General features: G+C 43.6%; 1 protein-coding gene across 1 annotated transcript; it reads left to right on the plus strand.

Moving 5' to 3' along the window:
* Positions 1-12,721: 12,721 nt before the first annotated feature.
* atp10a (ATPase phospholipid transporting 10A) lies at positions 12,722-52,288 on the plus strand (the record flags this gene model as incomplete). Its single annotated transcript, XM_080859565.1, has 21 exons — positions 12,722-13,146; positions 21,675-21,879; positions 22,535-22,620; positions 25,010-25,116; positions 25,229-25,360; positions 25,499-25,629; positions 25,846-26,098; positions 26,292-26,509; positions 27,185-27,379; positions 28,908-29,508; positions 38,089-38,192; positions 39,318-39,444; positions 39,603-39,787; positions 40,902-41,292; positions 44,404-44,480; positions 45,843-45,968; positions 46,808-47,008; positions 47,732-47,812; positions 48,046-48,150; positions 50,688-50,875; positions 51,478-52,288. The coding sequence occupies 21 exons, from the start codon at positions 12,722-12,724 to the stop codon at positions 52,286-52,288; spliced, it is 4,749 nt and encodes a 1,582-aa protein (XP_080715691.1).
* Between the last annotated feature and the right edge of the window lie 19,801 nt (positions 52,289-72,089).

Raw genomic sequence — 72,089 nt, forward strand, 5'->3', positions numbered from 1 at the left:
TCATTCTCGGAGTGTTGTCACGTTCCCGAGCGTTTTTTATTTGAATTTTTTTGCGGGTTGACGAACGGGGGAGCATTACAGCCAGTTATCTGCGCTAATGCGGCGATCCAGACTCCCACACACAGCCAGTCATCTGCTGCCTCCCACACTCTCTCTCACAAGCACACACACACACACACACACACACACACACACACACACACACACTAACACTCTCACACTGACATACTCATGCTCAGACACACACACACACACATTCTCACACTCATGTCATGTACATGGACACTCACACACATATACACAAACATACACACACACACATACACACACACACACAACCAGCTTTGCTTGTCTCTGAGCCTCTCTACCCACTGCCTAACAGGCACTAAATGCCCATCTGTGCAACAGGAGGTCTGTGCATGGCACTGCAGACAGATAGTCAGTCAAACTCAGACAGCCCTACACACACACACACACACATACACGCACAGACACACACACCTACACACAAACACACACATACACACACACACACACACACAAACACACACATACACACACACAGACACACACACACAGACACACACAAGTGTTACTGTCATTCAATTTTAACTCAGAAACAGTTTCCTCTATGTTGTCTAAACGATCTGAACTAGCAGGAAGAAGATTGATGTGAGAAGCTCTTGTAACTATAACTGGGAAAACCCTTTGGTGTGTGATGCACACAAGGTAGTTTTCATCAGGCGGATATCTGTGTGTGTGTGTGTGTGTGTGTGTGTGTGTGTGTGTGTGTGTGTGTGTGTGTGTGTGTGTGTCTGTGTGTGTGTGTGTGTGTGTGTGTGTGTGTGTGTGTGCGCGTGTGTGCGTGTGTGTGTGTGTGTGTGTGTGTGTGTCTGTGTGTGTATGTGTGTGTGTGTGTGTGTGTGTATGTGTCTGTGTGTGTGTGTGTGTGTGTGTGTTTGTGTGTATGTGTATATGTGTGTGTGCATGTGTGTGTGTGCTGTACATCCATAGCAACTGAATCTCATGACAGGTTCACAGGATCTTACAGCGCTATCCTGGTTGGCAGGTAGGAACCTGCCATTTCAACTGGCATCCCAGGCTGAAAAAAAGGTACGCCTACAGCGAAAGTTAAAATAGAGACACTGCTCTGACCCAGTATGTCGGCATAACACCGTACGGTTAGAATAAATTCAATTGGCTTGCCAACGGTGTGTCATTGCACTGATAATACTGAATTGCTGTGTGGGCGTGGACAGGAGGTCTGTACTGCTTTGGGAAGCGACTTCCCTGATAGCATAGTCTGGGTTGTTGTTTGTCCATCTTGATTTTAAAACACAAAAGGTTTTTTTTTGTCTCCTTTCAGCTGAAGCACTACACCAACTCCCTCAGTTCAGAAGTAAAGCTGCTGAAATGCACTCGCATTGACAGATTTTGTCAGGGCAATTGGCAGGACAACCTCTCCTCTCCTCCTCTACTGAATGACTAACTGCATATCATGTATCAAGGAACTACATCAGTGCCTATATGTACTCAGGTTAGTCTGGCAATATGCCAAATTAACTACATCAGTGCCTATATGTACTCAGGTTAGCCTGGCAGTAAGCCAAATGCTGAGGTCTACTCTACCTGAGAGGGGCATGAGAATAAAATGTTAAACACAACGCCAAAAATAGTCAATGGTTCATGATATGGTTTCTGAATATCTCCTGGTATCATCAAGATGTTGAGATAATACTAACACAGATGGGATAGAGGCTATAACTGATATAACTAGTGTCACCTTTGCTGGGGCTCCCTTGAGACTTTGGAACACCCTTCAACCTTCTAGAATGTGAGAGCTTTAATGGAATCCATACCTTCACCTCTCCTGTCTCCATTGCATTGCTCTGGTCTAAAGTCCTTTCTCATTTGACTTCATCACTGTTGATCACATGAAGAGGTTCTCCATTGGCAATCAATAAGGTATCAATCAAATGTACTTCTAAACAAGATGTTCTAAGGTCAGATATGGCACAAAACAGCAGAAGGACATGCTCCGTGCTGTGCTTTCTCGGTCCTCCAGTGACAAAGCTGAAAGATTGGTTGACGAGGAGCGATTAAGATTGATGACCTCTCCCGAGCACAGGGCAGAGGTCAAGAGTCAAAGGTTAATCCAGCAGCTGGGATTTTCAGCTAAGCCATGCTCGAGGAAAAGATACACGGTCTCTGACACTGAGTCTATGTGTGGAGCTTTTTTCTATGCATGCACACTCACTCTCTCTCTCTCACACACACACACACACCCACACCCACACACACACACACACACACACACACACACACACACACACACACACACACACACACACACACACACACACACACACACACACACACACACACACACACACACACACAACACACACACACACACACACACAACACAAGCAGTGTTTCTCAAGTCTCGATGTGTGTTTACGTTCATCATTAACCACTCTTTCTCCTTGCTGAGACTGTTCCACATAAAGAAGCTATTTTTAAAAAGTACTCATCACAGCATTGTTCTTGATGTAAACATATTTTCTCATTACCTTCACCAGAGCCCAGACAAAGCATACTACACCGACACAACCAGAGGTGTGAGCACGTGCCATTGTTTTAACACACACACTATTTTGACAATGTGTTTAACATGCAAATTAGATCAATTTCCTGATGCTTCTTCTCCAAGTGATGTTGACAGTTCCTGTTATTTTGAGAGGTACTGGGATGGCGTTCAGGAAGCTTGTTGGGAACAAAATAGAAACTTCAAATAGAACACCAGCCACTTGATTCCATAATTATGCCTGAATATTAAAAGGTCACTCACGCAGTATTACCTGAATTTCAAAGCGGTGTGGAAGATCACAGTAACAAATTTCTGCAGATTATATTAAAGGGTATTCTTTTTTAGATGTAGTGCATCCATCATCAGCAGCATCTCTGTTGTTTGAAAGCTGCCTTGTGTCAAAAAAAGGAAAAGATGAATTTGTCTGTCTATTAAAACAGACTTAGAGGGTGGTTAAGTGGATATGTCTGCCTATGAAAAACAGACATAGAGTGTGGTATAGTGGATATGTCTGTCAATGAAAACAGTCATAGAGTGTGGTAAAGTGGATACGTCTGTCTATGAAAACAGACATAGAGTGTGGTAAAGTGGGTATGTCTGTATATGAAAATGTGTGGTTTTATGGAGGCTGTCATAACCCATTAATGTATTCCTTTCTTTCCTGGCATTTTTGAGGGCCCTTTAAAGCACACTCATATTACATTGGCCATGTGCTCAGGCAAGAGCGCCACTCTCACCCTCGCCTCAGCACCACACAAATCATCGTCTCCAGGCAACAAGAGCAGGTTTAAGAGTGTGCCATTTAAATGTTCTATGCCATTATCAGAACCCAGCCTATCACTGGAGACGCTGCCCTCCACGTCTTTATAAATCAGATGTGGCCACCGTAACAGATCAATATGAGACCTTGCATAAACAGGACGGCCTTTTTAATTTGCAAACTGAGGTAAATAGTGTCTCAGGCTAACATATAAACCTGGTAGGCTAACCTGTCCCCTGCTACACTGGAAGATTCAGTTGCTGATAGCATTCACGTAAGTAGTAACTGGGGGTGTGATGAAGATTAAGAACTGGTTTTAAGTGTCCCTCTATGTACATTTATTACACTTCACAAAGACATACAAGCTACATTACTTGACTTGACATACTTACAAAAAAAGCCACATATTTGGATTCACCTACATACTGGTTCAATCTTCCGCATACATATACGCACGCAAACATATTACTGTGCATTGCTATGAGCTGCTCTTGGCATTAACAGAGTACAGTATGGAGTCTTCTGCCCTCTACTGGCCATACTCACTGCACTGTTACATGGTCTCACTCCTAAACTTTCACTGAGTATCAAAAACAAACTATTTTCAAATATATCACCAGACAAAAAGGATGAAAATGAAAACTGTAAAAATGTACATTGTTTTTTTCCCAGTGAAACAGAGTTATTTGATGAGAATAAACATGTATGTTTTAGGCTTCTCAGTCCCTTTAAGGTCACTACCACACGGCATTTCCACCTCAGCTGTAAATTCTATTTCAAGGGTCTGAACATTTTGGCAAAATATTCCCCCCCAACATAAAGATTAATTTTTGGATCCAATGACAAAACACATGTGCAGCGTGTACAGTATGTATATTTTTTATAGCCCAGACCTTGCTGATGTGACAAAATGGAGTTCTCTCCTCTAAATGGAGTTCTCTCCTGTAGGTTGGATTTATTAAATCTTATGGCATCCAGGGAACACACTGCCCCCCTCCTCAGCTGCTGTGTCTCCTTCGCCTCACTCTCTCTAACACTCTAGCACTGTGTGTCTATGTGTATGTGTGTGTGTGTGTGTGTGTGTGTGTGTGCCTGTGTGTGTACATGTGAAGTGTGTGTGTGTATACATGTGATGTATGTGCGTGTGTGTGTGTGTGCGTGTCTGTGTGATTGTGTGTGTGTATACATGTGATGTACGTGCGTGTGTGTATGTGTGTGTGTGTGTGTGTGTGTGTGTGTGTGTGTGTGTGTGTGTGTGTGTGTGTGTGTGAATATGTGTATATGTGTGTACCTGTGATGTGTGTGTGTGTGGGTGTGTGTGTGTGTGTGTGTGTGTGTGTGTGTGTGTGTGAGTGTGCATGGGATGTGTGTTTGTGTGTGTCTGTGTATGTGCAATTTTTAATTCAATACAATTAAAGTGTATTGAATAGAGGGCCAGTGGAATAATGTTGCCACTTGCACGTATTAGTGATTGTTGTAAAACAGACCATCAGCTAATTCACTGATGGATGAATTGTCTTGTGATTTTTCTTCCGTCGACCTAAACAAATATTTATCCAATTCACCCTCTCGTCACAAATGTGACCATTCTTTAACAGTGTCTCTAAATAGATTAGGCTAATTTATTAAAAACTGAGGTCTAATTAAATGCAAACTTCAGCTTAGGCTTTACAGTTGAAGCAATTCCAGTATGAAGCAATTTCTCCATTCTCTTGCGCACATTGCAAGAGCCAGAAAAGAAGAAAAAAAAACTGAAAAACACCCTTTGTGGTATGATTGTGTCACACAATTGTTGAGTCAGAAACCAGGTTTTGTTCTTGCATTAACTCAGTCAGTTGAGAGTGTACTGTGTAGGTGGAGAGGTTGATTAGGATGAGAGAGGGAAAGAAGAGATGGAAGAGCAAGGGAGGAAGAGGGCTTCAGGTGTTTTGTGGCAGAATAGGTCCAAGGGGATGCAAAAAGAAAAAAATACACTGTGTTTAAGATGAAATTCCTTGCAATGTTATTGATTGGCATGCCATTCGTCTGTGCTCTCTGCTGAAGACATGGAACAAGAGGCAAGAAACGAGGCTCTGTGAAATCAATAGGGATTCTCAAGTATGAGAGCAAGCACATCACTGCTGTCCACTCACGATTCTGCAATTCTTTCCTACATACATGTCAAATACTCTGTTGGTCTGATGGGATCCGTCCAGGGATCACAAGAGTATATCTCGACTTGTAGACACTCAGAGGACGTCCTCACACACATGCCCTTACTTCCACCCTCTTGGTCATAGGTTCTGCCCAGAGTCACTTCCTGCCAGAAGCTGATCATTACTGCCATTGCTATGGGTCTGCTCTTTGGGGCTTTATGCCTTGTGCTCTGTCATGTGTGATGACCAAGAATAAATAAAACTTGAAATGTATCTAAAATTGAATTTAAATTGAAAGTTCATTCTACTCTTTTACATGCACATGTTTCATTATCTATATATGATGGATTTGGAGTGCATTAGTTGTGAATTGTTGGTGTATAATGTGTTCATGCTGTTGAAAGTGTGTGTTGTGTTTATGCTGTTGATAAATAATAGAGAATATAATAGAATACTTATAATAGCCCCTGTTGAAAGAATGCCTTCTATTTTTGCATGCAGTAACTTGGCATAATTATTCTTTTATGTCATGTTTGGTCAGATGACAAATGTTTCTCCATTAAAGATGTCACCTTTTGTAATTAAATTACTCAACATGGCAGCATGCAAATGATAGACTGTCCTTATACTCCAACACTCTGTCCCAAGACACCCAGCGCCTAAATACCGCACACATGGACATTTCAGTGCAACGATAAAGTTGTCAGAGAAGGATTAGATCCCCCTGCTGTGCAGCTTCCCCTACTGTTACTGTTGGACCCTACCAAGGACGGCTTTTTAGAAATGGTAACTCTGACACTTCTCTCAATAAGGCTGTCTGTGTTTTTCTCCAAGAGTCACATTAGCCTCGAGAGGCAGCCCTGTGTTGTGTTGTGCTGTGCTGTGCTGTGGTGGTCTGTGCTGTGCTGTGCTGTGCTGTGCTGTGCTGTGGTGGTCTGTGCTGTGCTGTGCTGTGCTGTGCTGTGCTGTGCTGTGCTGTGCTGTGCGGTGCGGTGCGGTGCTGTGCTGTGCTGTGCTGTGCTGTGCTGTGCTGTGCTGTGCTGTGCTTAGCTGTGCTGTGCCGTGCCGCGCTGTACTGTGCTGCATTGACACACTTTAAGCTTGCTGAGGCTGCCATGAGATTGCAGATGGCACCATAATTCACTCATGGGGAACGACTCCCACTCTAATTGCACCAGCACCTTCTCCCATGCCATTATTGATTGTTCTTTATTTTCATATTCAGAGTTGCGGCATTAGAAGAATCTGGAACAAATTAAACAGGCTTCTACATTCCCTTGGCTTCATTATTTTTGTCAGCCATGTGTAGGAGGGGGAGGCAGGGGAGAAAGAGAGAGAATTGTGTTGAGTCATGAGAATGGTTGGAGATACCCACTCTGCCTATGCGAATTATCCATTATTAAGACATGTATAATAATTACCATGACAACCTTTCATTGGAGGAGATATTGTCTGAGGACAATCGCTGGCTGTTGAACTTCATCACAGTGACACGGAAACTTCAATGCGTAAGCATAAGGGGTAATTATGACACAAAATCACTCACAGTGTGTAGAAGTGAAATGAAGGCAAGGAAGTGAAACTCACCTCACACTGGACTGCCATGTCATTAATTATAATCACAACAACAACGTATGACAATGTTTCTGTCTCCAGATTCGGTGAGGGAGGCTCATAAAAGCGATCGGTGACGGTGCCTGTGTCAGGTTATTAGTGTGCTTGCCCGAAGGGAAGCACACTATTGTTCTTCATTTTTTTATTCTCCCCATTTTACTTGCAGCTAACTACGCCTCGCCTGTTCGAGGTACAGACGCTGTTCGAACACCGAAACGTCCGGCCCGATCCGGTGCAACCTGCTATGACTTTTCGTGGCTGTACTCCTTGCCACTCCTTTTTTATTCCTCTTTTTCCATCACCTTTTTTCTCCATAGACTTGCATGGCAGAACTCTGTGCCATTATGACATCATAATAGGGTCATTAAACTGGCTTGCACCTGTGCTTCACTGACACCTCTCACTGACACCTGCGGCAAGGCTCCTCTTCTCTCTCTGTCCCTCTCCATTCAACTGTATAACTAGGAATATTAAGAGACACCTTCCATACCAGGGCTCTACTCACTCATGCATACTCACTCATGTTTACTCACTCGTGCATACTCACTCATGCATACTCACTCGTGCATACTCACTCATGCATACTTACTCATGCATACTCACTCATGTTTACTCACTCATGTTTACTCACTCATGCATACTCACTCATGTTTACTCACTCATGCATACTCACCCATGTTTACTCACTCATGCATACTCACTCATGCATACTCACTCATGTTTACTCACTCATGCATACTCACTCATGTTTACTCACTCATGCATACTCACTCATGCATACTTACTCATGTTTACTCACTCGTGCATACTCACTCATGCATACTCACTCATGTTTACTCACTCATGTTTACTCACTCATGCATACTCACTCATGCATACTCACTCATGCATACTCACTCATGCATACTCACTCAGGCATACTCACTCATGTTTACTCACTCATGCATACTCACTCATGCATACTCACTCATATTTACTCACTCATGTTTACTCACTCATGCATACTTACTCATGCATACTCACCCGTGCATACTCACTCATGCATTCTCACTCAAGCATACTCACTCATGCATACTCACTCATGTTTACTCACTCATGCATACTCACTCATGCATACTAACTCATGCATACTCACTCATGCACACTCACTCAAGCATACTCACTCATGCATACTCATTTGTGTATGCTCATTGAGCTGGAGAGCTGACACCTGCCCCAATTCCAAGGCACTTGTTCTCTCGGTCAAAAAGCTGCGGGACTACCTAACTCTGTGCAATACTGTGTTATGTATGTGTGTGTGTGTGTGTGTGTGTGTGTGTGTGCGCGCGTGTGAGTGTGTGTGTGCGTGTGCGCGCGTGTGCCTGTGTGTACGTGTGTGTGTGTGTGTGTGCAGGACATTTTGTTGTACAACTATTAAACTGTAAAAGTAAAACTGATTATTAAAACACAAGAGTAATTAGAACCAGTATGTTATAAGGACAACAAGTACTCATGATATCATGCAAACTCAATGGTCATGAGAGAGGGGCATCATTTGTGAGAAATTAAAGAAATGTAATCCTCACATTCAATACTGTATATTTTCATGACGTATTGAACTAAATGCTTACTGCCTTTCTCACTGATTCCCACTGTTGGAGTATGGTTGAACAGTTTTCATGTCTCCTTAATTCATATCAGAGGATAAGATGAATCAGATCAGACATGCAGTGAGACCTTTATCCCTTTGTTCAAAAAAAGCAAATGGTAAATTTAATTTTCTTCAGAATACAGCAGGCAAATCAAAACATGTGGGCTGTACTTTTATTTTGTTTTTATGTTTCTTTCCCACATTGCCAGCACCCTCATGATATAGTAGAAGGCCATTACACCGTAGCCCTGATTCTCTACTAACATACTACAGGCCATCCCATTGAACCATAACTCAATTGTCTTTAAAGTGATTTCAAATCCTCGAACCCAGACTGCATGGTCAGTATGAATTCCAGTTGAGGTTAAGGGGTCAAATAGGCTGTTGTCAAATTGTTCCTCAGGCCCAAGAGTTTAGAGCGTGCGGATCCGAACCCCCAGTTATTAGCAGATCTGAGTATGAATGGCCACGCAGCCGGCAGTGCGGACTCTTAGAGGAGATCAATCAGATGCCAGTCCGGCCAGCCGTCTCCCATGATTTGCTATCCCGCCATCCAGCTGTTGGCCAAAGAAAAAAATGGCTGATTGGACTCCGTGGCATCTTGGCGTTGGGGAACGATTCAATTTCCCCGTGATGGATGGCAGCACTGTGCTGGACCTGAGACAACACATAGAAAGCCAGGCCTGACCCAACGGAGACCGGAATGGCAATGAGTCACACCGCGGGCGCTCTCTCTCTGGCATCGTCGCTGTGACTGACGCCCACTGAAATACAGACATTCATCCCTCTGAGGGGACGCCGTACGCCATGCCTCTCAGCTCCGGGAGAGATGAGAAGCCATTTTAGTTTTCCATCACAGCGGCTGTTTTCATCTCGCTGGCCGGCTAGCAGCGCGGCCATTATAATGCAATTTCATAAGTCTTTTGAATGGGCCATTCTGACAAATGAATGGCTACAAAGGTAGAGATTCACTGAAGTCCATGCTATGAATATTTAAAACTAAATTAAACCAGTTCCTAAAAGAGGACGTATTGCTCCTCACCCAGGGAAAACCTGGTGGATTTAATGGATGTATTCTCATCACATATACTGAAAACTGAAAACTGGTATCAAATACATCAATAATATGTATACCGTATGTCAAGTTGCAGTTGTGTTTGCTCTTTTTTGTTTGTGTTTTTTTCTGGAGATAAACTGTACAACGGCAATGAGAGCAGTGCTGCCATTGTGAAGTCCATCTTAAAAGGGATAGTTTGCCCACAAATGGAAAAATTATTACCATCATCATCATCATCATCATCTTCTTCAACTTCTTCTTCTTTTTCTTCATCATCGTCATCCCATCTTTAGGCTCACATCAGTAATGAACAACAGTATGCAGGGACTGCTAGGTATTGTTTGAACACGTTTTAAAGACGTACCTCAGCCTTAAATATGTTTTTGAGCTGTAAACTAAATTATACGACAGTACCGTGACAAAATATTGAGGCTGGTGTCAATATTGACAAAATTCACATTTTTATAACAGCCAGCATTGTATGGGTTGAAAATGGCTCAACACACCACCTGCTGTTTAAAATCATACTGAACCTCGCAAAGCTGATAGTGACGTACAGCCAGCCATTTAGGACTTATCTACGTCATGAAATATATACATTCGGAAAAAAGTGAACTCTCAACCCATCCTACCCCCCGTCACAGTCCCTTGCCAACCTTTTAGCATTTTTCACAATGATGCAGTGGGCAGAGTTAGGTTCAGTGCTGGGAGTGAGTTTACATTTTAAAGTCTTCATTAGTTCAACGTAATGCATCACTTTATAGCTATACATTATACCTATATATTATAGTTGTCCTTGACCTGATTAAATATAAGAATCTACCTCCAATCTCATACAGAGCAAATAGAATTATCACAGAATCGCATAAACAATATCAGCACATTGGGTAATTACATTACATTCATTTCGTAACAGTTTAGCAAGTCAACGAGTGAATGTTTGCAAAGCAAAGGTAAACACTTAAATCCAAATAATCTCAAAAACTGATAACACAGATTACTCCATGTAAGAGAACAGCAGTCAGTTAGGAGTCTGAAGATTTATGACACTGCTGCCTATCTGACAAAATGTGCATAAACACAGATTGCCAGGCATAAGCAACATGAAGCAACAACATGTGAGAAGACACAGGCACAAGCCAATATGCCTATTCAACCCCAGAACTTGCAGTTATGCTACTGGGTCAGCAGTTCTGAACTGATCAACTGAAGAAACACTGAATTTAAAGGAAAACTTTGGGCTAGTTTAACCAGAGCCATATTTTCCCATCTTTTTCTGTCCAAACTTGTACTAGGGACAAGAATGAAACTGGAAACTTAATACTGGAAATCGGTCCAGTATTAAGTTAGATCGCTATAACCAGCAACTATAAATGGCTACACAATGTAATCCCATGGGGCAAGCATCTGCGTCAGAGTAAACCGCTTGTTTTTGCCACTGCCAGGCTCATAATGTTATCATAAGTGTCTTACAACATGAAAAGGAACTGTACAAAAATAAGAGCCTCAGTAGTTAAAGTTTCAGTTACTAGAAAATGACTACTTCTACACAGTTATTGAGGTAAACAAAGAAGGTCTATCTCTGTAGGGATCCTCTCCATGTAGTCACACTTAAATTAACATTATGAACCAGTGGCAGAAAAATAGTTGTACTTTAACGCAGATACATGCCCCATATGATTACACTATATAGCTGTTTTGTGTGGTTCTTCTACCTCAATATTGGATCCATTTCAGTCCATTTTGACCCTAATAGAAATGTGGACCCAAAAGGATGAGAATTAGGGCCCAGGTTAAAAATTCCCAAAAGTTCCCTTTAGGTAACTGTGTGGGGAACAACAGATAGGCCATCCCTTTAGGTTACTGTGTGGGGAACAACAGCTAGGCCATAAAGAAAGATGTTTCTACCTGAAACAGCTAATTCAAAACTAAAGCCAGAAGTAAATCTTGTCATCTAACTAAATGTTTTGTCAATGATCATATTAAAACAGTCATATGTAAATTCAGTCAAAAGCACAGTATGCTTGATTCACGGATACTATTATTCAGTTATTTTTTCAATTAAAATACATAAAGACTTAGTAAAGTTTCCCGTCATTAATCAACTGGTGTTGCATGCTATTTTCCCCTCTCATACACCTAACTCTGTCTTTTCTCTCTCTGCTTAGCCTTGAGGCTTGTCTCAGTAATGCTGTCATTGGGTTGTACCTCGAAGACATACCCAACCCCACCCATAGTATGGCACGTTCTAAGTACATAGAAACCACAGTAAAATCTGAGTACATCGTGACAAAGATAACACATTGCAAAGCGTTCAAAGCAGAGAACAACATCTTGCCCAATAAACATAAATATATAGTCAGATCGGGAAATTAACAAATAAACCTCCGAGTAGCAACAGAGTGTACGAACAAAGTGACTTCACGGAAGGACACTGCGATAACGCGTGGCAGTTCCATCCTTGAAAAAGCGAACTAGGTAGAGGCGGAGCGTGGGAGTCATGTTACGTCAGAAATTATTTTTGTATCTATTAGTCATGAACATTTTGAGTAAGTAGCAACTACGGGAAAGTGATCCAAATGTCTCAACAAAGCCTCACTACCGAGGATGGTTTTACGCAAGTTAGTTTCTTTGGTTTGCCAATCTATGGACATGCGCATAACGGGCATGGGGTGGTCGCTCACTAACACGTCCTCGTTTTCAAAGCATCCCCAGCTGCAACAGGAAAAAAAAAGTCGAGATGCACTAAAAGTTTTTAGGGCTTTGACGAGGGAAAGTAAGGAAAACATAGAAATGGGTGAAAAGGAGTATTCAGCGTAAACCACGATTTCTGACTTACTTTTAAACGGACAGAGATAAGCATGATTACTTAGTGTCTGCCTGTTTCAGAGAACGGAAAAGAAACAAAAGTTTGGCGTTTGGGGTAGCCTAAAGTATGGCGCGAGAGGTTGGAGAGACCGGAGTCAAAGGTTCTGAAGTTAAGAAGCAGAAGAGAAAGAAAAGCAAGAAGGAAGGCAAAACCAGGACTGTACACGCAAATATACTTTATGATAATGCCAAAGGAGAAGATAACCCTAACAGACACTATGCAGACAACAAGATTAAAACAACCAAATATACTCTGCTCTCGTTCTTGCCGAAGAACCTTTTCGAACAGTTCCACCGATTTGCCAACGTGTATTTTGTTTTCATAGCTTTATTGAATTTTGTGCCGGTGGTAAAGGCTTTTCAGCCAGAGTTAGCGCTGGCCCCGGTTGTCTTTATTTTGTCTGTTACTGCAATTAAGGATCTATGGGAGGATTACAGGAGACACCGCTCAGATAAAGAAATAAATCATATGGACTGTCTTGTCTATAGCAGGTACGTATACGTTCACTGTGCATCATTTCTTATCACACATGCTACAAGTGGTAACAGTCTGGCTATTGTGTAACGGTATAGCCTATTCCCACGTTTTATTATTTGTTGCGTCCACAATCTTTGGCACTAAGGCTAGTTAACTTGCATTGTACATGACTCCTTAATGATATGTACCCCGCATTCTAGCATGCTAGCCTCTGTGAAACAGACATACCTTTCAGGCCGTGTGAGTTGGTTTTACGTGGCTTTTTGGCCTGATAGGATATTCACCCTTCATCAACTTGTTGTTTCTGTAAGAAGCATCCCATCAAAAACTCAGTAATACCACCTATTTCAGTCAAACTGTCGATTCGCTGAAACCTCTATTAATTGTGTCTATATTTGATACATTGCCTAGCTTAGTTAAGTAAGCCTGAGCAAACATCAGAATGTAGCATCAATGCAATATTAGTATTATTGTAAGCCGCAGGTAGTATTCGATTTGTGACTCATGGCAGACATGCTTAGCAGGCCAAATATTTGAAAAGTTATGTAGCTGTTAAGAGAAGTATTTGTACAATTTGTTGTCCTTTCATTTAAGTAGTAGCAGGTTTGGTGATGCACACTGGTTTTTAAAAGTTTTTAGTTCTGTATGAACACACTGTAATACAGGCTACTTCAGTTTCGCTACAAGCTCAGATCCTACTAGTACCCTCAGAGATGGAAGAGAATCGGTGTCACATGACTGACTGGATCACTTGATCCAATATTTTGCCAAAATGTCTACAGTTGCAGCATATTTTTCTGTTAGATGGTAATGTATTTTAAGTCGGAGTATACAAACTACACACTGAAGTTAATTCATTTGCAACCCTTCTGTCCTTTGTTGAAGGTAAGCACTTCCCCCTACATAGCCACTGAATTCATAATACTAGCTGTGTTTTCTCATAGCATGTATATTCCAAGCCTGGGAAACAAACTCCCATTTCTCAATTAAACAGGCCGAATGCATTTAGGAAAATGGCAGATTGCTTTTGCAACAGATGTCATGCAGTCCACCATGCTCCATTTTAAAATGCAGTATGATTTTTACTTGACCATTTAGTTTACCATTTGTTGTCCAGGCAGTTTAAATTTCAGCTGAATCATCTCAGTTGTTTACAGTAAAGTGAGGAACACAGAGTGGTCCATCTGGAAAGATATAGGTGGCGGTTAGGTGCTGCTATGGATTGCAGTGATTTTTAATTCCACCTTGACTTTCTATAGAAAACAAGATTACACCTTATACATTGAATATTCAGACTGCAGGGAGATAAATATTTTCAATTTCCCAAACATACCGGACCAACAGGTGCCTATAGGACATCTATTTAGAGTCTGGTATATCTGTTTTGAAAATAGGTTATTTTCATGGCTTTTTTTTTTTGCCAACTCAAGGAAATTACTTTTTTTAGATTATCATGAAAGTTTGTGATTCTGACGTGGGCACCAGGCTCCTCAGCACAGCACAGGGGCTGTACAGCACTTATGAAAAGCAGTACTGTGCCCCGAGTCCTCTATGGCTCGTGGAAATCAAAAGGTGCTGTGTGTTACAAGAATCCACATTCTGAGCTGGCCATGCACAAATGCTGTTTTCAAGGTTGCACATAATTGGATTTGTTGTTGAGTGACTTCTGCTGTCAATATTGTGCAAAATCCCCTTTCACAGGCTTTTTCGACTCTCTCTGTGGTTGACTGACACTAAAACTTTAAAAGAGTTTGTTTTCAACTAAAAATAATACACTGAAGTCATGCTAACCCGTTGCCTGCTAGTTTCAGAATGTCAGGCTTTAACCACAAAATGGAAAGAAAAAATCTTCCTCAGTTTGCACACACATTTCTATATCATAACTCAACATTATAATCCCATTGCCTTCCTCCAATATACATTGCTGATATATGAAAACAACCTTTGACAAACAACAAAACCATTGGCATGATTTTACCAGCCACAAGTACAGTTGTTTTGGGCCTTGGGTTGCCGAACACTTTCGTTAAATGAAACTAAGGCAAGTTTTAAGTGCCTTCCCTGCTCCTCACTATCCATTTGTTAAGTCAGGAAACACGAGACGGAAGCGTGTACCAGGAGCCTTGAAGGAGCACTCGTAAATGCCTTAAGTGTATTACTCTCATTAGTTAATAGAAGCTCTCTCTCTCTGCCTACAAACAGGATGCTGGCCTGATAAAAACATCTTCCTCTCCCAGTTGTGATCTGTCATGTCCTCGAAAGCCAAAACGAAAGCACAGCGTGTTGTATAGGTTGCAGGCTGTACTTAGAGCTGCACTCAATCTGCTGTGAAACCACAAACAACATTTTGATTTCCCTTGCTGTGAAATGTATTTATTGTGTTGGCGTTTCATTCACAAGGACTACACCACTGATGTGTGTGTGTGTGTGTGTGTGTGTGTGTGTGTGTGTGTGTGTGTGTGTGTGTGTGTGGTGAATTTTTTTTTAGCTAGAAATGGTCAATGTAGTGATTTTGATTTTCATACACATTTCACATTTTGATAATTTCCTTTTTTTAAAACAATGTTTTACTGAATACCCTGACACCCAGATTCATTCAACAATGAGCTATTTTGAGCCACTTACAGATTCTGTTCCTTGGCAGGTCTAGAATTGTCACGTATCTGCTTACATTATGTAAATTCCAGAGTAGATAAAAACAGCACAGTCAGAAGTGTTTATATTTCTAAAGGACGGTATTTGTAGAAAGTTTACATATTTGTAGAAACAGTAACATTTACATTTATTCATTCAGAATACACATTTCTCCAGATCAATGTAAGGTTCAGCACAGATGTGCATACACACAAACTAAACTATGTTTGCTTTCTGGACTCAGACCCATGAACATGGTGGTGTTAGCACTGTAATACAGCAGTTAAGCAACAGCTATTCCATCACTGATGAGACGGATCCCTTTTGATTGATATAGTGCTGACTGTGTTTTTTTTGTTGCTATGATTGACATTCAGCTTAGCTGATTTACTCCAGCGCAGATTTGGTAGTGATCTGTGACTCCAGATTCTACCTAGATTAAACCCATGCAACACAAGAAAGACCAAGAGCCTAGATGCACAAGGCTGAATGTTTTGAAGTGCATGTCTCCCATGCACACCAGTGTGTCCGCACCTTTTTCCTGTTCTTTCCCTTAGAGAAGCCCATGGCAGCTGTTGTTAATGGCACTCCATTGTGTCTTTTTACTGAGTGCGGTTCCTTTAAGAACTCCAACAAACAATATCACAACTTTTTATCAGAAACTATTTTCAATTGGAAATGGTTCCTTTTGGTGTTTGATATCAGCAGTTGTTTTCCTTGGCGTGAGTTAAGAGCAGAGGGCCATTGCTGTAAAGAGCCAGAACGATGGGAAGTCCTGTGCACGCTGTGTGTGTCTTGGGTGACTCCATGACACGGCTCACGTTCAACCTGGCTCCAAGATGGCAATTAGAGGCAGGCCTCAGCAGTGCCTGCAGTCAGATGAACAAAAATAAAAACACTTTGAAAAACTTCTTCAGGTCAAAAGTTCAGGGAAGATATTAACCTTGTTCATGCGCATTTCTGTATTGGGATGTAAATTATATCAGTAAATCAAATGTACTCACTCCCTCTGTCTATCATGAGGGAAAAACATGTGAGGTGAACTTTGCTGATGAATAAGAGAGTTAAAGGTTCAGTCCACCATTCTAATCCCATACCGTTTTCTCAAACTCAGTGAATTGCTCCTCACAGTCCTGTAGCTGTGCATGCAGTACTGGCGCTTTGGTGTTCGCACACAGTCCAGGCTCTGTAAATATGAAACAAACATAGTGGCCCAGACCGAGCCATAAACAATCATAGCCAATCAACACACATGCTTCTGGAGCACGGAAGAAAGGGGGGGGGGGGCAATTTGATTTGCTTTTAAGCTCAAATATCAACAGCCTTTTGTGAAAAACCAAATCACGGATTTTCACCTTTTAAATGCAGAGGGCAGCAAGCTGTGCGATGGATCCGGTCCAGGTATGGCTCAGGTCTGGGCCAGAATGGGGCCGAATGCCTTTGTGGAAACTGGTAAAGAAAGTTGCTCACAACACTAAAGTTCGTAGGGTTCTTATTGCTGTACTTAACTTAAAGGGCCTTAGTTTGAAGGCAAAAAGGGCTCCCGGAAATGGCCTATTACACCTGGCCGAGTCTTTGACCGCTGGGCTATTAATCACACTTCTCCCCAGCTGTGGATTTTGGATACAGTTGTGGTGACATTTGTCGTTGACAGGGAGGGAACATTTGAATGTGCAAATCACAAACCATCACTGCCACTGAAGCCAATCACAAACCATCACTGCCACCGAAGCCAATCACAAACCATCACTGCCACTGAAGCCAATCACAAACCATCACCGCCACTGAAGCCAATCACAAACCATAACTGCCACTGAAAATCTATCCGCCAAAACATCTCATTCCCTGTATTGGAAGAGGGGCCCATTATGCCTACATATTTCTATATTAGCAAACCTGTTAATGCAATTAACCTACCCCAGAGTTTTATATCCTGTCATGCTGTTAAAAAAAGAAGAAAATGAAAGGTTAAACCAATTAAAAGAGGTGAGCGTCTGGGAAGAGGTAGTCTAATTTGTTCGACTTGAATTAAATGCTCAGTAGGCATTAAATGAATGTCATCCATGATGTAAATACAACGATGGCGTTGTTGTAGTCTAATAAGACTAAGGCAGAAGAAGAAATGCAGCGCACCAGTGCATTTTTCTTAAAAAAAAAAAAACACTTATTTTGGCAGCAACGGAATGCAGAAAGAGATTGCATTCAGGTTTGACGTGGTCAAGTTCATCAACATAAACATAGCTTGCAACCTCCTATATCTTATGCATTCCCCATTCATGTAGGGTACTTAACATGGCTGCTCTTGCATTTAACACATCAGGGTTTTTACCTGTCTTTGGGATATCCCATATCGTTAGTATATCTACACATACAGTCATCAATAATGTCCACACCCTCTCATTGATCTAGTGCTCAGCTAAATAGGCTTCCACTCACCTGTTGATGTTCTTGATGCACTGACTGTAACAAATAGTCTACAATTTGTTTCCAAAATAAAGTGAAAAGGCCATGTTATTGGTTCAATTTTAATCAAATTAACGTTGAATACCATAGTCACCTGAGGTGAACAAAAGATTGCTGTTGCAGTAGACTAAAAGCTTAAGATCATCCTCCCACCGTGCATCAGTACACAGTACGTCGTCTATGCTATTGGGGAAAGGAGCGAAAGTAACCTACTAAGTGTTTCCGTTTCCGTCCGAAAACTTTTATTTCCATCGAAATCAGAGCTCACGTCTTCTGCTACCACAAGTTGCACCTTAGCAAGTGCCAGAATGTGTTTAACCTACCTTTCCCTTTATTAACTCACTTGGTGCCATTCAGAAAGTCTTTAACCAAACCTTTCCCTTCATTAGCTCACTTGGTGCTGTTCAGCATGCCCTGCCCTGTCCACCAGATTCGCCGCCATACTAGGGACCAACTCACTTTGAGATAAAAAAAAAACATCTGCAGAATGGATGTGTGGTAAAAACCATTTCAGAATCAGGTTTTATTGATTTGAATATAAATCGACAATGACAATCAAAGTCATGTAACAAGATGTCGGTATGTGTAACTCCTTGTTGACAAGAAGCACTATACGCAACGAACACAGTGTATGCTCAAGTTTAGCAAAATGATCGATTTTAATACTCTGACGCTTATTACATGAAAAAGGGTATACAGCCTCTTGAGTGTAACTTGGCATTCGCACAGGTGCAGTGCATGGATTGGGTTTTGTTGAGTGCATTTCTTTGAGTCTTCAGTGTTATTACTAAATACTCAGTCATTTATTCGCTGTTGATGCTGTTGCATGTTCATTATCACAGAACACCAATTTAGTCATGTCTAGAATCAGAATCAGAATTCTTTCAATGGCCAAGTATATTCACACATACAGGAATTAACTTGGTGTGGTGGGTGCATAGGACATGACGCATAATGAGGGAGGAGAAGGGGGTTACAACTAAAGTCATCCTTTCTCATAATATATCTCAGAGCCATCCTTGTATGACATTAGCCTAATAGGTCCTCCTTCTGACTCTACTAACAAGAAGTGAACCTTGAATTAATAGTTTTGCCTTGAGATGACAGAGGAAGTGATTGTTAAAGTAGGCTACTTTTTTCTGTTGAAGCATAAAACCTGCATTGCCAGTATTGTATTTGGAATAGCATTACACAAGTTCAGACAATCAGTTACTTTGAAGATAAAAACTCCTCAAAGACATGGAAAACATTGACTGAATTGGAAGGCTCTGGCTTTTAATTGAAATCCTTAACCTAAAACTAGATTTGGGGAACAAAAATCTTGAGCAAACATGACGTGCAGTAAATCAGTGTGAGGTCCCATTTAGAGTAAAGGCGTGTGTGTGTGTGTGTGTGTGTGTGTGTGTGTGTGTGTGTGTGTGTGTGTGTGTGTGTGTGTGTGTGTGTGTGTGTGTGTGTGTGTGTGTGTGTGTGTGTGTGTGTGTGTGTGTGTGTGTGTGCGTGCGTGCAGCTCTGAACATGTTGAAATGAGAGGTTAGAACAGTGCTCAGGCTGAGACCACTGCCATTCATGTCACATAGAAAATAGCAGGAGAATTCTTTTCTGAAAAGTGGTGATGTCCTCCTTAATGGGTATTAATTGAAATATGATTCCCCTTTTTGTGATGTACCTACCAAAAACACTCAAAAACAGGGTTCGCCTCGGCAAAACTATGTGTTTGCATGAAAGATACTCCTCTTGTATTTGTCAATGTCAAGAGCATGCATCTATCAACTGGAGTTCACGTGAGGGCCACCATCACATGGGTTTAATGCACTGTGGAGAAATGTTCCCATGCAGTGTGCGCAAGCACGCACACACACACACACACACACACACACACACACTCACACTCAACCATAGTAGTTAAGTTATCATTTGCTCAGAAGGAACTCTGTTTATGTTTTATTTAGTTTGTTTATTTACTTGGTAATTAAAAGAATGAAAGACAAATGGTATGATGGGAGTGGTATGACTGATGCTCTCTTCATGGGACTAGCCTGTGCAACCTTGCCAAGAGGGCTTGGTTTGTCTCTCTCCATTTATTCTTTATTTTTTTTGCCCTTTTTAAAATTGAGTACACTGCACAGCCCGTCTTTTCCTTCAAAGCAGCAGTGAAAATATTCCTTGTGTGCGCACTCAGCTCTTAAGATGAGCCATGTATGGTTGGAGGTCATAGTTTCCCTGTGGCAGTCGCAGGAGTACTGAGGGTTGGGAGAGTGCGGGAAAAGCGAACACAGGGAAGGCTTGTTCTGTGCCTAGTTGTACAGCCCCTCGGGCGGGATGTGCCAAACTCCTCTAGTGTTTTTATGTACACGGCTCTTTGGAATCTTTGTAATGACGGCTGCAAAAAAATATTAATGTGCACTGATATTGGAAACACGTCAGGGTCCTGTTCGTCTGTTTCTAATAATGACCGGCAGACTGCACACTATCCCTTACTTATTTACCCCCCCCCCACCTGTCTCCTCCTGGTGCTGCTTCTTCTTTCTTCTTCCTTTTTCTTTCTTCTTCCTTTTTCATCTTCTTCCTATTTCTTCTTTCTTCTTCTTTCTCTTTCTTCTTCTTTCTCTTCTATCTTCTTCTTTCTTCTTCACTTGGAATAAGTGTGATATGACTCATCACCTGTAGGCCAGGCTGGCAGTAGTAAGTAAGCAGATGTCACCTAAGAGCAGTATTACATAAAGTCGGTGTAACCCAGATGTTAACGTGTGGTGGAGCCCGATCCGGTCTACTCCTGTGCACTTATGCAGCCATTGATCTTAAGCTGTTTAACTTCACAGACAGGTGTTTATGACTCATTTTAGGAACGGTATGAGAGGTGGGAGATCCTAACTCAATTTGCAGTAATGTCTTGGAGCCTGCACTGCCAGAAACCGTTATGAGCATCTATTTGTCTGTCACACAAATGGTCAGCTTACAACTGTTCGGAAGCAGCTCACTGCCAACTGTTAATTCATATGTGATCACTGATACATATGATCTTATCATTTGCAAGTTTAATAGCCTGTAGAACACTTTACTGCTATCAACACATCATTTAGAAAGCTGAATTTCACAGAAGTAGTAATGGATGTTAGAATTATGGAAAATTGAATTATGTCATTATATAGTCTGTAATTTCATCATTAAAAAGTATTATCCTTTTCGTGCATGTCTAGTCTAGTAAAAGACCTGTGTATTAATAGCATTGGCACGGACACAAGCGTAGAGGTGAAATGCTAATCTGAGAATGTTCACGTTTTTTTTGGTTTGTTTGTTTTGTGAATTCCCAAAATAAATACATAGAGCACCTCTATGTATTCTTACCTTCAAAATAGCCATAGATGCTAATGTGGCGTTATGCTTTATTTGCTCACTGACCTCCTGACCTCTTGCCTCTCTGACTGTTCCTCCCCGGGCCCAGGACTGAGAGGTGCTACCTGGAGAAGTACTGGAAGGAGATCCGCGTGGGAGACTTCATCCGGCTGCGCTGCAACGAGATCGTGCCGGCTGACGTGCTGCTGCTCAGCTCCAGCGACCCTGACCGCCTGTGTCACATCGAGACGGCCACGCTGGACGGCGAGACCAACCTGAAACAGCGACACGTCGTCCGAAGCTTTGTTGACCTGGTGAGGCAGACTTCCCTGAGCCTAAGCTCTCGTGTCTTTATCATGTTGCCCGGTTTGTTGCAGTATAGTTGCAGTTCCTGACAAACCCACTTCTTTAAATCTAATATACCTATCTTTAGATGTGTCTGTGGTCTCAGGAACACACAGAATGGCTTTGTATACAACAAAGTAGCATGCTAGAAACAGCAATAAAATGGATTTAGTATTTGTGTGTGAGTGACTATAAATAGGTTAGTCATTTTAACCGTGTACGTATTTTCATTTGAGGACAGATTTATCTAGATTGAATGGCCTCTCTAAGGGTCACAGTTGGTCAGGTGGTGGTGATGATGAGTGGGTGTTTGTCCCTGTAATGATATAATCAGCTGGTGTGTCTGTGTCTTTGTCTGGTCAGTGAGAGGTCAAATGCCAGACAAATCACCAAACTGTGACTTCCACTCTGAAGTCCCAGGCCCCAGTAGTCCTTCTCCATCAAGTTTCAAGCTGTCACCATGCATTCCAGTGTATGAATGTTGATGTTATATACATATTAAAGTCACCTACCAGATCTTCAGAGACTTTTCTTCACATTTACTTGAAAAATCCCAGTGTTGACGCCAGTGTTGACTGGTGTGTGAATGTATATCAGAAGACATAAATGTGTATTCTCTTGCAGGATTGTGAGTTTTATCCATTCAAATACAACAGCATCATTGAATGCGAGAAGCCCAACAACGACTTGAACCGATTTCGAGGTTACATGTAAGTCTACCATTACGCCATTGAAGCATTTCTATCCTGAAGTCTATCCAGTGAGGTCATTCAGTCAGGATAAAGGCAACATTTAACCTCCCTGTGCACTCGAATGCAAGAGCTCCCCTGGAAATGTACTTCTGCAGCATGTAAATAATGTTTTTCCCACCCATCATAAATCATCCTTGCTAATATGGTCCAATTGCTTCTCTCAGCAGCGCCAAAAGTGGTTAAAACCTCATTAGGGAGTAAAACCCAAGTTACTGGTTGAATGGATATTTGTGACCCGCAAAGCGAAGATTAATAAAGTTCTCCTTGAGCAAAAGCTTTGCATTTCTCTTACACTAGCATTATTCAGATGACTCTTCAACCCTATTAGAATTTCTAATTACCCTGCCAAGTCTCTGCTGGAGCGTTTACCAAAGTAACCCGTATCGTTTTAGTCACTTCCAAATGCTTTGTCTCCCACTGAACTTGCAGTGTGCCGAGATTTGTTTTTGATTAACCTATGTTTGTCCAGACTGGGATGATTCGGTACATTTCTTCACGTAGCTATTATGTCAGACAAACCGATAGAGAAGTTCAGATAAAAAAAACATTAAGTGCACATAGGAATAAACCATGATATGATACGAGAATGTTTCCAGCTGATTCAAGACTGAGGTTTCTTACTGCGTTCTGTTTCTTTGGGTATCTGACATTTTCTGTCCCTTCAAAAGTGTGCTATCAAAAAGGGATGCACTGGTGTTTATAATGTGGGCTGCATTATAAACATAGGTAATTATTAAAGTCTGACGTATCTTACTGCGTTCTGTTTCTTTGGGTATTTGACGTTTCTGTCCCTTCAGAAGTGTGCTATCGAAAAGGGATGCACTGGTGTTATGACGTGGGCCGCATTATAAACATTGGCTGTCTGTTCTAGGCCTCTTTTGTCCAAATACAGATTGGCGAAATTAGTCCTGTGCTTGTCGAGCGCGTAACAGCTCCTCTCCTCCAAGCCGGTAGAAAGAAGGCCTCCCACGTGAGGGTGGACCGAGGCCCTATATTAATGGTCAAGGGCGGAGGGGGCACGGTATCCGCTGACGGGATCTCCAATTATTATGACATTTATCCCCCTGCTTTGATAGAGAGCAGATGCTACCAGCCTCCTGCCAGGGCTTGGTTGCCGAGATACGGCAGCGCGTGGCGAGGAAGTAGAGGAAGTAGAGGAAGAGATGGGGAGGATGAAGGGAGGCTGTCTGAGTCTGTGTGCTTGCGTATTTGTGTGTGTGATGGAAAGACAGAGGGTGTGTGTGTGTGGGGGGGGGGGGGGCGGGGGGAGGAGTTCTGTTTGCAGCAGAGGTTTATTATGTGCATTAAGTGTAGTTCTTCAATGCTGTCGACTTTACATATAGAGATCCCGTCTCTGACCCTCACTGTGATCCAGATCCAACTGGTATGGATAAAAATGAACGGTGTTAATCCTTAATTGAATTACCACCAACTCCCAGGTTTCCCTAGAGTCATGTAATGGTTAAAAAAATTAAACAGGCTTGATAAAGAAACTGGAATCAAATTTGAGTCAGTTGAATGGTTGTGTAGACAAGCATATTCAACCTTAATAAACCAGTCTTTCCGCAGCCAAAATGTGAAGGTCAGCTTTTTTATCGTCATAAACAAGGCTAGGCTAAGGCCTGAGCATCATCAAGATTAGGAACCACCAAGCTCCACAAAGAGTTGTAAGCTATTAAAGTAACAAAAATGTAATCCTTGATTTAGACACAGGATTAGGAGCGATGTTAAAAGCTTATTTCTCTCCCACCACAAGAGCTTAGCATTCAGTGTTCCTTCAGCACACTTCAGTTTACATTGTTGCTCTCTTATCAGCTTAACCCAAAAAGCTCTCTGAACTTCCCCGGTGGTCTGCTGTTTGAACTGCCACCACGTCCTGGAGCTTCATTTAAGCACTTTTCCCGCCATTTCTTTATTTCAGTAATATGGAAATATTAACAGGCATCTATAACTTTGGGGTCGGTATCCTAGTGTTGGTAGAAGAGTGTTTTTATGATCAAAGGGTTTTAAAATCTGCCCTTTGGGGTTTACCTGTTTGGCCGGGAGGTCTATAAGGGCAGAGTTCCCCGCTTCAGAGCGATTTGTTTTGCATTAAAGACGTCCACCGGGAAAAGCCCTTCTCTGCTGTGAGCGGTTATAGATCAGTGTGTTGAAGGCAGGCCGAGAGGCTATTTAAGTATGTCTCTCTGCTTAGGTACTGGTATTGAGTTCACAGATGCTGTGTTAGTGATTCACCTGACCATTGAATAAATCTTTCAGTTCTTTAAATGTTCAGGTCAACCTTGCCTTCACTTTAGTTAAGTGCTTTTCACAAGTAGAACAATTATAATGAAGCGTTTTCTGTCAGAATTCATCGCAGCGGGCGGAGAGACGGTCTGTACAAAGAGAGCCTGTTGCTGAGAGGCTGCACCGTACGCAACACAGAGGAGGCCGTCGGGATCGTCATCTATGCCGGTACTATGACCTCTGACCTCCCGTTGCCTTGTTCATCTGTTTAACCTTTGACCTCTTTGAGCTGATATGACAAATGCTTTTTTTGGGGGGGGTGTGTGTGCGCGGGGGTCAGGTCATGAGACGAAAGCCATGCTGAACAACAACGGGCCTCGCTACAAGCGTAGCAAGCTGGAGCGGCAGATGAATGTGCACGTGTTCTGGTGTGTCATCATCCTGCTGGTCATGTGCCTCTTCACAGCCATAGGTATGTTTGGCCCCACTCAGCATCAGACCAGCAACCTTCAGTGAAGAACCGCCTCTATTTGGAATCACTCAGGCACGAATTTCTCAGATACTTTGTCAGAGTTTACTTGCTAATGACCTTGCCTGCCTGCTGTTTCAGGTCACGGGCTTTGGCTGTTTCAGTATGGAGATAAGCGCCCCGTGTTTGACGTCCCCAGCCCTGATGGAAGGGACTTATCGCCCGTGCTGTCAGCCATTTATCTGTTCCTCACTATGATTATCGTGTTCCAGGTAAGGCACAAAGGCCCACAAAGTCCCATAAATATCTTCAACAGGACAGAATTATAGTACACCCAGGACATACGGATCAGGAAAAACATGCCTTTGCCTTAAATGTCCTCTACTTAGCCTTCACACTTTATTACCGAGAATCAACAAACCGTGTACCAGTCACTGCTGTACGTCCCGCCTGTGCGTCTCTTATCACGTCAACCAATTGTGTTGCAGGTCCTTATCCCAATCTCCCTGTTCGTGTCTATTGAGATTGTGAAAATATGCCAGGTGTACTTCATACACCAGGACATGGATCTGTACGACGAGGAGACGGACTCCCACCTGCAGTGCCGGGCTTTGAACATCACAGAGGACCTAGGCCAGATGCAGTACATCTTTTCTGACAAGACTGGCACGCTGACCGAGAACAAGATGGTCTTTCGCCGTTGCACTGTGGCTGGAGTGGAGTACTCCCATGATGCCAATGGTATAGCCCTTCAGCGTTCTCCTTTTCAAACTGAAACAAATCATTTAGGACTAAATGCATAATATTTCAGGGGCGCCCATTAGAATGAAAGGTATCTGTGGATTTTGATGTCTTTGACGTGTGTGTGTGTGTGTGTGTGTGTGTGTGTGTGTGTGTGTGTGTGTGTGTTTGTGTTTCTCTCCCTGTTCCGCAGCAAAAAGGCTGGCCATGTATCAGGAAGTGGATTCGGAGGAAGAGGATTGCACGTCCCATGGCGGTACTTTGCCTAGACGTGAGAGTGTGACCAGCCATCAGAGTGCCAAGGTGGTGCTGCGCTCACAAAGCACCAAATCCCACCGCCGGACGGGAAGCCGCGCCGAGGCCAAGAGAGCCAGCATCCTCTCCAAGCACACCGCCTTCAGCAGTCCCATGGTGAGCCCCAAACACTCTCACTCTTTTTTTTTTCTTTATTTGTTTTTGGCTTTTTTATGCCTGTAATTGATAGGTTAGTGAAGAGTGGGACAGGAAATGAGAGTGAGAAGAGGTGGGGAGTGGACAGGACTACTGGTCGGGGCTACTGGTTGCGCCACAGTGCCCCCAAACACTCTCACTCTTAAGCGCAATGTTTCCTCGGTGTATGACTCACTGTTTACACACTAGTTTGTTTTCGTGCGAAATGAAGGCTTATCTCTGCCCATCATAGCTAGATTTCATGACCGCTGATTTGTCTGATGAATGGTAGTCACTGTGGTAGTCACTTAGCAATAGCCCTCCCTAGAACGACCTGATGGGAGAGTCATATCTCAACACTGACTAAAGCAACCATAAAAAATGATGTCGTGTATGTTGGCTTATGATGCATGTAGAGGTGATGGGAGCCACATTGAGAACATGAGAAGATGAATTAATTCATTATATGATGAACTGTTTTACTACAACTGAAAGCCTCATTTAGTCTTAAGTCTAGAATCAGAATCAGAATAGTATTTAATATGGTGAAGTCTCCAAAAAAAAAGGGATTCACCTGTACTATCCGACACTGTAGTTTTTTCAGTAATCTTTCTGTTTGTTTGGCTAAACATCGGCACTGTATGCTCCATTACGCAGGAGAAAGACATCACCCCTGACCCGCAGCTCTTGGATAAAGTGAACGACGGCGCGAGCCAGATGGACTTCATGCGTTTTCACACCCAGGCTCTCAGCCAGATCCCTTCCGACCTCTCTGACATCATCGACTTCTTTATCGCTCTCACCATCTGCAACACCGTGGTGGTGTCCTCCCCCAACCAGCCCAGACAGAAGGTACGATCACCTATATCAATACCAATCAATCTATCAATCAATCAATCAACCCATACCAATACCCAGCATAATTGGGTCTTAGCCCTGACAGAAGGTACCATCACCTATATCAATACCCAGGCTAATTGGTTCTTAGCCCTGGTCCACCAAGTAAGGACGGTGTAAATGGTTAATGGACTGCATTTATAATAGCGCTTTTATAGTGCTTTTCTACTACTCAAAGCGCTTACAGGTTAATGCCTAAGTCATCAATCCATTCTCACACTGATGGTGGAGGCTACAATCTAAGGTGCCAACCTGCACATCAGGTGTGGTTGGGGGTTCATTGTATTGCTCAAGGACTCTTGGTGACAAGGAGTCTGGATCGAACTAGCAACCTTCTGATTGCTGAATGACTCCTCTACCTCCTGAATCACTATCTCCCCAATGTTGTATGGCAACTTCCTCAGAAGTCACAGCAGAATAGTTGAACAGTCCCTCACTGAAGATCACAATCAAAACAGGATTAACTGGAGGTGTCGTCTTTTGTACACTCACACGTCATTTTTTTTACCTTTGGGTGTTCCATTTGTAATGGAAACGTAGCGTGGTACTGTTTGTTGTTGCCGTGCTGTTATGCTAAGAGGTGCATCAGATAGCAATAGATGGATTTTTTTGTTGCGTCATCTGTGTTAGATCTCGGTGTCTGTGTGTCGTGTCCTTTTTTTGGTGATCTGCTCTGCACTGTGTTTGCAGTGACATACAAATGTCTGGGTGTGGCTATTCCATCCAGGGTTGGGGAAATCCTGTTCAGCTGCGTTGGCCAATGCCCCAGTATGACCCTATGGCCAGACAGTCTCTCTCACACAACAGTGTTAGCCCATTGACGGCCTGGCTTGCAGGAGTAGCAAAAAATGCAGTGCATACAGAATATGTAGAGGGAGAGAAAATAAATATATATATATATATATATTAAATCATCCATACACTGAACCCCTTCTCCCACGAACAAGTGAAGCACATCTTCCCTTGATCTCTTTAATTAACCATAGAGCTCGGAGCCAAACTGCAAAACTGCAATAGAAACAAAAAGCTTAACTGTTCCCTCCCCTGTCTATTGTTGCCTTCATCTCACTGAAAGGCTAGACTTCTGTGCGCCTGGTGTTGGATCCAAGTATTGGATTGATTTGATTTATGTTCACTGCCAAAGTCTTCAGTGGCCTGTACAGGCAGATGGATTTTGATGTTCATTTACTGTCCTAGAGAGCATGACAAGAGGTGCGGTCCAATCATTTTGATCACAGATGCCTTTGCCATAATATGCTGTTTTATCTTGGTGGAAAAAAGCTTACATGTTTAATGGCTTTTATTAAGAGTGTGATGAGTTTCTTTCGGTTTCATAGGCAAAAAAATAAATAAACTGTAGTGTTCTCCATACTATTGCACTTTAAATAAACCATGCTCAGTGGCTTCTATTAATAACTTTGAAGCTCCATGTAACCCATTCTGGTATTATATTGTGACCATGTTCACCTGTGGCTTTTTGCAGGTACGGAGGTTCGAGCTGAAGTCTCCTGTGAAGACGATCGAGGACTTCATCAAGCGTTTCACGCCCAGCCGCCTGACGTCCGGCTCCAACAGCAGCAGCTTGTCCAGCCTGGTGACCAACCGCTCGTCCTCGCACCGCGCCTGCTCCAGCTTCCTGTCCTCGCCGTCTGCAGAGAGCACGCTCACCAAGCTGAACGAGGAGCGGCAGGCGGCTGCCCACAGCACAGCCACCACCGCCAGCGGCATCAGCACACTGGATCACGCCTTCAGCCCCGTCCCGGCCTCCGTGGACGGTGGAAGGTCGCCCTGGGCGGTGGAGGAGGGCGAGCTGCGATACGAGGCTGAGTCCCCGGATGAGGCGGCGCTGGTGTACGCGGCCCGGGCCTACAAGTGCTCCCTGGTGGGTCGCTTACCGGACCAAGTGACAGTGGAGCTGCCTCACTTGGGGAAGCTCACTTTCGAACTTCTGCATACACTGGGCTTTGACTCGACCCGCAAGCGCATGTCCGTGGTGGTCAAGCACCCACTCACTGACCAGATTACCGTCTACACCAAAGGAGCCGATTCAGTCATCATGGACCTCATCACACCACCCCGCACAGGTAAGCATCCGCTGTATGATGCTTTGAAAAAATAAATTTGGATCCTCTAGTCTACTGCAATGTCAAACTTTTATCTGGAAAGAATAGAACTACAATCACTTTTGTCATGTTGCTGATAGTGAAAGACAAGAGGTTGAAGTACAAGTACAAGTACAGAGGAAGATGAGGTTTCTTAACATTGGCTATCTAGGGACTGAAATAAATATGCAATCTGTGAAATAAATGTCTCTTAATTAAGCTTTATGTAGAGACATTTCTAAAGTGAGACTTTCTGACATGTACTGTGATAACAAGCCACTTCAAATGTTTCTTGGGTCAAATCCATAGGCCTTCAGCGCATGTTATGGAAATACTTAAACTGTTAAATTGTGACCGACCAGGTGACAGACCAGGTGACCAGTAGGCCAAAAAAGTACATTTACTGTCTACCCCAGATCATCTGCATAGCTGCATAGCTGCTCGCATCAAGTTCAAGTCACTTATGCTTGCCTACAAAGTGCTTACTGGGTCTGCTCCCACCTACCTAAATGCTCTTGTAAGGGCAAATGTTACACCCAGGACGCTGCGCTCATCCAGTGAGCGTCGTCTGGCACTGCCCCCGGTGCAAGCACGGCAATCCAGACTATTCTCAGTTGTAGTTCCACGTTGGTGGAACGACCTGCCTAGCACTACCAGAGCAGGGGCGTCCCTCTCTATCTTCAAGAAGCTCTTGAAGACCCAACTCTCCTAACTGGCACCTTGGCTTAACTTGCACTTAAGCAGTGACAGGCCCGCACTTCTTTTTTTTCTTTCTATGTCGTTTTCAATTTTTTTGAAAAAAAATGAGCAGTATTTATTGTTACACCAGGTTTTATTGCTCTTAGCTTGATTGTTCTCTCCCTTGTACGTCGCTTTGGACAAAAGCGTCTGCTAAATGACTAAATGTAAATGTAAATCTCCGTATTAATTGGGTTGCATTCTAAATTTGCAATAATGTTTTATACAGAACGCATATCCAGGACATTCTAATAGAGTTGATCATGAGACGACTTGCAGGAAATGTATACTTTAGCATCTTACTAAGCTTTTTATGTTTCTGGCCTTGTACATCACTTGGATAGTGAATAATTATAAGGCTACCTCTATGATAGCGTCGCGCAAGAATTGCCATCATCACAACTAGTTGTATTGCTTTTCTGACTCACTTTTTGTTGTGCATTAAGGCCCAGATGAATGACGGCCTATTGGATTATTTAATTAACTGTCTGTGCAGTGTAGTTGCATAGCCTACGTAGCCACTTGGTAACATAGTTGGTTCAGTAAAATGATCGGTCAATATAATAATAATACTTTATTTTGATATACCGCTTTTCTAGATACTCAAAGATGCTTTACAGTGCCTTGCATAAGTATTCACCCCCTTATGGCTTTTATACATCAGTCATGGTCAATATAAGTTGGCTTTTTGGACAAAAAAATCACAAAATAGCCCTCTTTAACGTCAAAGTGAAAACCGATTTCTACACAGTTATGTAAATTAAATAAAAATATGTAACGAAAATAAGTGATTGCATAAGTATTCACCCCCTTTAAATAGACTGACCTAATTCAACAGAGGTCCAGCCAATTGGTGCTAGAAGTCTCACAATTAGTGAAATGGGGATCAGTGTGCAGCAGTGGCGGCTGGTGGTTTTTAAAGTGAGGGAGGAAGGACTGTGAGCCTGGTTGCCATTGGCCTGCTTATTCCGTTGGTGGCATAAGCATGTGAGATACAAGTTGTTTCAGGGTGTTTTTGTGGACTACAGTTCTACAAAATAGCAGGCAGGGATACAATTGATACAAAGCCACCAGTGTGGCACCATTGTACTTAAAAAGCTGGCGGGCAGCATGTCTTTGGACTAGACAAGGCCAGAAGGAACGGATGCAAAGCCAATTAGTCAAATCAGGCCTACTCTTGATTTGAAAAACTACATTCTAAATTTTGGGCCTACCGTTTGGCCTATTTTCCCCCTCAATTACTAAAGCTATTGGTTATTATTTGACTTATTTATTTTCAGCTGCAAAGAAAAATTAAGACACAAGACCAAAAGTGATGCTATTTAAAATGCTCTGAATCTTTCACTAACATCCTTTCCACAATATTAAACAACAAGTTACAAAGGCAACAAGTAAGAGAACATTATTTCAGAACTATAGACCAACATGGGCTGTTATGGATGTTTCAGAATGTTGGTCAATGTGTAGGCTAATTAGTAGGGGTGTGCGAAAATTCACATTCGTATCGCGATTCAAGTGCTTCCGATTCAGAATCGATTCATAGAATTCCAAAAATCCATTCCTAAAAAAAAAAAAAATTCCTAAGATTAACGTTCTTTTTGGTTTCGCAAACTGTGTAGTAGGCTAACGTTACGGTTTGAGTGATGGTGAGCGCGATATGGTTGATAAAAAGCTTCTGATTAGAAAGTTTACCTTTAAAAGTTGTGATGTGCAAAAGAAGCGAGCTTCACTGTTGTCTGAAAATGTCAACAGGCAGCTGGCTGAAAGCACAGAAGTAGTAGGCTTACCTTTTATTGGTAACCTAACTGTTACGGTTCATTGTTTTTTAAATAAGAGGCCTGACTTCTATATTCACAGCAAACTTGAAAAAAAGAAAATATTAAGCCATGGTTTAACTGCACTATATGCTGAGTCTGAAATGTGCACTTTATAATTTTATTTTGTACCGCCCTGTTTGGCAATGTTGTTTTTCAATAAAATAAAACCTGCATAAAGCAAGCCAATCCACTTTTCCATGATAAGAGCATTAAAATAAAATGTGCGATTAATTAATTTGCGATATATCGCGATTCATTTTGAGTTTACTATGACAAAAATGCGATTAATCACGATTAAATATTTGAATCGTTTGACAGCACTAACATTTACATACTGTGAATCAATTTTTTTGAATCGAGAATCGTTTTTGAATTTCGAATCGTGAGCCTAAAAATCTGTATCGAATCGAATCGTGACATTTTCTGAATCGTGCACCCCTACTAATTAGAATAGATCGCGTTCTGTAACATTCATTAACCATTTCCATTCAGAATGTCAGCTGAACGTGAACAGTCAGACTAACAATAGGCGTATGAACGATTTAAAAACAAAACAGTACATCCGATTTTTTTTATGGTACCAGCAGTGAGCTATAAGTATTTCGCAAACCAGTTAGCATTAACGGCAGCGGTTTAGTGACTTGGATTTTTGGAACAGGTTTCCCTGTTGTTTTGATACTAACCTTCTCTCTGTAGCTCAATGAATGAAACGGTTTGTTCAATAAAACATGAACAATATCTTTCCATTGCACATCCTCTTTATTTGCCATCTTTCTACAACAATCTTTAAGGGTGACCTGGTATCGATATCCTTCTGCAGAATGGTATTAATGTCTTATTCCCTCCCTCCAACGCCAAATACGTTGTTTTTTGGTTAAGCGATGTTGGCGCAGACTCAGACACTAGGGAGGTCTTTCCTCCCCTGGGTAATGTAAGTGAATGAGCCCCACGAGCTGCCAGTATCAGAGACAGATTACATTGATCTCAATGGGAGCCAAAGGGAGGACGTCCTCCGTGAAGTAATTTCTTGTTAGGATAGGGGATGCTAATGTTATTTTAACTCAGGGAAACAAATTATAATATGCATAGTATTAAATACTGATATCAAACTGCATTTTTAAAAGAGTTTAGTCAGTTCAATTACAAAAATACATTTCTCAAAAAGTTTGGGGAGGTTCTTCCTCCGTTTCCTCAATGGAAGAACCTCCTCTGGTGTGCAGTGAATGTGTCTCAAGTGATTGTAGTATAACGACACCTGGTGAATACTGATTACTGAATACTGACTAGTGAATGGACCTGCCAGACACAGGTGTTGTTATACTACAATCACTTGAGACACATTCACTGCACACTGATCCCCATTTCACTAATTGTGAGACTTCTCGCACCAATTGGCTGGACCTCTGTTGAATTAGGTCAGTCTATATAAAGGGGGTGAATACTTATGCAATCACTTATTTTCATTACATATTTTTATTTAATTTACATAACTGTGTAGAAATCTGTTTTCACTTTGACATTAAAGAGGGCTATTTTGTGATTTTTTTTTGTCCAAAAAGCCAACTTATATTGACCATGACTGATTTATAAAAGCAATAAAGGGGTAAAACATCCAAGGGGGTGAATACTTATGCAAGGCACTGAACATAGGGCGAAGACAAACAAAACAAAAAAATAGAAAGACAGAGGATACAAAACAAACAAACAGAACATTTTAGTAAAAAAGCTGTGCGGAATGCGTCATGTAGTGGAGGGTACCGAGCATGGGTTAGCAGGCTAACTGAGTGGTCAATGGTAACTGAGTGGTCAATGGTGACTGAGTGGTCAATATTATGCTGTCAAACTGTGTAGGAATGAACGAAGTGGTCGCGTGTCTTCCTTAAAACAATTTCCATAAAACGGCCACCTTTTTGATCAGACACACTCAAATAAGGTGTCTGCCCGAAATCGATGGTGCATAGGTCTGTGCACACATTTTGAAATGACCAAATAAATGTGCGCTAGTTATTAAAATAGCTTTAGCCTGCAGTGTGATAACTAGAGCCCTTTGGTACACTGCAACACTGAAGTTGCATCACAGTTGCTCAAGTTTTGCATCCTCGTTTAAACCATTATTGGAAATCACTGTTGAAGACTATACACAATAGTTTTATGAACTAACAGTAGGTAGTGTTAATCTGTGCTACCAGTCGGCAGGTGATCTGGACCTGCTCGTGGTATCTGATTCCTGACAGCCTAGCAGGCTGCGCTGAAGGGAAGGATTGATGGCCGCTGGCCCTCGACCAAAGTGGCCACAAATCGTTAGATACCATCTCCACAGCCCGCTGCCAGGACAGTGCTCACACTTTTGAACGAATAGAAAAGATACTTGCAGCTAGTCTCCTGTGATTAATTACTTTCAATTATGGCTTGTTTTTTTGCCTAAAAAAAGGGTGCCATGTTGTGTCGTGATATAATAATTGGACCTCGTAGCCGATGTGGAAATCCATGTTCACATTCTGTTCCTCGAAGGGATGTCTGATCCCTTGGCTCACGTCTGAAAGTGAATACCTTTCCCACTGGGGATGTTGGGGATGGGAGGTGCTGGTTCTGGAGTATTCTGCAGCAATGCACACACTACTTTGCATCTGATCTTGATCAGTATTAACACGTGTTTTTTTTTCTTGTTGTTTTTTTTCACAGAATGAGTCATTGATGTGGTGATTTTAAAATCTGCTACCTTTTTAATTTTTTTATAACACAAGCTGCAATATCACCTTCAAAGTACACCTTTCAAAAGTTTTTTACATGGTTATTCCAAAATGAAATATTATATGTTGATATTATATAGGTATATAATTCTGTAGAACAGGTGCAAGCATTGTGTGTGTGTTTTGACAGGATGCATTGTGCCTAAGAATGGGGAAATGAGTGTCTGGTCTGACACTGGCGTAGGACACCCTAACAATCTCACGTCTGGTTCTAGTTCTGGCCCGAGAAGCATGTGGCCTTTTTCTGCCACGCTGAGAGGTTCCTGTAGACCAGACGCATTCTTCTGCATGTGGCCGCGCGCCCATATAAGAGGGCCATTTCTGGAAATTATCATGAAACGGTGTTATTTCCTACTTTCTTTGTCACACAACAAAAGGGAGAAACTGTTTAAATGAAAGCCAGGTGGTTGCTGCGGTGCTGTTGACTTTCCTCAGAGCTGGATGGCCACTTGGGCCCAATGAAATGAAACGCATTGAATGCACAGGAGGAACACGGGGAACAACTTTTTTTTGTTTCTGCTATTCCCTAAAAGTGACGTCATCATTGCCAAAACGGCACCTTTCAGGGCAAAGGCCAAATTTAACTTACACGTGTCTTTAAAATGTCAGTCCTCAATTGGACCTTAAGTTGGCATTTATAATTTTGCCCTGTTTTGCACCACATTAGAGGCAGACATTGTGAGCAATGCTTGTGGTGACTTCTTGTGATGTAACATGCCAAACTGTGATGTCACCAATAGGTATTGAGGTTTAGAGGACAGTGAAGGCTTCCCCAGGGTCCTCTGGTCTTCAGAATGGCTTGGTTGCGGAGAATATAATAATGTCTGCAGAAAAAAACAATTCCTTTGAATGAGGCTTTTATGGGCTGTGTTCTCATTCAAGTCTGTTTGTTTAATTTCTTTTCTGGCCAGGTGATACATTGTGTTCCCCACTCATGCTTAATGACTCCAGATTTTTCCCTGCTCCCCTGGGTGGTAGAGGGTTCAGTGGTTATAAAGTGTCCTAACGGTGAAGGTAGGCTTCCTCGTTAGTATTCCAGGCATGCAAAAAGACACACTGGCACTTTTCTGTAACACTGTGTACATAGAGACACTAGCCGGCAGTCTCAGAGTGCTAACCTAGGCACCGTCCTCTTTTTTTGTGGTCGAAGCACCATGACGACAACTAAAAAAATACAAAAAAGAACCTCACAGACGGAAGTCCATTAGGGTCAAAATGTGCATGTTTTAAAATTATAAAATAAAATAAATAATGGCACATGTGTTTAATTTAAAATTATAAAATAAAATAAATAATGGAACATGTGTTTAATGTCAGTCACTTGCACGAGTTTGGTAACTGGCTACTCTCTCATGATGGTGTGCGACTGTGCGTTGCTCGTGGTTTCTAAGACAGCGTAATGTCAACGCTTTTTAGAAGAGCGTCAGCCCAGGTGAATCATCATTGTGTGAAAGCTTCACCTCAGCAGCCTGAAATTACAAATGGCAGCAGGAAAGATCTACTGCACAAAATTACATCATTGCTGGGTCTAAAATAAGAGGCTTTTAGGCGTGGGTGGGGTGGGATGGGGAGGGTATAAAATGACCCATCAGTCCTACACATGAAGTCTGTTTTTCCAACACATTTGGAAAATGCCGTGCCTGTTCTGGATTAAAACATAATGAACAGTGGTGCTTTTCATTATGATGATCATTTCCATGTACATCATATCATATACTGTACATACATGGCACACCTGGCAAAATTTTGCAACTGGAAGGTGTTACTCAGAATTAATTTGTTAAATAGTTTGTTCTTCTCCATAGAAAATTAACAAGGTCTTTTCTCAACACAGCAGTTTGTAAAGCCGTGTGTGTGTGTGTGTGTGTGTCTGTGTGTGTCTGTGTGTGTGTATGTGTCTCCCGTTCACCAGTGGCCACCATCACACACAGGCCATCGTTTACCTAGCCTCCCTCCACGGGGTGTGGACAACCAATTAGCACGCTAGCCTCCCTGACTAGCACAGTGGCTCCATTCACCCTCAAGCCTACGTAGGCATCCAAAGGAAGTGGAGCGGGAGTGTGGAAAGGCCTGTTCATGCCATGGCTATGGTGACTGATGCAGCAGGCATGGTCATTATGTAACCTGGGCTGCAGGAGCCCTTCAGGACTAGATGCTACAAACATGACTGCTTGGTTGCACAGGAGACTCAACCCACTTACATGCCTCAGACAGAGGAAGGCACTTGGTCAGAATATCAGTGAAGCACTGCTAGAATTACTCTGTAGATAGATTCATAGATGGATTGATGGATACTTTATTTATCCCGAGGGAAGTTTAGGAAAGATATGTATTGTAGATCTGAAGTGAGATGTATTACTTCAGACGATGGAAGTTTAGACGACAAGCTTAAAATAATCGGCTTCTATTGGATAAGATTGGAAAGTTTAAGCAAGAAATTGTATCAATCAATTGAAGTCTCGGACAAATTATCCTTATCTCCCTGGATTGTGTAAATTCATTCCTGGAAAGACTGCAGTCATTTCCCATTTATTTCTTCCCGTAATGTCGATGGTCCTTTTTTTTAACTTGCTTCAGGGAGGCTATTACACGTTGACTTCAACAGTGCCATGATCAGGTCTGCTTAAAAACAATACGGCCCTCCTGTGGCCTTTGAAGTCAAAGTGCTGTGGTGGGGAGACCTAGTCAAGTTAAACAGTGCAATTTCCAAGAAGTCGTGAAACATCCTTGAGTTGGGGTGAGTTGAGGGGGATATGTATTTTTTTTTTTAACACGAGAAAAAATATCCTTTTCGGCACCTGTTGATGGAAGGAGTGAGGTGGATGAATCATGGAGTGAAAATGAGAGGCTTGGCTGTCTGCGAGTGTGACTTGGCCAGCGCTGAGCCATGTTGGGAACGGATCATCTCAAACTGTTTGTTCCTTCCATGCTGCCAGGGAAAGGAAAAGCTGAAAAGACAGAAGGCATCGAAACGTCTTCCAGCGCACCCAGCACTCCGCTCAGCCGTCAATTAATGCAGGCCTTTGAGAGCGCATTTGGAGGATGAGAGCCAGGCAGCTGGATTAAGCCTGAAGAGTCAGAAAACTGTGTGTGTGTGTGTGTGTGGCTTATTTTGCAGTGTCTTTTTTTATATTTTTTATTTCACCAACATTTAGTTTTTCTACTCTGAATGATTTCCTCATGAAACTTTAAAACAATCAATCATTTTCAAAAATCTAAACCAAATGTTTGTCTCTTTTTTGGGAAAAAAAAAACAGATAATCCAAAGGGAAAGCGGCAGAAGAAGATCCTGCACAAGACCCAGAGCTATCTGAACCTATATGCGGCAGACGGACTGAGAACCCTCTGCATCGCCAAAAAGGTACCCAAACAGAACACATTGCCTGACCAGCCTGCCACACACACACGGGCACACGGGCACACATGCACGCACACGCACACACAAACACACACCGCCCCCTAGCCATTTCAGCCTGTGAAAGATATGAGTAAGCTGGAGAATGTATGAAAAAACACCTCCTGTTCTAGCGAGGCTGTTGTGGATGTCTGTGGCAGTCCTTCTGCTCCAAGCAACACAGATGATCCCACATAGCATCACTCCCTATGACTCATCACCGAGCTGTCACTCTTCCCCTGACTGCTAATTCATGCTCACACTCTTTCTCCAATTAATTATGTCCGTGTTGGGTTGTGTATTTTTTGCCCCCTCTCCCCACTAAGCAGTCGGGCCTCTATATGATGTGTCCAAGACACTTTCCTGAGGTTTCACATTCCCAAGCACCAGTTGTTGTTGTTGTTGTTGTTTTTTTTCTCTATTTGCAAATTATTTCAAGAATGTTCCGGTTGTTGTTTTGTTCTGTTTATGTTTTTCTCTGCTGTTTCTCTTTTTTTCACTTTTTTGAAATATCAAGTATCTCCTTGAGATTTCAAATGAGACAGTAGAACATGATGTCAAATGATGTCACGCATAATTTTGGAGATCTTATGTGGTCATGCCACCAATAACGTGAACTTATATGACCACACCTAAATTAAATTAAGATGAATCATTGAAGAGCTCTCAACCAGAGATGCTGAAATCCCTGAGGTGTGTGTCTGTGTGTGTCTGTGTGTGTCTGTGTGTGTCTGTGTCTGTGTCTGTGTGTGTGTGTGTGTGTCTGTGTGTGTCTCTGTCTGTGTGTGTCTCTGTCTGTCTGTCTGTGTGTGTGTCTGTCTGTCTGTGTGTGTCTCTGTCTGTCTGTCTGTGTGTGTCTCTGTCTGTCTGTGTGTGTGTGTCTGTGTGTGTCTCTGTCTGTGTGTGTCTCTGTCTGTCTGTCTGTGTGTGTCTCTGTCTGTCTGTCTGTGTGTCTCTGTCTGTCTGTCTGTCTGTCTGTGTGTGTCTCTGTCTGTCTGTCTGTGTGTGTCTCTGTCTGTCTGTCTGTCTGTCTGTCTGTGTGTGTCTGTCTCTGTCTGTGTGTGTTTGTCTGTGTGTGTGTGCGCCTGGCAGGTCCTCAGTAAGGAGGAGTATGCCCGCTGGCTGCGGGGCCACCTAGAGGCGGAGACGTCCATCCAGGGCAGAGAGCAGCTGCTGTTTGAGTCGGCCCTCAGACTGGAGACCAACCTGCATCTCTTGGGTAAGACTCCAAACTCCTTTCAGCACGCGTTTCTGGAATGGGTCCAGTGCAAGGCCACATTAAAGCCCAACTTTTTGTTACAGTGGTTGGAGTTGGGTGATTTGTGGTTGCGGGGCCACCAAGTTAAAGGTTGGCTTTGTTTTTGTCCCCCTGTGCAGGAGCGACAGGGATCGAGGACCGGCTGCAGGACGGCGTCCCTGAGACCATCGCCGCTCTTAGGAAGGCCGGCCTGCAGATTTGGGTGCTGACTGGAGACAAGCAGGAGACGGCCATCAACATCGCCTACGCCTGCAAGTTGCTGGACCCCGAGGAGGAGATCATCACCCTCAACGCAGACTCCCAGGTGACAGTACCCTTCATAACATGCCACTATCACCCAGCTGAAGGGATTTCCCAGGTGATAGTACCCTTCATAAGATGCCACTATCATCCAGCTGTAGGGATTTCCCAGGTGATAGTACTCTTTATAACATGCCACCATCACAGATCTGTTTGCCTGTAGAGATTTCCCAGGTGATAGTACTCTTCATAACATGCCACTGTCACAGATCTGTGTGCCTGTAGAGATTTCCCAGGTGAGAGTACCCTTCATAAAATGCCACTATCACCCAGGTGTAGGGATTTCCTAGGTGAGAGTACCCTTCATAACATGCCACTGTCACCCAGGTGTAGGGATTTCCTAGGTGAGAGTACCCTTCATAACATGCCACTGTCACCCAGGTGTAGGGATTTCCTAGGCGAGAGTACCCTTCATAACATGCCACTGTCACAGATCTGTGTGCCTGTAGAGATTTCCAATGGTGAAATTACCCTTCATAACATGCCACTGTCACAGATCTGTATGCCTGTAGAGATTTGCAACGGTGAAACTCCAGACGTCCAGATCCAGACCACCACAGCAGTCACCTTGATAGTGCAGTGGTAGTGTCTCACACCTGTGATTGCCCCACAGTGTGAAGTGAACCTGTGTCTGTCTCTGAGTATTTCTCCTTCCCTTCTTTCTTTTACCTGACTTTCGGTTGATGCCCCCAGCAACAAACATCAGAATGTGAGTTGGGTCACTTTTTGGATGATGGCACTTGAACATAGAATGTTTTTTATTTTTTTATTTTTGCGAATGCTCCATGTCAGTCTTTGTGTTAAGGTCCAATCCACGTTTTCCCTAAATCCCCTTGTCATTTCAAGGTCTGCATGTCTCCCTCTCCAGCAGATGTGTGGGTTGTGTTATCCATCTCACAACTAGTTTTTTAAACCGCGTGAATGTGTATTCATCGTAAGATACACCGTCATTATTTGTACTGGCTGCACCATTTCACTGCAGATGCATCAGAGCTTGTTTTGGCACAGTTGGTTGATCTGCTTGCCAGATGTTGTTTGTTAGTGCTGGCAGTCATTTTTTTTGCAGTGAATAACTTCTGACCTCTCACCCCTCCGTGACCTTTATCCTCGTCCCTCAGGAGGCCTGTGCCGCTCTGCTGGAAGAGAGCCTGCACTACATCCAGGCCAAGTTCCTGTGCGGCTCCTCGCCCGAGCACAGCGCCGCCAAGGCTTACCAGAAGCAGTTCTCCGCCTTCCACGTGTCCCCTTTCTCCTGCTCACCCTCCCACTCCTCCTCCTCCACCTCCTCCTCCTCCTCGGGTGGCGCGGGGCCGTTCCTGGTGCACCGGCTGGGCCTGGTGATCGACGGGCGGACACTGGCCTACGCACTCGACCGCAGCCTGGAGGACAAGTTCCTGGCAGTGGCACGCAGCTGCCGCTCGGTGCTGTGCTGCCGCTCCACGCCGCTGCAGAAGAGCATGGTGGTGAAACTCGTGCGCAACAAGCTCAAGGTCATGACCCTGGCCATAGGTAAGGGCCGACCTCCACCCAATCCCACCCCCACCCAACCCAACCCCGCCTCACCTCAAAGTCTCTCCAGTCTCTTGGTTAATTCCTCCAGTAGAGCATTTTAATAGAGTTTAGAGATAAAATATTGCATTATAAAACGAGGAGTTCGGGAGCAGGTTTACAGCTCGTAGTCTTTCTTCTGTGTTGCTGTGACATATATTGCATATGTAATTGTAGCAATGCAATGCAATTGTATCCTTGCTGAATAATACAGCCATATTTTCTCCATGGGGTGACATCAATAATGTCATGTTTATGGGTTGGTTGCATAGGCGTTATGTTGCTAAAGTTAGTTTGTTTGTTTTTTACTGCCCTGTCTGACCATGTCTGTATGTAGGTGTTTTTTGTCTATGTTATTTTAATATCAATTTTTACTTCCATTTGGGATAGTTGATGTTTTCCCTCCCTCCTCTCCAGAAAGACAGTGATAGTGGAAAACTGGAGCTCAAATAGATCATGTGTTTTTGAGCTCGTACTTTCTATCTATCCTTGTCTTTTTTTTTTTATTTTTTTTTTTTTTACTTCTAGTCCCCTTAATCTGCCCCTAACACACACACACACACAATCTGCTTAACATTTGAGACACACGAGAGATGTGTTCTTCTTCCTCTCAACCCTACTGGGTGGACGTTGAAGATTAATATCGGAATCTGTGTCCCTGTAAATATTTTAGAGGTGTTGCAGGCGTGCGCTCGTGCCGCCATAGCTGCCTACTCCTGCCCCTCACCCCGTCATAAGCTCACACTGCACTCCAGTTAATTACCCAGATGGCCTCCTTCACAGAACAGATTCATTGCCTCTGACACACACACACACACACTCACTCACATTCACTCAGACACTCAATCTCTCACTCACACACACATTGACTCACACACTCACTCACTATTATGAAAGTACACACACACAAATGCACTCTTGTTCTCTAACTCACACACTCTCTCCCTCTCTCTATTTCTCTCTCTCACGCACACACCCCCCCCACCCCCACACACACACACACACACACACACACACACACACAAACACGCACACATACAAATGTACTCGTTCTTGTTCTTTAACTCACACACTCTCTCTCCCTTTCTCTATCTCTCTCTCACAAACACCCCCCGCCCCCCCCCCCCCCCCCCCCCACACACACACACACACACACACACACACACACACACACACACACACAGAGGGAAGGTTACTCTGGGTCACCGGTGAACTTTTACATCTTGTCCCTTCCTTAAATTTCAAACAAGGCCTTTCAATGTCCTGCTGCCACAGTGAAGGGCTGCACTTGATTTTTTGATGTGATGTGTGTGTACTTGCATGCGTGCATGCATGCGTGTGTGTGTGTGTGTGTATTGATATTTGTTCCTTGACAAAAGCTCCTGAATAGTCCCAGAGCTGCTGCTTTTAAAAGCCTCCGGTCACAAACTCAGACTGAATCAAAATCTAAATCAGACTGCGTGTACTTTTGAAGGCAGCGGTAATTCATCTAGCGGGCATATTTGAGGCGTATTCATTATTAATGATGGCTTGCAGAGCAAACTGCACACAGATAGGGAATATTAAGGGAATATTTAGGGTATATGCCAAGGTCTGATTGATTTCCCGTCCGGAGCAGCTCTTGATTTTGACTCGAGCGTCATGTGACTGCGAGTCTGGATGTGTCACACCCTCCCCTAATTACAATAGCTGATGTAATTTTCCCTGTGTGTGTATGTGTATGTGTATGTGTATGTGTGTTTATTTATTGTTACACCAGGTTTTTATTGCTCTTAGCTTGACTGTTTTCTCCCTTGTACATCGCTTTGGACAAAAGTGTCTGTTAAATGACTAAATGTAAAAGTAAATGTGTGTGTGTGTGTGTCAGTGTTGGCTTTCACTCATTCACTCCACCTCTTCTCCAACCCTGAAACCAGCAGCATTCACACACACGTTTCATCAACCCACTCTCTCACAAACACACTCGGACACACTCACCTTCATGTACACACACCCACACTCGGTCTCGCTCTCTGTCTGTGTGCAAGTGTGTATGTGTGAGAGAGAAACAAACAAACATACACACACACACACACACACACACACACACACACACACACACACACACACACACACACACACACACACACACACACTCCCTTCAGTGTCTAATGGGGCTGCACCTGTTTGTGAGCACTACCAGACTAGCTTTTGCTGTGAAAGCTGTCGAACTCCAACCAACACTGGCTTTGTGGACAGCAGTTCCAATGCCATCCTAGTGTGTGTGTGTGTGTGTGTGTGTGTGTGTGTGTGTGTGTGTGTGTGAGAGAGAGAGAGAGAGAACTTTCTAGAGTCTGGTGGAGCAGCTCACATTCTCTAGATAACGCAGCACTGAAGGGTGTCTGCCAAGGTGCAGACCGTGCCCTCAGATCACCTCAGACTCGCGCTTCCCACATTTCTTCCTCCGCAGCTCTGCCAAACAGAAATGTGTTCGTTGCTCCATTGTATGTGAGTAGGGGGATAGGTGTATGACAGACAGACAGACAGAAACATCCATTTGTGAATGTGCCTAAAGCTCTCACATCTGCTGTCCAGCTGAAACACGAGTGTCATAGATAAAGCACTCTTGTCCTCTCTCTCGCTCTCTCAGATCTGGCAATGAAGTGGAGCTCTTTTCTGTTTTCCAAGGCATCAAGCTCATTCAAGGAATGCCTCCGTGCTGTCTACATCTCTCTCCTACTCTGAGACGAGCACACACACAAACACACACACACACACGCACGCACAAATAATAACACCATCCTGATTTAAGGTCTGTCGCACACATTATTCATTGTGCCTTTCTCAGGTGATTTCTAGGACAAAAATGGTGACATTGATGCAGCTGTGTCTCACACGCACACGCACTTAGGGTGGGGTCAGTTGTTTGTTTGTTTGCTGCTGTGCTTGCAAATACAACGAGTGACTGTGGAGAGCAGGGGAGGTCAATTGAAAGCTTGTCCCTCTTTCTCTTTTTAAAAATCTCTTTTTTTTTCTCTCTCTCTCTCTCTCTCTCTTTCTTACCCCCAACCCCCATTGGCACATTAATCCTAGGTGATGGGGCTAATGATGTCAGCATGATCCAGGTTGCTGATGTCGGCGTAGGCATCTCTGGACAGGAGGGAATGCAGGTAAGGAGAAACAGACCTCCGCTTCACTCTCTCTCTCTCTATACTAGTCTCTCTCTCTCTCTCTCAGAGGAACCTAGCGGGGTCGGGTGGAGAGGGGTAGAGGGAGGGAGGGATGGATGGATGCTGATGCAGAACTCGGAGGGGGTAAGGAGTGGAATGCTGGAGTCAGCCGGAATACAAGGGGAGAATGGTGAGGAGAAGGGCCCCAGGGGGAGAGGCCAAGAGGAAGGGTGAAGAGAGAGGACTCAAGGAAAGACTGCAGGGGTATCGGTGAAATGAAAGCGTAGGTTGGACAGGGTCAGGGTGAATGAAAAGGTCTCCAGGGTTGACTTGTGGTGAGTGGAGGGCTCTAGGTGTGAAGCATCTGAGGTCTGAGGAGGCACCAGTGGGTCAGTCTGTATCTGCCCGAGCCTGGCTCCTGTACCCATCTGAGAACCTTAGTGCCCCCCCCCCCCCCCACCGTACCCCTCTGAGAACCCTAGTGCCCCCACCCCCCTGTACCCCCCTGAGAACCCTAGTGCCCCCACCCCCCTGTACCCCCCTGAGAACCCTAGTGCCCCACGCCCTTGCACCCTTCTCTCAAACCCCCAACCCCATAGCGCCTCAGAAAGGTGACCCTAGCATATTAATGATTGAGCATTCCAATTAACCTGCGAGGAAGCTTTCTCTAGTGTGCTGGGCAGCAGCTGGTATCGGCGTTAAAAGCTCAACCGTCTGTCTCCTTTAAAAAAATGCTGTGCTCTGCAGATTAATTAGCGCTAATTAAAAAAAATCTGCACGTAACGAGACCCCAGTCCCTCTTCAGGAGCTCCCGCTCCGCTTCCCCCTCCTCTGGCGGCCGCTGGTCTCGTGATTAACAGTCCTCTGGTGTCACCGCCTCGGCAGCACAGACCCACCACCCATTACTACGCCACTGTACGTCTGACAGGGCCGCTGGTACCTACGGCGGTGAGTGAGTGACGGGTGCCATGTTGTGCAGGGGGCTCAAGGTGCCAGTCAGAATGTGGCTAATTAAATCACGGGCTGGCAGAAGTGCGTGAAAGGAAGTGGGTGGGGTGTGGGGGGGGGCATGCCATGTGCTGATGCATCACGTGAGCCACAGCACCTGGCTGTCATGAAGGCTCATAAAAACACGTTGCATGATGGAGGGGCGTTTGGGACGGCCTGGAGTGGAATTCTTCATAATTCTTTAATGTGCGCTAAGTGGTTCGGAAGGCACTGTTTTATGATGGACTGTGATGAAAGTGCTGAGGCATGCTTTTTCGGGAAAGTTTGGATGAAGGTCTCTTTTGTCCTTTTGTCCCCTTTTTTCCTCCATACCGCTCCGCTCCACTTCCCTCCTCTCCCCTCCCGCCCCTGCAGGCAGTAATGGCCAGTGACTTTGCGCTCCCCCGGTTCCAGTACCTGCAGAAGCTGCTGCTGGTCCATGGCCACTGGTGCTACTCCCGGCTGGCCAACATGATCCTCTACTTCTTCTACAAGAACGCGGTGAGTCTGCTGTGAAGCCATGCAAGTGGTACAGCACAGGAGACCATTTACATTAGTCATGTCCAATTGTGACTGTATCCACAATATACTCATATTATAGTTATATTTACACACACAAACAAACACACACAAACACAGGCAAACGCAAACACACACACACACACACACACACACACACACACACACATACTTATATCGTACTATTTTTCATATTTTCATCTTAGACTGTGACTGATGGATGCTCCTCAACTTCCTGCGCAGTTCTTTAGTATATATATTTATGTAAAGTGTGTGTGGAATATTCAGTGAAATCAGCATTCCTGTGCCAGAGGACATGGTACATGTACATGTGTTCATGTCAGTGGAACACGGGCAGTGTGCTCTGCATGCTCCCCTCATGTTTTCATTTCCCCATTGTCAGCCATTTCTATCCAAGCGTGCCTCACAGACGTGTATACCTACACAAAATACGTGTCGTCACATTTGCATGGCTGGTTGCCGAATGCAGTGTCAGCCGTTTCTGCTGAGGAAGCCATTTTAGCCCCATTTCAGTCTGTGGAAAGCCTGCATTGTTTATACAGGTTGAGTGTTTTGTGTTTTTTTTTTTCTTTGATGTCAGCCGTTTTCTTTGTGGAAATGCCTAAGTGGCCCGTTCTCCCAACCCGCGCGTTTATTAATGAAGATCTATTCTTGTGTGGTCTGGAGACTATCCCCATGGGTAAAGAAGATCCATCTTCATTTATTAATTTGCTCACCTGTACTTTTCTTCTTGTGCCCTTTATCTCTCTCTCTGTCTCTCTCTCTCTCCCTCAATCCCTCGCTCTCCCTTTCTCCTCCAGATGTTTGTGGCTCTCATCTTCTGGTTCCAGTTCTACTGTGGATTCTCTGGGTCGGCCATGATCGATCAGTGGTACCTGATCTTCTTCAACCTGATGTTCTCCGCCTTCCCTCAGCTCATCACCGGCACCCTGGACAAAGACGTGTCAGCTGAGACCCTCCAAGAACTACCTCAGCTCTATATGAGCGGCCAGAACTCAGAGGTGCCTCAGAATTATGCCTTTTTTCACTTAAAGTGTGTGTGTGTGTGTGTGTGTGTGTGTGTGTGTGTGTGTGTGTGTGTGTGTGTCTGTGTCTGTGTCTGTGTCTGTCTGTCTCTGCGCACGCACTCGTATGTTTGTATGTGTGCGCTCGTGTGTTTGTGTGTGCGCGCGCTCACGTGTTTGTGTGTATGCTTGTGTGTGTTTGTGTGTGTGTGTGCTTATGAGTGTTTGTGTGTGTGCATGCACATGTGTTTGTGTGTATGCTTGTGAGTGTTTGTGTGTGTGCGTGCACATGTGTTTGTGTGTGTGAGTGCACATGTGTTTGTTTGTGTGTGCGCATTAGTGTGTATGAGTGTGCATGTGTTTGTGTGTGTCTGTGTGTGTGGATATACCAAGGGAGCCTGAAGAGAAGAATGTTGCCTGGAAAATTCTATAATTCTGGGCCTAATATAATCAGCAGATCTCTCTGGACTAGTGATACAGAGCTAGCATGGCGAAATACTTTTTTAAATCTTCAGAGAAAACTATTCTATTACACTCCTGGATCACTCTAGTAGTGTTAGAATTGGCCAATAGTGATTCATAAAGGTAGAATGCCCTTGCTGTTGGCTCGTCACAAACCATAACCTTATACAGCTCCATTAGAAGGACATGCAAGTACCCTCCACTAAAAAAAGAGCAGAGCTTATAAAATGGATGACCATGTATTCTCTCTTTTGACAGGAATATAAGCCATATATGTTCTGGATGAACATGATTGATGCCTTTTATCAAAGCCTAGTCTGCTTCTTCATTCCCTATTTTGTGAGTTTACGTTCTTCCTGACTTTATTTGATACTTATTATGTGTGTGCGTCACTTTATAGCAAAGTGTTTTAGTTGCTTTGTAGTTAATAAGTAATAGTTAATAAGCACTTTTATATTGAATGTGTATGTATATATGAAGTGGGACCAAATGTTCTCATTGAAATGTTAATAATGATCTAGCAGGCCAGTCACGACCTTTGAACCCTTTAACATTGCCCTGTGCGCTCATAGGCGTATGCTGACTCAAATGTGGACTTGTTCACGTGGGGGACTCCCATCACCACACTAGCCTTGTTCACCATCCTACTCCACCTGGGCATTGAGACCAAGACATGGGTAAGACATCAATCTCCGGCGTGTCAAAAATGATTTCAGTGAAGATATAACAAAATATCAAACGTTCTTAGGTGAATGTATTAGCATAATTAATGATGGCACTGCTCCCCAATACTCCATAACCTGAACTGAAGCTTTCATGGCCTCTGAATTTTCAGAGCTGGTGTTAAAACTTTGCTCTCCATTGTCACAACTTGTCTGACCACACTGATATCCCAGCACCTGAAGTCATCTTATAGGATTTGTACGGTTGAAGTAGAGGTGTCTATCCCACTATCACATTCAGAGTAAAGTTACTCAATAATGGGGCTCCTGGATCCCGGCTTGTCGTGCGGAAGAGTGTGAGAAACCCACGGATATACAGCCGCGGAAAAAATTAAGAGACCACTTCAAAATTATTAGTTTCTCTGGTTTTACTATTTATTGGTATGTGTTAAAGTACAATGTACATTTTAGTTTTATTCTATAACCTACTGGCAACATTCCTACCAAATTTCAAATAAAAATATTGTCATTTAGATCATTTATTTGCAGAAAAATGACAATTGGTCAAAATAGCACAAAAGATGCAGTGTCTTCAGATCTCGAATAATGCAAAGAAAACAAGCTCATATTCATTTTTAAACTACACAATACTAATGCTTTAACTTAGGAAGAGTTCAGAAATCAATATTTGGTGGAATAACCTTGATTTAAAATCACAACTTTCATGTGTCTTGGCATGCTCTCCACCAGTCTTTCACATTGCCGTTGGGTGACTTTATGCTACTCCTGGCGCAAGAATTCAAGCAGCTCGGCTTCTTTTCATGGCTTGTGACCATCCATCTTCCTCTTGATCACATTTCAGAGTTTTTTTTATGGGATTCAGGTCTCGAAATTGGGCTGGCCATGACAGGGTCCTGATCTGGTGATACTCCATCCACACCTTTACTGGCCTGGCTGTGTGGCATGGAGCATTGCCCTGCTGGAAAAAACACTTCTCAGAGTTGGGGAACATTGTCAGAGCAAAAGGAAGCAAGTTTTTCTTCCGGGACAACGTTGTACTTTGCCTGGCTGAGGTTTGTAAAAGACCATAAGGATTGAACCAAAGCGGACTGGAAGGTCTCCTAGTTCGTCTTCTCTGATGAGTCCAATTTTCAGCTTTGCCCAACACATGGTCGTCTGATGGTTAGACGGAGACCTGGAGAGGCCTACAAGCAACAGAGTCTTGCACCTACTGTGAAATTGGACTCATCAGAGAAGACGAACTAGGAGACCCTCCAGTCGGCTTTGGTTCAATCCTTATGGTCTTTTACAAACCTCAGCCAGGCAAAGTACAACGTTGTCCCGGAAGAATGAATATGAGCTTGTTTTCTTTGCATTATTCGAGATCTGAAGACACTGCATCTTTTTTGCTATTTTGACCAATTGTCATTTTTCTGCAAATAAATGATCTAAATGACAATATTTTTATTTGAAATTTGGTAGGAATGTTGCCAGTAGGTTATAGAATAAAACTAAAATGTACATTTTACTTTAACACATACCAATAAATAGTAAAACCAGAGAAACTGATAATTTTGAAGTGGTCTCTTAATTTTTTCCGCGGCTGTATATACATTAGGCCTGGCTGATTAGTTCGAACCAGAGGACTCCGTGGCATCAGAGGCGATATATCAGCGTTGACGCTCAGCACTGCAACAGCGTGCGTTACTTTACCCCTACGCTCCCGCAGCGGTATTTCACATGCCCGTCCGACACGGATGGAGAGGCCGTGGAATAACTGTTGGCTTGTCTGCACCCCAAATCTCTCTCTCACTCACTCACTCTCTCACACACACACACACACACACACCACAGGTAAGCGTGTGTACGGCTCCCTGGGACCTGCTCAGATGGTCCTGGTTATGAGGCTGGATCCGACTGGATTAGTGCTCTTTCCATGACGACGGGGCTGTAAATTTCGCCTGTCAGGTTTCGCACATGAAAAATGTCCTTTACGCCAGCTGCCTCTTGGCCACAGCAGCCCCCCTTTGTAGACAGAGAGTGAGAGAGAGAGAGAGAGAGAGAGAGAGAGAGAGAGAGAGAGAGCGTTAGGGTGCTCCCTCACCAGGTGAAATACTCCAGGTCAGAGTAAGAGGCCCCCAAAGCTGCATCTGGCTGGGGCTGACACTGGACACACACTGAACACTGATGCGCCGTTATTGCAAGGGACGCCGAATTTCACAATTTTCACAATTTTAAGAACGTCTCATTGGAGTCGTTTGGAGCATGCACACTAGATGCAAGATGTGGACAACTCTGGTTCCAGTGTACTTGAGTGGTCATTGCAACACAACACATCATATCAAAAGCTTACAATCAGTTTTCAAAGCTAATGGTCTCCTGATACTGTTACATCACTGGGACCTAACTGAGTTGGTTTATCAACTCATAACTTACCATCAATCAGGATGTGATTATGGTTGTGACTGAATATGAATGTCCATTCTACCCTCTGTGCTTCCATGGCGATTGCGTGCCCCTCTCTCCCATACCATCCCATCCCACCCCCCCAGACGTGGATGAACTGGGCCTCCATCATGTTCAGCGTGTCCCTCTTCTTCACGGTGGCCCTGTGCTACAACGCCTCCTGCCCAACCTGCTACGCCCCCTCCAACCCCTACTGGACCATGCAGAGGCTGCTGGGAGATCCTCTCTTCTACCTGCTGTGTATCATAACGCCGTTCACCGCTCTCCTGCCCAGGTATGCTGACCTCAGGATCATTACACGTTCATTAAGTACGCAATCTGTTCATTCCAGTCTCACCGCTCTCTTACCTTGGACCCACCAATATCAGTACATATTCATAAACTGTTCATCTCTGTCTTTCGTGATTTGAATGTGTTTTGGGGAAGGGGGGGAGGGGGGTCATTATTTTATATTCCTTCATTTGAAGTCATCTTGAACGTTTTTTTTCTCCAGAGATTTGTCATCTGATACATACAGTCCTCTGGGTACTTGTATGTTTTAATAAACAATCAGTGTGGATCTCTGAACACCCAGTTGAAAGACGTTTTGTTTTATGCGTGCAGTGCAGTGCAGTACTGTGATGTGTTCTTGCAGATACTACTCTGTCCTCTGAGCACTCTAACTTAGGGAGTAGCACACAGGGAGTCTTGGCAACGCATTCCCGTTCAGCAGAGGTCACCCTGTGAAGTCCTTGATTCATAACAAGCCAGTGATAACACAGGGCCTCAGAGTGTTTATTCCTGGGAACTTGTGTGTGTTTAGTGTAGCAGAGCAATGCTGTGTTTATGTTTCCTGACGTGTGTATGTATGTGTGTGTGTGTGTGTGTGTTCCACAGATACTTCTACAGGGCTTGTCAGGGTTCGCTGTTCCCCAGCCCCGTCCAGGTGGGAAGGCAGTTGGACACGCTCCCGACGGAGGTCCGGAGGAACCTGCTCAGTCTGAACTGGATGAAGGTGGGCTCTCTGGGCTCGCTGTTCGGGCCCCGGCCCTCCTTCTTCCCCTTCTCTGCCTCGTTCCCCAAAGTCTGTGGGCCGAGGTCACAGCAACCCCACTCCACCGCCTCCTCCTCCTCCTCTTCATCTTCCTCCTCCGCTTCTTCGTCCTGCAAGAAAGCGGAGGCACTAGGCAGCGCTGTGAGCTCTAACGGCCAGGAGACGTGGAACAGCTGCCAGAGCTCCAAGCAAACGGTCAAGCAGAGCTCCTGCGCGGGTGTCCAACAGCAGGACCACCGGGGGGAGCAGCAGCCACACCAGCAGGCCTCAGGCTCTCCACTCCTCTCCTCCTCCTCCCTCTCCTCCTTCTGCCACCCAGGCAGCAAAGGGGATTCTCTGTGCCCCCCGACTGACACCAACACCAACACCCTGCCTTACACCAAAGAGCCCACCAGGCCCAGGGAGCCGCCAGACCCCCCCGCCTTCGAGGAGGTGGAGCAGCTGGCGGACTTCAGGCCGCTGGGTTGGATGACCTCCACCCCACTGCTGGTGCTGCCACCTCAGCCAGAGGGCACGGCCAGCGGTGCCCACCGGCGGGACTTTGAGGGTGAGGCCAGCCCCATGCACAGGTTCCTCCCCCAAGAGGGCGGGGCTCACCACGCCCAGAGCTCAGACTGTGAGAAAGAGCACGCCCTCAAAACAACGCTACTCTGATGCATACTACACTTTTTTCCCCCCATGTTATGCAGATTCCGTTTTGCACGTTAGTTTTCCGAAATTTTTATTCTATTTTTCAGGAGAATTATTTTATAAAAGTTATAGATGGGTACTATCTACATATATATATATACATATATATATCCGTTTTATAGGTGTACAAACTGAAACCAAGTTAGGAGATATTTTGTGAGATTTAGGTTATGCTTCTGTAACTGGAGGGTTTCCATTTGTATGTATTTGTTTGTGTTGTGTTTTTATCGCTGGAATGCCTTGTTTTATTTAAGTCCCATCTCAGAACTAACGCAATGTTTGTTTCTGTAAGGAGTCCACGCAGAATCATTCCGTTATCAGTGTGTTCAGATGTGCCTGTCCTCGCTTGGGCTTTGAATCCCACACATGTTTGCAGACCTTGGTTCTCTGTTTGGGTCTAGATAGCGCCCCCTTTAGCTGTTCTGCTTATCTCTGTCTCTGTCTCTGTGTCTCTCTCTCTCTCTCTCTCTCAGAACAGCTGAAGCTCCAACACTGCTAACCCTTTACTTTGTCAAGGCCTTTAAGTGTGCCTTAACCTCCCCATCATTAACACCAAATTATAACGCCATCATTTATGTGTGGTTTCTGACACCAGTTTTAGCAGGAAAGCTCAGCTGTAGCGAGCTCCTTTCGCCTGAACTGACTGACTAGGGAGGGAGCCCGCCCGCCCTGTGTTAGGAGCACAAGTACACACAAGAGCGTGGTGATATTCCAGTGAAACTTGAAATCAAATCTAAGGAGCTCGCCAGAGAAGCCTGCCTCACCCTGCTGAGCAGGGGAGGGGAGCCTCAGGGCAGACCAAACTTTTTTTTATTTCTCCTGAGGGCTCTCTTAGCATTCACTGATACCAACATTTGGATTGTCTTGTCTTTAATACTTGCTGCTTCCCCCGGCGAGATAATATATATATATGTATGTATGTATGTGTATTTTAAATAGAGTAATTAAAGCTATATTGCAGTACAGACAGGTATTGATATATTAGTTATATTCACAGTACTTTCTGTGCAGTAAGCTAGGTTCCCTGTCCAGTGGCCATCGTGATTGAAGACTTTATATCGGAACATATGAAACCTATCGACCCACATGGAAGAGACCAGCGAGACCGGCATTCACACTATTGGGAGTTTTGAAGGGAGTCCAGGATGGTAGTTTTACCCTCTGCCACACATTGTTTTTTTCCACTAGCCATCATGTGCTAAAAATTCACGCTAATTCCATATCCTGTTATCATGTAAACTAGTCAGTGTCTTTGTGAGTGAGTGAGTGAGTTTGTTAGCTTGTAAGCTTGCCACCACTGTTGTTAATGTTCTGAACTATGGTTTAGGATGAAACTTGATTTTACCTGTCCTTAAATCATCCGTTAGCATCATTAGCAACCCAACCACCACTCTGGCCATCACCATTTCATCATTTTTTTTTAATCAAACAACATAAATATTATTGTGTATTTTAACAGGAAGTATTTTTTTGGTCACTAATCCTCAAAATATGTAGCCCTCAACTTAGAGTGGAGGTAGGATAATTTGGCCTTTGAGGATTTCACAAGTGAACATTGTCAAAAATGGAGCGTAGGGGCAGTGATGGTGCTGTATATCACTATTTTAAGAGGGAGAAATTGAATTATGAGTGAAATGCATGCACTCCTAACTTGCACAGGCCAAAGGATCTGCCATAATGTTGAGAAATTAGAGGTGATTCATTTCAAAAAGGACTTACAGGACAGAAAAGTAGTTTTGTTTATACGAGATGTTCAGCATTTCAGCTTTTCACATTTCATATCAGCCGGGTGGAGGTGCACGTTTCTTTTTTCTTTTCCTTTTTAGTTATTGATTGCTAAATATTTATTCTTGTAACGTATGAGCTGGGAAAGGTCGGTTGCCATGGTATCCATAGTTATAGAATGTGCTGTTGAACATCAGCAGGGAAATGCTTCAAAGTTAGATTTCAATGTACTCATTTTGTACACTTTTTTTTGTCTTTGAATCCAAAGGGCCACCATCTTTTAATGTTCTTAAAGAGTCTCTGTGATGACTCCGAAGGGATTCAATACCAAAGATATTCCTTCTCATCTCGCTTACCTCTGTGTTCTTAAACATGTTCATGTTGAACCTGTATAAACTCAGTGGCTTGTTCTAAAACCATTCCATGTTTATCAGTAAGGAAAAGGTTGAAGGTCACAAGGTTGTCCTCGACCCTCACAGACGAATGTGCCACGCCCACATGGATGATTGACAGGCTGACATTGCATTCTGGGACTGGAGCATTTTAAGCCGTTGCGCACATGCCAGGACTCTGGGTTCCTGTCAAGTCAGACCGAACGCCTAACGAATCCCTCGGCATGTTCAGACATTTTGAGCACTAACCAAAAAGTTGTTACATTTTGCTAAACGTTCCTGGAGAAACCTGGCCAGCTATCTGTTCACAGTGCACACGTGCCAAACTAGCGGGCACTCTCTCTGTGTGTGTGTGTGTGTGTGTGTGTGTGTGTGTGTGTGTGTGTGTGTGTGTGTGTGTGTGTGTGTGTGTGTGTGTGTGTGTGTGTGTGTGTGTGTGTGTGTGTGTGTGTGTGTGTGTGTGTGTGTGTGTGTGTGTGTGTGTGCTCTCTCTGCCATCAGCAGGTCCACAACGGAACACCACGTGCCTTAAACACTGGACGCAAAGAAAGCCTTAAAGACCTTTTACCTTTTGACTGTATCGTAAAAATTCAATAAATGCAATTGATTACATGTGTCCTTTTATGAGAGCTGAAAGTGCATTATTCAGCTGTATTTCTGTATGTTTGTGGCGAGGGGTTGGCATGTGTCCACTCTTTGCTGTCCCAGATTCCAGGTCTGTTGGTGCCTGGCTGGGCTTTCAATGCTTTAACACAGATCAGCCACTGATGCATTCCAAAGCAACTGCTCTCACTCACACATGCTGGGCTGTTCTCACAGGAATATTAATTCATTCTTCTTCTCGCACACACACACACACACTCGCTCTCTCTCTCTCTGTCATTCTCTCTCCATCTGTCTGTCTGTCTTTCTCTCTTTCTTGCTTTCTCCCTCTCCTCCTTCAATTGTCTTTGAATTAAGAGAGTATGAGTGTGTTTTGTTCAGTGGTTGTTCAAATGTACACAGTTTGCTGGGGGGTTTTCCCTCCCTTTTCCATATCCAAACTATGTTTTGAGGTCTTTGTACTGTATTGGTCTTGCTCACTGTTCAGAGATTTAATGTTTCGCATTTTTTCTTTTCTTTTTTTTGCCTTTCTTTCTTTTTTGGCCGTCATTTGTTGGGAAGCACTCATTTTGAACCGCTGTGTCACCCTCGGTCTGGAAGTGATGTATTCACTACGACTGTGCTGTTGTCTCCTGTCAAGAACAATTCTTCATTTGTTTCTTAAATTAAATAAATTGATGAGAATACATTACCTTGCGTTTGTCACATTTTTTTTTTTCATGAGGCATCCAGTCGCATCAGTTCTTATGAAGCTCTTGTAGTGTAACAGAAATGGGCAGTGGACTTGTGACTAATGAAACAGTGCTAATGGAATTACAACCCTGGCGAGTTGTGAGGGGGTTGGCGGGGATGTGTGTTGGGTTGGCGGGATGTGTGAGGGAGCTGTAGGGCATGTGTGTGTGGGGTTGGCATGGGCTGCTGCTGTTAACCATGAAGGGTACAGCTGGGGGCTCCTCTGGGGAGACCAGAGCCCAACTGGCAGAAGAGAGGGGCATATGGGCACTGCACTGCAGCTTCATACTGGGTCCCAGTTGCATGAAGCGTGTCTGTGTCTGCGAGTGTGTGTGTGTGTGTGTGTGTGTGTGTGTGTGTGTGTGTGTGTGTGTGTGTGTGCGTGTTTGTGATTCTGTGTGTTTGGTTGTGTGTGAGTGTGAAATATTTTCTCTGCCTCTCAAAATCCCTTGTGTTACATCATTTTTCAAGGTTCACCGATGCTGCAAAGAGGTTGTCTTTTTTTTTGGGTTTGTTTTTTAAACTCTCAAGTGCTGTGTCCTTTCCAGATGAGGAAGAGGCATCACGATGTCCAGGTTTGTGGGATTTCCACTCAAATTGAAAAGTGGGAGTTTGGATAGAGCGGCTCAGAAACAAATATGATTATGACGCACTTCAGCCAATGTTCTATCACCTCCATAAAGGCCAGAAATGGTGGATGATTGTCTAGCACAAGGCCAAAGGGAAGCTAGAACCAACAGGACTGTGTGATGGAGCAGACTGTCCCCCTCCTTGGCCTTGACAGACCTGCAAACACTAACTCACACACATACACACACACAAAAACACACAAGTGACTATGGATCGTTCTTAGCTTTCCCACTGTACCACTGACGAACAGAAAACCCAAACCTTGCTCTGTCTCCCGTGGCTATTTTCGCACAGTTAATATTACTACTCTCCCCAGAGACGACCCAAAGAATTCGTCTTGCATTGTCCCCAGAAAACACCTAGCTCCTCACTTTTACTCCTTAAGAGGAAGGAGTATGTGCGGGTGGGGGGGGTGAAAGTGATTAAATATGATTGGGGTGGGGAAGACAGATGATCTTTGGTCCTCTGTGTCTGTGGTTGGTCTTTGTGAGGTGTGTTTAGCATCTGCGGTCCCTTGGCAGCACGAGCCAAACAGTGGAGAGGTTATTAATGAATTTCCTTTAAGGCGCAGTGGGTGGGAGAGGGGAGGCGGGTGAGGAGAGACGCCTCTGCTGATGCTGCCATTCGCTGCTCTCCTCTCCTCTGCTCTCCTCTCCTCTGCGCTGCTCCGGCCCAGCTTGGCTCGGGAACGGGAAAATTACTGACCGGCGCTGCACTTTTCAAAAACTTCCTTCATCTTGACACGGGAGATAATGATCTTCCTCCCTGGGCGCTCTCTCTCTCTCCCTCCCTTCCCCTCTCTCTCTCGGTAAGGCGCCGTGCAGGGCCAAAGCCAATCTCTCCTTGCCCCATTCTCTGCCTTTTCCTTCATTCTCTTGCCCCATTATCTCCATTTGCCCCACTCTCTTACCCCACTCTCCCCCCAGACCGTCTGTGACATCCGGTCTCCTCCTCTGGTGAAGTGGTCATTTGACTCCTTCACACATCTCTCCATCTCACATCTCAACTCAGAATCATTTTCTATAGAAAGAGCAGAAGGGCTTTAAGGATTTAGTTGAGTCTTATTACATTTTAATATGGATGCAACACAACTGAAGTAACACAGTTTTACTTTTGGTTCTAGTGAATTGGATTTATGCTTTGTGCCTCAGGGTATTTGCAGTATGAGCATTTATTTCTGAATATACCACATCTTAGCACACACACACACACACACACACACACTCATCCCACACCACATCTCAGTCTCTTCGTACAGCAAGGCATTAAAGTTTAATCTGCCAAAATGGAACCGATGCAAATGCATGTGTTATTGCACTGTACAATGTGTTGTCATGTCATTTGTTACACGCAGAACCACACGCACAGACACACACACACACACACACACACACACACACACACACACACACACACACACACTCCAACTTTATTCCTCTTGCCCTCCATTCATCACTCACTCTCTTCCCACCTCCGTCTCTGAAATCTTTAGTTCATAGTTTAAATGTCAGATTATTCACTGACATTCTCCCATGAAAGGGCCAATGAAGCCGTTTTAAGGGCTTTTTTTCCATATTCACGGCGAGGCTTCCTTACCATGAAAACATCAGGGGGAGAGAAAGGAAACCTCCTCATTAATTCATCACTTTTTATGGGCTGAATTCAGGACGTTTTCAATTTCCTCTAGACGCCTCATAAAAGTGCCAGGGATGTGTCTGCTGCTGCTTGTCTGAGGCACATTGGGATGGTAGGCATGTTGATGTGTTGGTGTCTGACCTGCTCCTCAATGATACTCTCAGCTTTCAGACAGAAGGGCAAGAGAGAGACACCAACGAGACACTAAACACATGAAGGCCCTTTGTTTCTGTGGAGAGACAGGGCTTTAGATTATAGATGTATACTGTATATTATGTTATATAACTGCATTGATCACCAAGCTTTGATGGTCATTTAAAAGAAAGAAGACATTTAAAAAAAAATTCTGCCTTCAGTTCTCCAGGACCCCAGTCCCCTTATTGTGTATGGAGGAGAGTGGCAGTGGTCGTGATTAAGGACGCTTTCCCGGTCATAGAGGCTCTGCTCAGAGATGAAGTGTCTTCCTCTGAGGGAGATGGGAAACAGAGGACCACATTCACTTAATGCTGGCCTGCAGAGAGAGAGAGAGAGAGAGAGAGAGAGGACCACATTCACTTAACGCTGGCCTGCAGAGAGAGAGAGAGAGGACCACATTCACTTAACGCTGGCCTGCAGAGAGAGAGAGAGAGGACCACATTCACTTAACGCTGGCCTGCAGAGAGAGAGAGAGAAAGAGAGAAGTGACTGGGGATCTAAGGAGGGAGGGTCTTTGTCTTTGTAATGTCAACTTTAATTTCAGCTCTCCAGCCCCCTCAGTCCTTCACCATATTATTTGTCTTTACCTTCTCTCCCTCTCACTCACTCACACACACACATACACACACACACACACACACACACATACACACACACAGACACACATCGTCTCCCTCTCTCTCAATTCAATTCAATAAGCTTCACCATATTATTTCTCTCTCTCTGGTCACACCTGCCCTCTACTGATGTGATCTCACCGTGTTAAATCTGGCCATTATTGCAACAGAACAACTTCAAAGTGTGATAATACTCACGGCTGCTCTTCAGCGCAGAGAGAGAGGACAGGCTCATTAGCCGTGATCAGAGGAGGAGATGGCTGGCAGAGGAGACGGCGGCCATGCCTCTGGTCTCTTTCTGGAAGTGTGTCTTGTCTTCCTTATTACCCTCACAAGGCTCGGATGCTGTCTTTAATTGCATCAGTAACCCCAGCCACACCCCCCACTCTCTCCTGATTCCATGGCCTGCTTCCAGGAATCACTTTTCTATTCTATTCACTTTTCTATTCTCTCTCTCTTTGTCTCTCTCTCTCTCTCTCTCTCTCTCTCTCTGTCTCTGTCTCTCTCTTCCTCTCTCTCTCTTTTAAGCACACACACCCCTGTCCCGCCAGTGACCTTTATCTGCCCTCTCTGTTCTACATGGGAGAGCGGCTGAAGAGAACATTTGCATTTCGCTCTGGGATAGCTTGGAAGGTTGGACCATGTTGCTGGAAGGTGATTGGGTGGGTCTCTGGGATAGTTCTGAAGGTTGGGCCAGGTTGTTGGAAGGTCATTTGGGGGGTCTGTTGGACGCCATGATGAATGTTGGGCACCGCTACTCATGGTAAGACATAGCATGTGTGTGGACCTGGAGCCATTTCAGTTGGGCAGTGTCTCAGTGATGATTGGGGCTGTGTGTGTGTTCTGTGAACTGGCCGCGTGTCTCTAGCGAGTCCACAAACTGCCAGCCCCCTAACCCCCACCCCTCTTTCCTGCCATCTTGGCACCAAATGAGGATGAGGAGAGCGCCGATGCATAAATTATCTTTTGATGTGATGTAAATGAGCACCAGGTGGACCTCAGCACAGGGAGAAGTTATGGAAACAGTATGACGGTGTCTCCGTTAGAGGCCTCCGTTAGAGGCCTAATCGTCAACATTTAGTCTCTTTTTTCTAAGATGGTGAAGTCATATAGGTTTTTCACTAGGAGGTAATTAATAGAGAACTTGTATTACGATGACGGATGGTTAATTTTCAGTAAACAGTTCAAGCATGTGATGAATGCACTGTAGTACACCACATCAAGTACTCATCCAGCACACCAAGCCAATCTCACACTGAGAGATAAATGTCGACAACTCTTTCCGTCGTTGAATTGATCAATTTGTCAAGGCTTTGCTTCAATTTTACATCTTTTTTTCCCCCTGTCAGCACTCTACCTGGTGTAAATATAGAAGGGCATTTGCCAACAGATCCCAATCCTGCTTCACAATCACAACACACACACTCTTTGTAACCCCCCCCCCCCCACACACACACACACACACACACAAACACACACACTCACCAACTCTGCTGTCAGATCCTATCAGATAAGGCCAGGCTGTACCGTGTGAAACATGTCTTTTCAGATGCAGCACCTGCTCCTTTCATGCGGCTCGTTTTCTCTTGTTTTCCTCTCCTGATGCTGGGCTTTGCCAGACATGCAGGTCTTTGTTAGATCTGCTGATTTTTTTTTCTGCTCTCCAACTCTTTTAATAATTGAAGCGCTACATGACCCCGAGCAGCTGGGGTCGCCGTGTGACAGCAGTCGCACTGTAAAATGTAAATGATCTAGCCAGCGCCTGTCCTGTGCACTGAGGTACGGAACGGACAGATAACCGAACAGAACAGAACATCATGGAATGTTGCAAAAACCTCCCCTCCTCAGCTCAGATCCCTGTGGCCTGAAGGTGGGTGGGGGGATTGGTCTCTGTGAATCTGTGTTTTATGGTATTTATGTGGGGGCAGTTTTTCGACTCGTTGAATATGCTGTAATCAGCATATCTAAAGTCATGACTGTGAAAGCATCCCCCTGGCCCTCCCTTTCTGTGTTGGAGGGGAGGACAAGATTTAGGGCCTCTCTGGACAGTCAAGGGAGAATTGAGCTTTGAATGGGTCTCAGGTGATCAAAACACGGGTAGGTGTTAGATAAATCATCCACGGAGTCCTGTGCACATTGTTCTTGTTTCCTGTGTCGGCATGCCATCCCTGTTTTGTAGAATGTCTATGCCGTTTCTGCAGTTCTGCACTATGCATCACTTGCCATTACCTCTGTCTCCCATTAAGAAAACCTAATTTGTTCGACATTAACTGCATTTAGCACAGGAAGTGATACACTTAGCTCATGGAATTGTGCTCTGGAGAGAAACTATCTGACAGAACCGATCATCAAGCCTCCGTTGATCTGTTTCTCACGGAGCCTGTGCAGGAGCGTTCTTTCAGTCTCAGTTTCAGTTCTTTCAGTCTCTTAGCACACCCTTCAGATGGATGTCCTCAAGACCAGGACACGGGCGCCAGCTTGCGAAGCGTGTCATTACATTTCAGGGCGATGCCTTTGAACGTGGTGTTGGCATATGCCCAGGTTTCCCCCCCGGGCGCTCCCACGGGTCCCATCCGGAGGTGCCCTCCACTCCACAGCGCTCCATCATATGGTTTGTCAAAGTTAAAGTACCATTGCGCTGGAACATCTGTCAGTGTTTATGTTATGAAAACAACACAGTATCGCTACACTGATGACACATATGTGACATTTCTGAGCCAAGCCTGGTCCCCCAACAACACGCACGAGAACACACACAAACTTGCACACATGCAAACACACAGTGCACAGACACACACAGACACAGACACAGACACTCACACACACACACACACACACACACACACACACACACACAAACATGCACACATGCAAACACACAGTGCACAGAGACACACAGACACAGACACTCACACTCACACTCACACACACAGACACACACACACACACACACACACAAAATGCACACACACACACACACACACACACACACACAAACACAAAGCACACACACACACACACACACACACAGACACACACACAAAATGCACACATGCAAACACACAGCACACAGAGACACACATACACACATACAGTACACACACGCACACACACACACACACACAAAATGCACACATGCAAACAGACACACACAGACACACACAAAATGCACACATGCAAACACACAGCACACACATACACACATACACAGACACACATACAGATCAGGATGGTGGCGGATGAACTGCAGTCATACATTATGCCCGCTTTTCGCCCTCTCTCAGCATAAAAACTGCTGGCTGGCTCTGAGCTGGAAGGCTTACGGGTATTAAGTGTTAAAATAATTGTTGTGTTTTGAATGCATTAAGCAGGGAGAGGAATGTGGGCAACAGCGGAAAATATATATATATCGACGCAAATCATAAAGAAAAATATGCTCCATTAAAGTCTGTTCTTCTTGGACAAACACCAGGACGAAGATCTAGATCTTTGAGAATACAGGGACTCCCAGTGTTCAAAGGGGAAATTACACACGCTTTGCAGTAGGCCTCCCATCCTGCATGCACTGTATGGCTTGTAAGTGTTTTTATACTAATAGAGATCCATTTCAAGTACAGTTGCTGTTTGACCCAGCTGCTTGTCAGGTGGGAAAAAGTTTGCTCATCTGAACATTGAGTGCTTAAACCAATATGATGTTTTTATTATCATAATTATATAACAATAACAATAATGAATCCATGAATCAAAACCCTGACCGTAACACTACCTTAACCTCAAGATATGAACCTGCTCTGCTACCTTGTTAAGATTAAAACAAAAGTAATTTGACAGTTGAGCTCTAAGGTAACTTTGAAACATCTACACACAGAGGGGCAAGTGGAGATTATGTCATTTTACCAGCAAATCCCCAAATAGTCAGTGTATGTTCTTTACAGATGTATCCTATCATTGTGCGTGTTAGTGTGAATACTCTTAAAAGTTGTCGGTGCACATTTCCAGTTTTCTCTGGTGACAAATACCTGCTGTCACTGTATATTCCTACATTGTGACTGATTTCTTTTTTTTTTACCTAAGTTACTTTTAAAATACTTAACAATGACATATAGACCACCCATACAATTACCATTTTAACTACCATGGGAATAAAGAAATCTTACATTGTACCTAATTAACAGGTTTACCCTCAGAGGAGCCCTGTAAGGTGGGGTATTCAAAGTATGAGAAAGTGGGGTAATTGTAGCCAGAGGGTGACCTGGTCCCTTCAATCTCACATATTTAAAAAATACATTACCTTTAGTGTCACTTTGAAATCATACCTACATAATTTCATAGGCAAAAGTTTACACAATTCCACTACTTCACATGTTTTTAAACTATTATACGACGTGTACACAATCACACAATATCACAAAACAGCTTAAGTGTGTATATGAGTGACAATCAGCAGCTAAAATATTACTACCGCTGTAAAACATAAACCTATACATCAAGAGTGCATAGTGTGATTGCATAGTCAGCTGGTAGTCCATTCATATGAAAGTTAAGGTATGCAGAAGAGGGCAGGCAGGGTCTACAGTGGCAACACAGTTTCACAGCATCAGATTGATATCTTAGTTTTAAAGACAGCTGACCACAGGCTCTCCTGTCGGCCTGCACACTGCACACAAAAGGTTTCTGGACTGATTTCTCCCGCCGTAAAGTTTTCCCATTAAGGCTGAGAAAGACGGTGCAGGATCATGGCACCCGTCCAAGATTTAAATGAATCGTGGGGGGATGTAGAGGCGGCGGGTGATTTGATTGATGAGCGGTTGTTCGTCAATGCCATTTAAACAGATTCTAAAGCTGATGAAGAGGAAAGGCATGACGAATGAGCTGTCACACGGACGCCACCACCACCGACACTGCCGCTGCTAACACGGCGTCTGATCTTTTAAGGGGGTTCAGCCCACGCTGAGGTCCGCCCACTGGTTTTTCCAGCAGCAGCGGAGGAGCAGAGAGGGTGAAGGAGCGCTCTTTTTTCCCTCTGCCATTTACCACCACCAACAAACAAACAAACATACAAACAAACAAACAAACAAAGGAGTAAACAAACCTGACCTCTGGCTTTGAATGACTCGGCCACAGAGCGCTGATTGAAGGTATTGAATCTGCCGTGACCTTTATTTCTGTTTGTGTGAAGAAGTCTTGTTGTGTTTGATTTTCAGATTTCATTTGTTGCATCCAGATTATTTTAGTAGCCTATGTGGGGAAAAAAGAATCACGATAAGCAATGCATCACACTGGAGACAGACTAATAAAACAACTATTTTGGCCTTCGGAGACAGGAATATGGGGCTTTTTGGCTCTCTTTTATCCTGTGACCTTGTCCTCTTTCTGAAGCGATAATTTACATACTGCGTTACAGCCACTCCACTAAATCTCCCCAAGGACTCCATCGCGCAGCGCAGCGGCTAGAGCCCATAGCGTTGGCCTCCCGGGCTGATGATACCTGAGGTGATTGAGAAAGCAATGCCGCGCCGTGGCCTCATCCCTGGCTGACGACCCTGAGCGCTGTGAAATATGTGTAGACAGTATTCTCAGTCAATGTTTAGAGTAAGAGAATACAAGCGCAAACTTCACATTCATGTAGAGCAATGGTGAAGATTGCAGTCGCAAAATGGTGGTGTCTTTATCTTCTGACATTTCACCTTGCACAATGAAGTATAGAATCACCAGAATGTTTTGTGTGTGTGTGTGTTTCTTTCTCCATGGAGACTAACACATTCTAACACTATAATTATTTATTCTGAAAATGTGCGGTTAGCAAACCTGCCAGCCAGTGGTGTAGTGGTCCCTGGGGAAGTGGGTATACTCTTAATTTGTGTAAGCAGCCCATACAGCACAGGATAAACGCCCTGTTTTGAGAAGTGGGTATACGCAACGCTGACTGAAAAATAAGTGGGTATACTCTGTAAACCTGCGTGTACCCTGGACTACCCCACTGCTGCCAGCCCCATAGATTTCTAGGTAATTTCCTCTGGTTAAAACCCACTGTCAGCATATGCCACACTTATAATCTTATTTGCAAACATAAGGCCCCGGTTTATTTGCCATCCCAGAGCTCATGTCAAACAGACTGTTGTTCCACAATAATTAAAACCTTTTAATTGCAGTCTGTTAAAAAGTGCTGTCATCAATTTGACACTGAGGAATCCAAATGAACAGCATTAGAAAAAATGCATATCATTTATACCATGAGCATACAATTTTATCTGACATTACAGGACAATATATCTGATTTCACCAGGAAACTGACTGCAGGATGGGTCCACTCAGCACAAGGCTGCAATCCTGTGCGTTCCCCTTTTATCACCAAATCCATCTTTAGTTATGACTCATGCATCTCCCTGTGACAGCTGCGAACCTTCATCATTTGGGCTTTACCACACTGTTAAATATCTCAGCTGAAAAGGTCAGTCAAACTAATGCATTATAATGAATGACCATATGAGAAATATAACCGGCTTCACTCTTCGCTTAAAGGTCAACAGCAACAAACTTTGGTATGGGATGTGTGAAAGGGGAAGGAGGGGTTTGGTGGGGGTGGAGGTTCGGAGGGCAGCGGCACAAATCTGGCCCGCATCTGGCTCAGATCTGGCCCACAGTCATCGTCTGCCATGTATGTGACGGCTGTCCTCCGAAGCAGCTAACACTGCAAAAAGTGAAATCTTAGTAAGATAAAATATCTTTAATCAAGGCAATATATGCTTGTTTTTTGTTTGACAAGTTATTACTTCTTACAGGCATTTTTTGTGTTAGAACATCTCACTTGCTTCAAGCGTTTAAGTCCATACTTATCTTAATAAGGGTTTATTACTTGTTACTGAGATTTTATTACTGGTTCTGAGCATGTTAATTCTTGAAACTAGAATTGCCATTATTATAAGGCAGTTTGATCCTCACTTACAAGTACAAAACTGCTTGGTCAAAGTCAGAGTTTCTTATTTCTAGCATTTTATCCTTCTCAGTCAAACTACACTAAAAACAAGTACATTTGCCTACCAAAGATATCTAAGAACTATTTTCTCAATATATAGGCAAAGGTGCTTATATTCAGAAAATGCTAGCAACATCCTTTTGAAATGAGTGTGCATGCTAGGCAATTTATCTTGAAATCAGTCAAGCTACACTACAATCAAGAACATTGGCCTAGATGCCAAAAATATTTAAGAATTATTATCTCAATATAGAGGGGAAGGTGCTTATATTCAGCAAATGCTAGCAACATGCTTTTGAAATGAGTGTGCATGCTAGGCAATTCATCTTGAAATCAGTCAAGCTAAACTAAAAATGAGAACATTGGCCTAGATGCCAAAAATATTTAAGAATTATTATCTCAATATGTATGGAAAGGTGCTTATATTCAGAAAATGCTAACAACATCCTTTTGAAATGAGTCTGCATGCTAGGCAATTTATCTTGAAATCAGTAAAGCTACACTAAAAACAAGTACATTTGCCTAGATACCGTAAGAAATATTTTCTGAATATATAGGACAACTATTTTGTATTATTATTATTTTTCAAGCTTAATTTTTGGGCTTTTTGCCTTTAATCGGATAGGACAGTAAAGAGAGACAGGAAGCTAGCTGGGGAGAGAGCTTGAGAAACGGCTGCAAGTCGGTCTCGAACCTGAACTCTTACCTGTGTCCCCATCTGACCCATTCATGGTGCAGGGTTGCTGCCGCTTGCGCCACAGTTCCAACCTTAAAGCAGTCATCTCTTGAGCATATTGGTATTTGTTTTGGAGAGTTTTGAAGTCAATGCATATGTGCAATTGATCATTGAGATAATAGAGATTGTGCAGATAGCATTTGTAGCTGTTTTTACCATAGCAACTGTGTCTAGGTTGAAGATACTAATTCAAAATTATTTGAAGCCTTCTTTGTGCGATCTGCAAAATTTATATTATTTCAATGATCAATTGCACTTTTTCATTGACTTCAAAACTCTCCAAAAAAATGCCAATATCCTCAACAGATGACTGTTTTAGGGAAGGAGCTGTGGCACACGCAGTAGCAACCCTGCACCATGAATGGGTCTGATGGTGATACAGGTAAGAGTTCAGGTTCGAGTCCGACTTTCAGTCATTTCTCAATCCCTCCCTCCAGCTAGCATCCTGTCTCGCACTACTGTCCTAGCTATCTGATTAAATGAAAAAAAAAAAATATGAAGCTAATAAATGAAATAACAAAATTGCTAAATTTAAGCAAAGTGTCCTAGATATTGAGAAAATAATTCTTATGGTATCTAGGCAAATGTACTTGTTTTTAGTATAGCTTTACTGATTTCAAGATAAATTGTCTAACATACAGCCTTATTCCAAGATTTAGGCAAATGCACTGGTTTTTAGAGAAGCTGAACTTGTTTCAAGTTAAATTGCCTAGCATATAGCCTCAATTAAAGATGATGTCCCCTGTCATTTGCTGAATACAAGCACATTTTTCTACATTTCGAGGAAATAATTCTTATTTTTTATTTTATTTAGGCATACATACTTGTTTTAGGTGTAGTTGTACTGACTTCAAGATAAATTGCCTTATATAGCCTCATTTCAAGAGTATGGTGCTAACATTTGCCAAATTTCAGCACAATTTCCTACGTTTTGAGAAAATAATTCTAACTTATTTTGACAAACGTACTTGTTTTTAGTCTGGCCACACTAGTTTTAAGATATATTTGGGTTCTTTGAGGCTAGCTATTTTAACTTGTTTTTTGAAACTCTTAGTAAGTCAAATCTTCCTGTTCTGTTGGCAGATAATTTAGCTTATTTTAAGCAATATTTGTACCATTTTTTGCAGTGCAGGGATGAGAGCGAGGCACAAGCTGGCATACACTGGGCCTGGTCAGCAGATGCAGCTCTTCGTGAGCCGAGTCCTCTGCAGTGTCTCCGTGAGTCGAGTGCTCTGCAGTGTCCAGCTGGAGCTCTCAATGAGCTGAGTCCTCTGCAGTGTGTCCGTGAGTCGAGTCCTCTGCAGTGTCTTCTTCCTATGCAGTGTCTCCGTGAGCCAAGTCCTCTGCAGTGTCTCCGTGAGCCGAGTCCTCTGCAGTGTCTCCGTGAGACGAGTCCTCTGCAGTGTCTTCATGAGCTGACTCAGTGTCTCTGTGAGCTCCAGTGTCTCCGTGAGTCGAGTACTCTGCAGGTCTCTTCTTCCTCTGTAGTTCTGCTGCCAGACGCCACTGCACGAAAACCAAGATTATCGGGCCCGTACACGCTGTGATACAGCCACGAATGATCACCATTTCTGGTTGATCGCGGACATTCCCCCGAAATATCCGTCTGCCGCATACGAACGGAATTTCCCGGAAACAGACCGGCGAGGGGAGGGGGGGGGCGATGTGTTTAGCATTCTCACCTCCCGCTGACAGAGGTGCGAAATGCTCTTATTAGCGTATTGACTGTCAGCAGTCTAGCCACACACACCCTGCTGCAGCCATTGGTTGAAAACGACAAGGAATTGAATTAAAACGTCTTGTGATGAGACGGAATGAGATTCTGTCTATTGGTCAGCTTTCAACTGACAAAACGTATCCCCTTTACTCGATAATAATTTAATTGATATTCTGTCTTTAGGGTTTTGCTCAGGGGTTATCACATGTTTTGATTTGCCAACTGTTTTCAGAGTTTAAGAGTGCTGTCTTTAGGGTTTTGATTCCAGGGTTATCACGAGTCGCCTTTCATTTTCAGAGTTCGAGGGTTGCAATGTACTTTCGAGGCTGCTCCACTCATAGTCTGGAGCTTCCTCTCTGTAATGTTCTTGAGATTCACTTTTGGCATGTAATTGTACAGAGTCAGGCTTACTCTGATACTGAGGTAGTCATTTCGCAACTTTGGACAAGTTTGCCACTCAGGAGTATCTAACCTGTGCCTGTTAGGTAGATTTTATAATCTTGTGCGAGCTTTGAACCTGCACTCTTCAGGTTTCTGGTGCTATCCGCTAGCCACTGAGCTACCGTGCTGGTACAGATGTGTGCTCGTCGGTGCGAGTAAGTCACTGGTTTATCATTCCTCCCTCCTCTGGGGTATTTCTCTTCTGTTACTGGAAAGTGGGAATTGGGAATTGTTTAGTGGACTTATGTGAAGTTTTAATTATGTTCACTTAAAGGCGCCCGAGGCAACATTAGAGGCTTGAGACTCGAATAATAAACGTTCAATTTCTAGTCTTTTTTACACGTAGTAAGTTTCAATAACACCATACCATTACATATCGACATTCAAAGAGCAAAGATGAAATGTCGTTGTGTGGTGAGAACTGATAAAAAAAATCGCCTGGCTTCTGTTTTCCACGGTAGTTCGCAGGTCATGCTAGAAATGGCTTAGCATGGGTGGGATGGGGAAAGATAACACCTTTCCATCCAGACACAAATTTAGCTAATCGGAATCTGTAAGTGGTTTCCAGATATATATATATAGTTGATCTGTCTTATTTGACGAAGCAGTGAGTTAGCTGTCTTTCAATATCTCTTGTCGAATTATCTCACATGTTTACGGTGGTATGTGTTTAAAAGTTTTAACTTAGGCTATGTGCTATGCGTAATGTTCCTAGCTTATGTATTATTATTTCACCTTAATGTTCTTGAGATTCTCTGTAATTATACAGAGTCAGGGCTTTCACACCAATGTGGGCTTCTACGGCAATACACAGGGTCGAAGACTGTCGTAAATCCCACATTTCATGCAGTGCGCTCTCCTGCGTCTCCTCCACTGCGTCCCAGAAGGGCGTTAGAGAACCGTGGGTAGGTGGCTGGGCTGTTGTAAACACTTGGATGGAATTCATTTGCACTGTTCATGGGCGACATGAGGGCCAGGGCTGAGCACGTTTTCCACAGGGTTCAAGTGAAGGACGTGATGGAAGGGAACACTCACTCACTTACTTCAACCCAACAGCAGTTATTTACGTGTGAAATCTGATGGAGAGAAGAGTTTTACAAAAAAACTCTTTCAGTTATTTTTACCCAACAGGTTCCGTACCAAGCGGGCATATCGCTAGCTTGGTGAACATGAATGCATAGAATTTGATGAGTTCAAGCAGATGGAAGGGAATGCTCATTCTCTCACTCACTCGCTTCAACCCAACAGCATTTCGACTTGCTTCATGACTTGCTTAGTGACACATATGTGGAAACACACACAAGTGAAAGTCTGATGGAGAAAAAAATCTCTCTGTTATTTTTACCCAACAGGTTCCGTATCTAGCCGGCATGTCGCTAGTTTGGTGAAGATGACTGCATATAATTTGATAAGTAGATGAATGAGTGTGATATGATAATGATGACTGTCCTCTAGAACAACAGGGAGCACATAACCCAAAGCCACTGCCTGGCCTTGACTGCATGACTGCCATCACATCAACAGTCTCTTCCTGACATCATATCCTCATTAATTCCCAGTCTTACCAAACATTCTCCCCTTCTGCTCACTACAGCATCCTTGAAAGATGACAGCAGTTCTCAGGTGTCACATCCCAGGTATACAATTTACAATTGTAAATACTTGGATGCAATTCAATAGCAAAGTTCATAGGACAGGTGAAAGCTGAGGTTGGCTAGGTGTGCCACAGAGGCTTTGCAATTCTCTTTGTTGATGACAAAGCTCATTCCACCACACCAACCCCGCAGCGTCTCCATCTTGTTCATGGCCAGCTTGGTGAAGATGAATACAGGTAATTTGGTGTCGTACGTTCAGGAGAGTGACAATCTAGGGGAGCAGAGAAGCGATTTACATTCTAAAGAGCCAGGTCAATCAATCGAATCAATTTCTAAAAAACGTGCTTCTCTGTCATTTTGGATGAGGCCTGTTTAATTGGATTTTAAATCACCTCCGGTCTGATCTGAATATTCATGATCCTGGAAGCCAGGGCTGACTTAAATATCAGTGGATACCCGATTGCACACATGTGCACACACATCTTTTCTCTCTCTCTCTCTTTCTCTCTCTCTCTCTCTCTCGCTCTCTCTCACACACACACACACACACACACACACATGTACACAAACACACAGAGTCACACTCACACAATTACAATTAACATTTTGTTATTGCTGGGCAAGGAAATTACTTTTGTGTGGGTTGGAATCACAAAAGGCACTCAGAACCTGTCTTGAAACCTAATGCTGCTTCTCTGCTGTTTCAACTTTGACTTTCCGGAAGCCAGATTCACAATACAGGAGATATTTAGAAGGATGCAGTTGGTCACCAGGTGAGATTCTCTCACCCACAGAATATGGCTAGAAGAATAACACAGAGGGAAAGGTTTTAAGAGGCTTTTGAGGCCCATAGATGATCTTTTATTGGCTTTACCTTAGTCTATTTTTAAATCAAAGGGTGATCAAGCTTTTACAGTTATTGGTCTCAAACTATTACTGTAAATAGTGTCCCATTGTATGTGAGATCGGCTGCCTACTTGGACACTTTTAAAACCAAATTATAAACTCACTTTTACACACCGGCATTCCTCTGGTTTTCCCCCGTGATGCAATCTTTCAGCTATATTTAGTCCAGTCTGGGATTAGGCTTTTATTTGTGGTCACAGCCAGTCTGAGGTACCTCTATGGTTTTGTCAAGTTTCAAATTGAATTCTAAGTTGTTGTGCTTTTCTTGAGTTTCACTGTTCTACGGTATTATCCATATTTGTGGTTTTATGTATCTGTTTATTTTTCTCTTATTCCCTTTCTTATTATTACTTTAACTATCTTTGCTTTTTTTTCTTACTTCTTTTACTTAGATATATTATTTGTTTCAGCTTTTGCTGGTTTGTCTCTCGTTTTGCTTGTTTTACTTTTCTTATTGTGTTATTTGGACTTGTATTCTTTCACTTTCACTATTATATGTCCTGTATGTTTCATATGGTTTCAGTCTTTTGAAATGGATTCGCCTTGACTGGAAATCACTTTGGCACAACTCCGGTTGTTTTTAAATGTGCTGTACAAATAAATCTAACTTGACTAGACTTGAATTTGAAACTGTTTGTGTAGCCATTTAGTTTCCCTCATTTCCATGTCTTGAATGTGACTGTATTGCATTGAGAGCTGTACACTGTACAAGCAGTCTCTCTATTACGAGAATGTTTAAACTCCAAACTCTATTTGAGGTGTTCCCTTGTAATATCTGAGCTAATATCACACACACTCGCTCTCTCCACGGGCTCCAAGAGCACTGTTATACCTGAGCTAATATCACACACACTCGCTCTCTCCA

The sequence above is a fragment of the Sprattus sprattus genome (genome assembly GCF_963457725.1).
Source record: "Sprattus sprattus genome assembly, chromosome: 2".
Classification (NCBI taxonomy): Eukaryota; Metazoa; Chordata; class Actinopteri; order Clupeiformes; family Clupeidae; genus Sprattus; species Sprattus sprattus.